Genomic DNA, 72,089 nt, shown 5'->3' on the forward strand with positions numbered 1-72,089 from the left:
GGCGCGAACTGCGAATGACATCTTTTAATGCGACTGACTATTCGATATGCCACCAATAACTGCTAAAGTTTGCCACTATCTTAAGAAAATTGAGAACCATGGCTTTCACCCTATCGCAATTCTTCTAAAATAATTACTAGAATTATGGGTTTCTGTGCTTTTACTCATTTGTACCTGGACAAATTAAAGGATTAATATTTAGAGATGTTTCTTTATTGAAATATCCTAATTAAATTGTAGAAACTTCTGGCAACCGAGCGCCCGCCATTAAATCCGCCTCTGTTGTCTGAAGCTCTAGACAAGCGAGAACATGAGAAGCCTCTTTTGTATAAATTTACTAGGATCTTCACAACTGGCTGCATCTTCGACGGTCCAGTCCTGACGTTTCGCGACGCTCTCATATCTGCGTTGCAATTTATAATCATACTTATATATTTTTTAAATGCAAGTATTTGTAAGTAATATTTTAAAAATTTAATATAGAAAAATCCATATTAAAACAAGATGAAACTGTTGATGATACTAACTTATTTAAAACTATTCAAAGAAAATTAATAAAAATAATTAAAAATAAGCAGGTAGTGCTTAATTAAACTGATTGTCTATTTACACATCGTGACATTCTATAAATGCTGAGTATTACAGTGTTGTGAACCTATATAAAAAAAAAATCCTCTTAGTGGTCACAGCGTGAAAAAACAAAACAGAAATTACATGTACTGTACATACACTACAGAACTGGATCAAATGTATAATAGAACAACTGTATTTTAAAACAGAGGTTATGTAAAATTCTATTAAAACAATAAAAATTAAAAGTTGGTAAAAAGAGATATGGTATATTTTGTAGATTATAAAATGAGGTTGTATAAGAAAATGTAGTTAAAATTGTAAATTAAAAGTTTAGAATACATTAAAAAGTTAAAATAAGGTATAATGATCACTGTATGACTAGTATCTTCATCCGTCACAGTTTTCTATAACGTACAGCACATGTAATTTCTGTTAACAAGATTACTGTAGAATTTAAAAGGGGGTTGATGAGGGGCATGTTATCCGAAATGCACCTACTCAAAAACTAATAAAAGCTTGTTTCCATCTTAGTCGTGTTCCTGTGTGATTCGTTCTCTAAGGCAATTTTATGCTTACTCATAACGACTATAACGAGAACAAAAGGCAATCCAGTTCTAGCTTTATTAAATTACATATAAAGTTCCATGTGATACTATACGAATATCTTGACCTTTTAGGGCTCTCTGAGCAGAAAAGGGCCTAAAACCTCAAAAAATAAAATAAAATAAAAATAAAATACTATAAGAATATACCAAATTTCAAATCTTAAGTTAAAATGAATTCCGAATACTGGACCAACACTGTGTATCATTAAATAGAAGCTGGAGATAAAAATAACGTATTTATGTTTCTTATTTTCGTATCTAGTGTTACCACTTGAATAAAACAATATCTTTGCAGTTTTTTCTTACTTCTGAATTAAATTATTTATAGTGCGTGATTCATGGTTCAACCTCGGATCAGCGCTCTCACAAGGTTGGGTTGATTGCAACGAGTCTTGAAAACAAGTAATGTTCCTTGTTTTCAAGACCCATTTTTGGTGAACATCCAAGTATTGGTGAACATACGACTGAGTTGCATGGGACCATGGACAAATAGTGTTCATTAATTTCTTTTATATTTGTGAAATAGACTAGAAGTCGTGAATGTTTTGTTGTTTGTTGATTATGGCCCAGTTTGTTTTATAACCATGTTGATTATGGAATTCGGGCCCCCCGGCCCGAATTCCATAATCAACATGGTTATAAAACAAACTGGGCCATGTGCCCAAGATCCAATGTACGAGAGTCCCTGGATGGAACTCTTTGTATTAACTATGAAAATAATTTTGAAGGTTGACGAAAAGGGCCGTCCTTACCACTCTCTATAAAAAAGAAATAACTAATTACATCTTCCTATCATATAACAAAGACTTGACGGAAATGACTTTTCTAACGATTATAGAGTTCTCTGATAAGATTGACAATTCGGGAATTGGCCATTTTATTGAAATCTATTAGCATATCTAGTCATTATACTGTAGTTTAATAAAGTGCGTATTGTATTAATTTACTTTCTAGTACTTTTTTACATCCATAGATAGCGACAAAACTAAATAAAAATTAATAGCCGTACAATTGCATTTACCTTTTATTAATCTTGAAAATATTTTAAAATACATTTGAAATAAACCAGTGATCTTTAACTTATTCTTAAGGTCGAATTTAAAAATATAAAAGAAACAAATACCGTATATACTCCAGTAATAGTCAACCTCCTATTTTTGGTCAAAAAATCTGGAATTTTTAATAGATTCCGTATAAAAGTCGACTCGACCCTAGTATTTCACGGACAACGTATCAACATTTTCCAGAAATTTTTTCATTGAGAACAAACATGAAATTATATAAAAATTCATGTAATTCCAGTTTCATATTTTTTTAAAAACTGTTACAGAAAACGGACTGCTTTTTTTCTGTAACTTTTACTATCATACCTGAAATATGGAAGATGATTAGAATGTAAATCTACTTTTAAAGTCATACTTTAATCCCCTTGGCATAATAAATTACTTTGCTTCTTAACTCTCAGAGCGAATAACACATCATGTCTGATGTGTTATTCGCTCTGTTTTTCGCTTTCGCCAGCGAATCGCGCTCAGTGTGAACTAAGTTTCAGGCTTCTGCAACTGATTCAGTACTTTGGATTCTAGCTTGAATTTCAGCCCCTCTAAAGTAGTATCCATGTAATAGTCGACCATGTAAATTTGACCTTAAAAAATGGAGTAAAAATTTCGATTTTTACATGAGTATATACGGTATATAAAAGATTTTCGTTGATCTGTATATGGAGATAAATATGTTAGGTTTATGTTTGTTGTCATCGTTTATTTATTTCATATTGAAAATATATTCAATTATGTAATACAGTTTATTAAATTAAAAGTCTTAAAATATACAGTATACTGTAGTTGTAAAAATTCAATTGTAAACATAAATTATCAGAATATTTCTTATATAAATACATTATATAGGCTATTATAAAATCTTGAAATTGAACCAACTAAATAATATTTTTCATCAATTTACAGAAAACAAACACCAATACGAAAAAATCTAGATTTACTTAATTTCCTGGCAACGTTTAAAACTACGTGTGTAGCCCCATTTGTTACGATATTTTATTATTAAAACTTTTTATATTATTAATTATTATAAAATGGCAAGCAACTTAATTTTAAGGGTAGGGATGAGTTTTATAAAAAAAAAAAAAAAATTGTAAATGCTAATAACGAGTAAAATCGTCATTAAGTCCGATCCTACTCGAGATATGACATACGATCTTTATCTCCTCACCCGCGATCTTTAACCACTAAAATTTAATACTGTCATTTAATAGCATGTTTGTGTATTAAGGATGCAATTTAATTCGCGTTTTTCATGAACTATAGAGGGCGCTGAATTTTTACAAAATGGCTACTTTATCTGGGTCGCTTGTAACTAGTAATGTAAAATTAATCATATATTACTGCCCGATATAATGATATATGCTGCTTGTAGCTGTTTATCGAGAAATTTCATAGTAGCAGAACAATTATTGCTAGCGGGATACGTCATTATGTGGTATCGAAGCAAGTGAGCGAGATCGTTCTATGCATATTTGTGCCCTTTGTGTTAAAAACATCAGCTTTGACATTCTCCTATCAGGGTTAGATTTACAAGTAAAAAGCTATGTAAATTGTTGCTTAGGCTTCGACTTTCAAGGAGCCTCAAACATTTGTACAAACAAAAAAAAAAAAAAAAAAAATTAAAGTCGAATTTTGTAATAAACATTTTTTTACAAACCAACAGAACATACTTTACTTTTTATTTTGTGTAGTATTTCGTTAATTTTTTTTCTAAGAATTAACGTAAGGTCTTTTTTTTAAAAAAAAATGATAAAATCAATTTTAAAAAAGATTTTTAAAAGAATGGGTATAAAAATTTAATTAAATTCAGTTATAAAACAGAAGACTAGCGAAACCTCACATCTTTTTCTTCCAATAATAGTATTGAATCAGAGAGATAGTCTGATTTAATTTTTTTCTTTTTATGATTGACTTCTAAAATTGTGAAGGGTTGGTAAGGGGACTTACATTCAGCTTAAGGCTTCGAAATGCTTAAATCCGACCCTGTGTCCCACACAAAATAACTGGCATTTTAACTTTAAGAAAATATTTTTAAAATTGACAGCATAATTTGTTCGTGTAAAGTGGACAATCGGGAAACTGCCAATTCTTAAGTCTAATTCACTCTTTCACAATTCGGAGAAGCTCATAAATATAACCGACCGATTTCCGAATAATCATCTGTTTTTCGTGTGAGAATAGACGAAAACTTATATTAGGCTCCCGTAAATATTTGAAATTGCAGTTTGGAACGCAACAGAAACCTTTGCTTTTTCTATTGTTATTCATATTTACTGCTGATAATACACAAGAATTAATCAAACGACCCAGATAGAATAGTTATGTTTTTAAACACCAGAGGGCGAGCATCCGGTGAAAAATGCGAATAGCACCCTTAATACACAAACATTCCAAACCATGATGTCCAGTGTGCGACCGGTGTGATGCTCCGCAAAACGGCTGACACGTAGCATTCCCCGGAATACCGCCACACCCATCCACGACTGTCATTCCTCCACAGACAGAAGCGGGATTCATCCGTAAACAATATCCGATGCTATATGGTGGTCCAGTTGCGACGACGACTGCTCCATGCGAGAAGTGCAGTCCTGTGTCAAGCGTTTAATGGCACCTCGTCTCTGGTTGCCGTGCATGCAGCCCGACTTCATGCAACCTGTTACGAATGGTTTGGATGGATACAGATACACCCGTTTACGGCAAAAGGCGGCGTCAGATGTCACGTATCGCGGCCGTTCGGCGAATCTGCCAGTCTGTGTGCTCTATCGTACGCCGGTGCGATCCACTCCCTCTTCGGCGTATCGCAGATGTTCCTGCGTCCATCGTATTACACTTCGCTGGATGGTACTCACGTTGTGCTAAACAATTTGGCAACTGTGCGCATCGACAAACCGAGATCCTGCAGCTCCAGGATGCAGTCTCGTTCCCCAGCCATTAACTGGATATGGTTTCAGAAATACATCAGTAGATAAAGTGCACTGGCAAACTTGCATGCGGCTTTATTGAAAAATGAACGAATATTAGCTTGCTTTGAGGCCCTACGCCTCTCGTGCAAAACCAGGTTTTGCATGATGTGTTACTGAATAACATGCTGAGAAGTAAAAAAGGGTTGCTGTCTGCAAAAGTTATCAGTTTCAAATGCTGCGGTAGCTCTCTGCCGGGATACTTTTTCCACCATTGAATTGGTGAGATAGGAGACAAACGTGTGCGAAGCGTAGGCGCGGCGCGGCGCACAAAGTTCAAACTTATATTTCCGCCAGAAATTGATTTTATTTTAATTGGGCTGCAATTTGAAAAAAATTGTAGACCTATAAATTCCCACTGTCGTCCGTCCGTTCGTCTTTCCGTAATCTCGAGAACAGACCTAGACAGATGGAAGACAAGACCAGGCGCAGTAGGTCACGATTAACTATATAAGAATGTCCGATGCAAATCGAAAGTCATGTTATTTCAATTCAAAAATTTTCCCCTGAAAGGTATTAGATAAACGACCGGCACGACTCTATTGTTAAAGTATGATATACAGGGGCGAGAAACTACTAATTTGAGGTGGAGAGCATATATTTTAAATTAAATAAATTACAAACATAATTAAAAATTGTAGCGCGACCATGTCACAGTAAATAATTGCTCGTTTTTATTTAAAATATTATTTCTTCGATTTTTTTGCCGGTTGCTTGAGTTTCTTTTAACGAAGAGTCTGCTGTATTGTGTTCTACTTCATAATGAACATGAACTACAGTATTGTCCTTTGCGTTTGTACACAAACATTGAATTCATTCTTATTCTGGGAAAGACTATAAAGAAATCCATTTAATATTTTATATTGAAAAAAGCTGATTAATGTGAAATAAATTAACATGTTTCTATTAATATTATAAAACTGTAGATTAAATTTTCCTATTTCATATGTGAAGATTTATATACGGGTAGAGACTTCAAAAGTGTAATAATGAAAGAAATTATTTTAATATATTTATTTGTATTCATCATTAAATTAAATATATTTAATTAAAGCGGAAAAATAAAAATAAATGTTAATATTAAATAACAATAATAAATTTCAATAGTAATTAGAAATTCCAGTTCAAGCGATGACCTCTAAACAAGGGGCGCATTACCTGGTAAAGCGGTTTTAATATAACTGGATACGCGAGGCAATGATATAGCCCGTTTCAAATGCAGAGTTGTGTCACTAGTTTGCTTTGAAACTAATAAAAGCCGCTTTGCCAGACAACTCATCAATATAGTGTCATGTACTCTATATTGCAAAAAAGTAAAAGAAAGAGCTTTTATGTTTTATTTTCTAAAATATTTTGTATCTGTTCGAGATAAATCCAGATAAATACGATTTAACAGAGTTAGCTTGGAGCTATCTATTAATTACGTATACAGTTTTTAAGCCACTTTTGACCCTTCTCTCCGTGTTATGTACAATGATGTATAAGATACTTTCGGCAAACCCCATCCTCTTTAATTACGAATACGATAGTTCATGAACCACCTGGATATTGAAGAAATGAATTTAAAAGTTCTGCAAATATTTTCTAATAATTTACTCACATGACTAGTAAGTAGATTTATAAGGACAAATTCGTATGACACTAATACCAATAAAAAAGTGCACTCAGTATTTCTCGACCGCCTTCCTCCCCATCGAGTACAAAGATGTACTTTTTGTGATTCCTTCTCACCTTAAACTGTATAGGAAATAAGAACGGCTCTTTCTGATCCTATAATCTTTCATTCATTATAATTTTCTTCTTAAAAGTGCCCAAAAAATTAAACACATACATGAATACATAAATTTATTTTAAAGAATTTATTCGTTCAGATATATATAAAAATAAATATAATTCATATAAATCAGATAATAACGAATGTACATAATCGTTATAAAATACATGTATATATAAAAAATATTTTACGTATCATCTTGCTATATAAACGAAAATCCGTGTTAGAAAAACGCTGACATATATATATATACAGCTATCTTTTCCGTATTTTCAATAATAATTATTATTTAATTAGTGATTTTTCAATAGAAATTAATTTTTATATTTCAAATAATTTGGGAAAAGCAAAAATAATTTTCCAAAATTCTGTAAATCCATCCCAACGTCCAAATACAAAATAAAATAATCCGAGCATTACCATTATCCTGACAGTAACTCCAATGTAATATAATCTAAAAATATTATTTATAAATTAGAAATATATTTTTTTTAATTTAAAAATAATGTATATAAATTGTATTTATAAATATATCACCGTTTAATGCCTTTTCTTGCCAATGGAAGTGAAGCATGATCTTCTCTAAACAAATATTTTCTAATTCCTAAAATGGATTCTTCCCAGTAAGTCAGCCAGTTTAGATTCGTTGTATCGAAACAAAATGTCTAAAATTATAATCAAGCGAAATATTTAAAACTTCAATTTTATGTAAATTCTAAATTATTGCAGATAATTGCAATTTTAAAAAATAAAATAAAATACTAATTTAAGCTTAAAATCAAGTGAAATTTATAAAATCATTCATTAAACTGTTATTGTTCATAGCCGGTTTGCCTCCGGCTCTGTCCATCACCCGGTAGTCTCATTGTGAGCCCTGTATATGATTAAAAACGCCTTCTTGGTGACACAGAAAAAAACCAAAATAAAATCCTGTAATCTTTAAAAATATTTCTCTTATCAAATTTCATCTAACCTAAATTATTCTGAGAGATTTTAGATGATTAAGCATTTTTTACACAATAGATAACATATGTCTTATATAATTTAATGTTGTTGTTTCTCCACCAAAATAATATGTGAAGAATACTTAATTTAGATATCCTGTAGTGAAGATTATCCATGTCAAACATGTCCTGTATAATAATTTTACGTTTTAAAACTATCCTAGTCGTGGTGAAATTGTATCTCTAGGACATACTAGGGTATGAAAATAAATAATTTAAAAAAACAATACATCATATGAAGTTATGTACTGTGTTATGTAATATAGTATAATGTCATAACAAAAAAATAAATACATGTTTAAGCTATATTACTGCGTTTTTTAAAGACAAATTACATGAATTTGTGTAAAACGAACAACGTTTACACAGCTACATTGTTCTATTTAGTTACTTCGCATTTATAATTTGCGTAAGAAACAATTTATTCATCACATTTTTTACAAAGATTAAATGAGATTATTTTTATTCTTCATCTCATTTATTATCATCTTTTTCACTTTTGTTCTTCCCAAATTAAGACAACGAGGAACATGGGAGATCTGCCAAATGGGGATCTTCCTGAGAGAATTTTTTATGGAAAACAAGATCCTACGTAGGAATTTGACACATGAAGAAAACACGAAAAACTCCTACGCGGTCAACCCGTTGGTGAGGCGTGAACCCGTGACCAACAGCACCAGTATTCAGTCATGCCATCCATTCGGTCACTGATAAGAATTTCTCAGTTGGTTTATTAATTTAATCTATCTCAGTACTAGATCAAAATCTATTTATTTAATATAGGTGTTAACTTATATATAAGACAAATTTATACTGTCATTTAATCTCATTTTCTAATAATAAAAATCATCGTCTTCAAAAAATATTATACGGAATATTATTGTTTAATATAGTATTATTATAATATAACAATAATATAGTATTATTGTTACAATTATACAATTACTTTTAAGCAAATAAATTTCACCAAACATTAAAATTATTCATATAATGATTATTCTTCCAAAAGAAACGTAAACAATTGCCTTAATTTATCATTATTATATTATGCAGATTAAAAAAAAATCAATGTTTTTTTAATCTCTGCATTCTCAATTACACTTTATCACTAGCGAATGGATAAAACCTCTGAACATTGGTAGTTGGTCCGGGTTCTCGCCTGACCACAAGCGAAGTTTCCAGATTTTCTTCACGTGTGTAGCTAAATAAAAGCTAGTTTTCCTTTGAAAATCCTCCCCGGAGGCACTTTCTTCTTGGCAGATGGTCCACGTATTTAATTGTATTATCTATTAATAAGTAACGAATGGTTTACTACTATTGTAGAATAAATACAAGTGAACACGTGTTCATTTATACGTGTTCATTTCATAAATACGTGTTCATTTATAAATTTGTTTATTCAAAGACCTTTCGCTAATTATAAATCATTTTTCATTTATTTTAGTGAAAAATAGGGAAATATATTGAAAACAGATTCACAATAGATATTCACGAAGATGATTTAATCTTGAATTATACTTACTTTGAAGAGCATTAAATGTCTGCTGAAAAAATTGACTCGAAGGCTACAGACATATTTATTTTACTATTAATCGCTGTTTACTTGTGCTATCAATATACCGGGTGATCGTAATTAAAGTACCCCTATTCAATGCTGTCTACAGAGATATTTATTAGTCAAATGCAACAAATTTGATATGTGACATTTCAGGTCATGCGAAAACATTTTTGAAAAAACAAAATTCACCACCACGGCACTTTTGGCGCTGCAAGCTTTATTTATACAAAGCTTACATGCTATACAATGATCTTTGTGGATACTGCTCAATGTATCCCAGTTCTGAAGATTTTAACCTGAAGGCAACGAACAGCCCTCGTATGATTAGTTCCTAATAACAAATCCACAATAGTGATAGTAGCATTTTATTTCGAAATATTTATTGAAACACAAAACTCGTCAAATAATGAACTGTGTGTTCTTAACGGACCCTGTGTATTAGTGTCTTTCAAGGATGCCAAACTTGCAACAGGCCCTGTATAAATTATAAATTATTATTTTTAAAATCACACGGGTTAAGATTCAGAACACCAAAAATGTCATATTGATGAGCTTTGATACTTTTTACCAGAAATGTGTTCCTCATACTTTGAAATGTCAAATACATTGAAAACAGAAAACTCAATTAAATAATACCCATCTATTATTAATAATATTTTAACATGCTTAGACTTTTACAAATGTTATTTTGATATTAAAATGATTGCTGCGTTATTATAGTAATTTCATTAAACATTAAATAAATAATGAGGAATTGAGTTTATGAATATTATATTTTATATTAATTAACACTAAACTAGATTGATCAATTGAAGAATCTATTGAAGAATCAATAAAATTTCATAACGATAAAATCAAATAAATCAATTGGCAAGTTTGCTAAATTAACCAATAGTATATTTAATCGGATTTAAAAATAAAGATTTTCATTTCAATTTTGGCTCTTTCTGCCCGTGAGCACTAAAGGACAATGGACATCCTTAGTGCCCCAGTGGATAGACCGAGGCCGGATGGCCGAGCGGTCAAGGTGGCAGCCTACCGCTCTGGGGGACCCGGGATCGAATCCGAACGGGTCGAATCCGAACGGGTCGAATAATCCCCAGGAATTTTTCGGGGGGTGGTCCGTTCGGATATGTCGGGCCCCGTCCCTCACCACCCGGTCGCCCCATTGTGGGCCTGGCCGAACCCATAATGGGCCTACTAAAAGAGGCCCTCTTAGTGCCCACAAGGCGGAAAGAGCTTAAAAAAAAAGAGTGGATAGACCGGGTGGTGAGTATATCAGAAGGGGCCGCCCATGAAAAAATCTCTGGAGTTCTTCGACCGCCCGGATTCGATTCTGGAACCCCTAGAACGATAGGGTGACGCGTTCTCTATTTCGGCCATCCCGCCATCAGATTTTCAATATTGTCATATAGGAAAAGATTATACATGATGACTGAATATATATAATTAGAACCCACTGCTAAGTCCTACAACTCTTGCAACACAATTATTATTGTTGTTCTTTTTAAAATAAAAAGTAATTAGGCTTATAGTCTAAATTAATATTGTTTCGAGATTAAATATTATATCAATAGAAGAAATGGATTTCTTTATAGTTGTTAATTGCTCGTTTTTCTCGCTAAAAATTCTTAAATAAAAGCAATTAAATTAACCTCCAAAGGCATTCCATCTTCAATTAAAATGATCAATATAAAAGTAATTTGTGAGATTTTTAAATAAATATCTTAATAAATTTTAAAATAATGTATAACGATTATTAATTTAATTGTCTTCCTCTTAGCATTGCTGTCATACTACAATAATCTATTATAATTTTAAACAGAGTTGATAATAAATATCAATAGTTCAAATAAAAATCAGTTCAAATGTTCTAAAAATTCATTAAAATTACCCTTAATATTAAAGTAAAATTTTAATATATTTTTTAATGTTTACTTGCTATTTTGAAGGCTCTGATTTCGGGTTTCGGTTAGATTCTCAGAAATTTTGAATGGTCTAGAGCATTGATTCTTAAACTTTTAATTTCCTGAGATAATGAACTTAAACCTCTCTCTGTCGTTTTGATTAACACCAAGCTTTGTAGTTAATAAAAAATAAATATCCAACACTTTTCTTACCTGACGATCTTCAATGGATAACATATCTGCTAATTTTTGAGTATTATCGCATCGAAACTTCCATTCATTTGTTGCAAAATATTCCAAAGAATCCAGTGCTTTTGATAATTTTCGGTAAAGATTGATCATCCTATAAGAAATTATAATTTTGAATTCGTATTAATAATTATTAACTATGTCAGATCTTTATAAAATTATTATACAAATATAACGTACTAAATACTAAATTTTTTTATCCTAATTTATAATTCTTTAAACCTACTTATGAAAAGTGAATGGATGAAAAATTTCAATTAACAGACTAATTAAAACTTCAAAAAATAATAAAGAATAAAGATTGATAAAAGTAGAAGACAATATAATTGCAACTTTATATATTTTAAATTAATTGTCTGTAATGAATAATGTTTAAATTATAGTTATTAAACTGTTATATGACAAATTTAAGTATACACAAAGTCCCTTGCACCCTTTTTATTCCAAAAGTACTTAAGATATTCATTTTGTTTGGTTCGCGTATCTAACATCCTATTTAAGTGTTAAACACATGAACAAAATCCAAAAATCTCCAGTTGCCAGCCCATTGGTCAGGTGCGGATCCGCGACCAACTACTAGCGATCGGTGATCTTATCCAATCAAACATTGATGAGTATAACTATATGAGTATAACTATTGATGAGTATAACTATATGTACTATACAAGTAAGATCTCTGGTATAAGTAGGGAGAAATTGGGATGGTTCCTTGATTGGAAAAATCATTTCTATAATATATTTGTTACAACACACGCTTTTGTTATTATTATTATTTTTTAATTATGCCTATTATAATTGGAGATTTTGAGAATTGATTAGTGTCTCTCATGTTGAATGCTCCTGATATGCCTTTTCCTTGGATAAATAATATGAGTTTTTGGTTGCTCTCTCCAATGTTTTTCTTTTGTTGTCTTCAGCTTTGTTGAAGAGTGGAGTTGAAACTGATAGAACTGTTAATCCTTGTTTATCATCTTCTTTGGCTCATGCTGTGGGACAGTGCACCTTATTATGCATTCTCGGTTATTGTCACAGCTTTGACAATAACTGAGAATGGATAATAAAATCTGTAAATTATAATTGTCTTAAATCAACATTAATAAAAAATATAAACGAAAAAATATTTTAATTAAAATATTGTCTAATAAAATACTGTTTTTCCACGCAAATAAGCGGATGCTCGTATGCGTGTTAGCCTGTTTTGGCTTATAAGAGCGCTGAACTACTGTGCCAATGTAAATTAAATATAAATGTTTTAATAAAGTAACTATCCAGTGACATCAGTTTTTTATTAAGAACAAAAAGCAAAAATGAAAAACTTCCGATACCATAAAACTTTTTTAAATAACGAGTTTTTTTAGGTATTTTGCAAAATGCAGAGCTGATTTTGCTTCATCTTATTGCTTTTATACGCGATATAAGAGTATGATTTTATAGATGAAGCGCGGTATGAAAATACAGTAACTCATAATATTGAGGTCAATTATGACATTATCATCATCAATATATGAATATTCTTATATATCTTGAATATTTATTTATAACTTAGATGCCTGTTGTTAGTATTTACTATTAATACATAATTGATTACTATTGATACATAAACTATTTATTAATTCATTAGTTAATAACTAGTTTATCTACGCAAAAACATAGAAATTAAAAAAGTTTTGCGCCATCGACTTGCGCCAAGCTATAAGATTTGTAAAGTCATTTTGATTATTACAAAAGATTTTAGTCCTAGCCGGCATCGCTAATTAGACAAAATATATAATTGTTGTGTTCCCTTTCTCTGTAAAACGTTTGCGTTTTACAGAGAAAGAGGAGAGAAGCACACCGGTCAAAGGCACTACAGTTGTTGGTTTTAATTTATTTTCACTCCGGTGTTGTTCCTTTATATATTTTGTCTAATAAGCGATGCCGGCTAGCAACTACCAACGTACGCTCATCACCCTAACTAGGGCCAGAGCCAGATTGGAATTCCTATCCCAATGTAAAAGAAATAATTTGCTTCCGATGTCGATATTCAAAATCAAGTTACCACCCGGAAACGAACCCTTACTTCAGAATGTCCAGAGTATGTGCTTAAACAGAGCCATTAGATTTTAGTCCATTTTTTAAAAACATGGAGTACTTTTATCTCTATGAGAAACAGGAGAATAAGCTGATTTATGCATCTAACTTTTACATAATTATCTGCTTGCATTTTCTAATAGATTATTCAATATAATACCACATTCTTTAAACTTACATAGGTTTTTTTCCCATTATATACGATATGAGATCGTATATAAGCGCAGGAATGTAGTGATCTATAATATTTCGAAAAGAATTCCATAAACGATTTGTTGTACAATCACCTCCAGGTATTCGGAACACTTCTAAAGGAGGATATACCGAAAATAGCGGGAAAACATATCTGTAGACACAATCCCATGTAATGCAATTGTTCGAAGTATTGTTGTATACCTTTATTTCATTTGGCCTAAAAAATACATCAGAAACATTTTTTAATATCGAAATTTTAAAAATATATAAATATTTAAATATGAAAACTTTTATATAATTATGAAAACAATGTTATACCTATAAGTAGCGGTATACCATGCCACAACAATTAAGAGGTTAATAGAAACGTCAACCGGTATTAAATTACACACGCAATCTCCATTGCATATTAAAGTCCTCAAAACTCCTTTAAAACCCTAAAAATATAATCATTAATTATTTAGAAATTAATAATAGTATAATTATATCCTTATTTACGATTAAAAAGTTAAATGTTATTAATTATTCCTATATATATATATACATACATACATACATACATACATACATACATACATACATACATATACAGTGAAATGGCCGGTGATAAGAGACTGGGCCCGACATAATCAGGACGGGCCAACCTCCAGAAAAATTTCTGGGTTTTTTCGACCCAAATGGAGATATATATATATATTTATTTATGCGATAAAGTATAGTAAAAGTTCATTCAACTTTTAGTACATATTGTATGAGATTCCCATAATTCCTAGTACTGAAAGAAAGAAATGAATTAAGTGTATTAAACTCTTTATTAATGAGATAATAATAACTACTTTCATATTCGGATTGGGCAACTGAAAGCTAAGACTACGTAAAGTCGAGGAAATTAAACGAATGTTTACCTATCCGGACATGAAAGTACCAATAAAGTAACAGTGATTACTATAGTATTCTAACTATATTTGTATAAGCCTATGCCGTATTTCCTGTCATAATCGTCCAGTTGGCGATTATTACAGGAAATATTCCTTTTATATTACATCCCTTTTTACGGGTATACGATCATTTTAAATACCAATAATCCGATAAGTTTTAAGAATACTTCAATAAGATGTAAGAAGGAAAGAAAGCACGATTACAAAAGAGATGTCAAACTAATGTAACAAGTAACGTAAAACTAGTTAAATCGTAATATATATAAAATAATTTGAATGAAGTACTTGAAATTTAGATATTAATTCCCAATATCATTAATATTGAACGTCGATAACGATATTAGCCAGTATTCATTTTTCTCAATTCGATATTAGAAAATGCCGCATTCATAGTTAATTCGATATAATCTAATATATTGGTATTTAGGTCAACCGGCGCATTACACCTTACAATAGAAGTTAGATGGCCGATTATTACAATAATATTTACGTAGGCGATTATTCCAGGAAATACAGTAACATAACATACCGTTTCAATAGAGGATGTGACTCTTGCGTATTTCTGATAGGCGATATATGGCTGCTATTGTGACAGGGTTTTGGCCAATCGTTATGTATGCTCTACATTAATGTTATTTATAGTTTTCAATGATTTCAATTATTTCAATGATAATTTGATTGGGGTTTATAATATAAAAATTATTTTTTAATTGTAAAGAATAATTTAAGTATATTTTAGAAAAGATTCTTTAATTTTTTTACAGATTACTTCGTCATGCAAACAATAAAACGGTCTTTTTAACCATAACCATTATAGCTTTTGCCAGGCCACAATGGGAGCAACGGGCGATTGACGGCCAGACATATTCGCGAAAACATCTCTTCTTGAAAGTCTTAAAATAAAATGATTTATAGTTTATCCCCGAAATAAAAATGGAGCCATGTTCATTAGTTTACATACGCAAAAGGAAATAGTTCCTTGTTCAATACGAAGTAGAACTTAGAAGAAGAGTAGATAGAAGCAGATCCATCGAGATCCGGGAGGAACTGGAGCTTTTTCCTCGGGTCCAGAGACAACATAGAAACCCGTAGTGGTTCCTACACCTACAAATGTAATGTTAATTTTGCTAACTGTAAATAAAATATTTAAGACAGCTTTTCATTAATAAAAACATTTTACGTCTGTCATTTCTTCAAGAAAAAAGTAGACGGCTAAAGGGATCAACGAAGAGGCAAAAAGAACTCACTTTACCCCAGGGCTCCCGATGGCCCTATATAGATCATATATTAGAAAATTATAAGATATATTCAAACCGTTAAAATCTGTTATTTATAAAATGTCACACGATGTAATTGAATTTTCGAAATTTCTATCTAGTTTTGTTGCTTAGCTAAGGAGGAAGAGGGATACATATTGAAGATCCACTATACGGGGCCAATCTGTTTGTGGTAAATACTATAATAATACGCAGATCTATAGAAAAAGTATAGTATAATATAATTCAAGTGTGTGTTTTAAATATCTTAATATATTATTATTTGTTCAATTTTACTCTCTCGTTACCATCTTACTATTAATAAAAGTGGATGGTAATTATTACAAATAATTATTAATATTACGAAGTTTATCAAGAAGTATAACTTTAATCATAATATTCGTTAATAAATCTTTAATATAATTGGGTTAACGTTAATTGACCAAACTTTATAGCTTTGCAATGAATTTTGACCTCAATTCTAATAGAAGATTAACAAATTATAAGATCTTGACAAAAATATTGAAATCTGAACCTATGTATTTCATATATAAAATTTAAAATTTCGAAAATAAAAATTATAATATAAATTTAAAAACTAAAAATACAGAAATGGTGCTTATATTATTATTTTGCAAGAAATTGTTACCTTTTTGTTTTAAGATAAAACAATTAAAGTTACATTATGTTCTATGGCAGTGTAATTTAGCGTGATAAAGTTAAATGACCATAATTTATTTAACTTATACTACAAGCAAGAGTTAAATTTAACGGACTTCAGCAGAAATAATTTCTGTATAGCAAACTAATTTGTAAGAAAAGACAATATTATTCAGAGTGTCCCATAAGTGGAACCATAGAAATTATTTTGATCTTTGTTTATTTTTTTACAAGAAAAGCTTGACTCTAAATAAGGAAGAATAAATTCAAGTTAATTTGATAGTGAAGATTTGCAGTCAGCGTAAAGTTGCCAAATAAATAAGAGGTTGCATTTATTTAGATCGTTGTATACGATTGGTAAGAAGTCTGGAAGCAGCCCGTTAAACTTTTCGCCAGCATCTCGCTGACTGCGGGTTCCCACCATCAAAATAACTTAAATTCGTTCCTCTTTACTCAGTCTATAAAATAATAAACAAAGATCAATAGGAGCAATTATTTATTGTGATTTCATCACAATGCCAGGTTGCAATTTTTCGTCACAATGCTCTTGATTTTAATGTCGTGCCCCTGTATATCACACTTTTCCTGTTAACACTAGGGTCATGTCGGTCATATATCTAACTCCTTCCAGGGAAAAATTTTCTTGTGGTTTGGACCAGAAGTTCGTACACACTCAAGTAATTTTAATAATTTAAAAAAAAATAAAAAAAATTCAATGGAAATGATCAGAAATAACACGTTTAATGTTTTTATTTATAAATAGTCCATTTTTGAATGGTATGTGAACTGTAGAGAAATGTAAACATTTTTTTCCATATAAAAATAAAATTATGTTACTAAATATAATTTTGCTTGAATTAATTTAAAATTTAATATGTATTTTTAATTAACTCTCTCTCGTGTCGCATCTTATATACAGAAAATTGAACTTGTTGAGCCTTTTTCTCTTGTGTCTATCCTTAGACCTATCTATTGTTTTCTGTTTCTGAACCATTTATATTGGTTCAGGGTAATTATGAATTTACCTTAATGACAAGGTTTATTAAAAATTAATGAAACTAGGCATATATAACCTGTACAAAATTAAAATGGAATTCCAAAAACAATATTTTTAAGAATTACTGTTGATAAGTTTGGTCAATTTTCAGAAAATTGGAAAGCAAAAAAATCAAGTAAATCGTTATTCTCTCTCGCTTATAAAGTCGAACTGTTAGGACGTAATTATAAATGTTATAATAATGTTAAAGTTAAACATTAATTTAAGAAACATAATGGAAATAAGTTCAAATTTTGCGAAAAATATTCTTAAATTAAGTTTCTGTTAAGTTGAAAGCTTTAAAAATAAAAGTGTAAGCAGAAATAATTGCTCATAGAAGTAATATAAATAAATAAATTCCATATTTTTTAAATAAAAAAAACAATTCCGATAAATGTAATTCTACTTCTGTAAAACTTAATTTTTATTAAAAATTAAACACAGATAAAAACAATATAAGTTTTCATTTTTGATATTTTTCTTACTTTCCCCATATTATATTCCCCATACTATATTCCCCATACTATATTCCCCATATTATATTCCCCATATTATATTCCCATACTATATTCCCCATACTATATTCCCCATATTAATTACTTATTTGTAAAGTATTGTTAGGCTAATCGTACAATATAATTTTATTTGTATGAATAATGTTTTTAATACGATTTGTTGAATTCAATAAAAAAAAAAATGTATTGATCGTTACCATCCTGTTTCACTGTTAACAAAATAAATAAGTTGTACTAAAGGAGCATTAATTTTGTAAACAAGAAAAAATTACACTCAGATAAGATCGAAATCTATGAATCAAATCATTTCCATTTCATCTCTTATTATAGAAATAGGAGAGAAAGAAAATTTAAAAATAGATAAGAGAAATGGATATTGTTAGATACTTCACGAACATCCTCCAAAAATCTGCTGTCTATCTAATTTTTACTATAAATTCAATTTTTTTCTTTCCATAAAAACAATGTAAATTACATATTTTATTAATAATCGATTCTTAGATGTTTGCAAAGTTCAACCGTACTTTAAATTTTTAAATAAGATAATTTGGTATAGTTCCTTATTCGGAACATATCTCTAGGCAATTAATATTTTTTAAATTATTAATCTACTGTGTATTTGTACAATATTAACATTTATCTCAAACATCTTTCCTTATTTTTTTGCCTCTCATTTGACGTCAATATCTTGTTATTTATACCTATATTTTTAACTTAATTTAAAATTTATTACGTGTAACATTCCATTGACTTTTAAAATCGATTTATTTTCCTGTTTCTGCATACAGTATTTACGACACTAATATGAATTATACAATTAATTTTTTTCAAATATCTTAAACAATTAATGGAATTATGAAAATATATTTAAAAATACGGTCTAAAATATTAATTTTGCGTTATAGTACAACTCTTTAAATCTTCATTTTTATTGCATTGTAACTGAGTTAAATTAGTCAATGAAAGCAGAGAAGTGATATAAATTAGACTAAATTTGACAATTTAAGAATCATAAAAAATACGAAAAATCAAAAATATATGAACGGTACTTGAACGATATTTTAAAATTTATAGCAAAGTTGAGCATATAAAATAAAAGAAAAATTAATTACAGTTTAGTCGATGACTAAAAAATTCAGTATTAAATTATTTATAATAATATTTACGTCAATTTTATCCTCCCAATTTATAGTTTTAATTGAAATTTAGGCACTAATTAATTCATATAAATACAGAGTTTTCCAAGAATCTCTCTGCAATAGATATTGTTGATTATGGTTACGCTGGTTGCTTTCGGACGATACATGTACAATACATCAAGCGGAATTGTATCTGCTCCACTATTTCACAGCTGCGTATAGGCGGTTTCATGCATGTTTGCATGTATCTACAGTCTTGGTTCAGTATAACTAATAATAACTACTACAGAAAATAATACTAACTAATACTAATAGTAGTTAATGATATAAAATGCAGTAAACGCATCAGAAATTGTTATCAGATAGAATGTTAATAATATAAATGAGTTTAATATCTTTGATGGATAGTCAAATAGTACGAGAAGGAGAAACGAAGATAACCACTCTCAAAACTGCTGTATAACGTTATTTTGTGGATAACTGACAGAAAACTCGTAAATTACATATAAAATGAAATATTGGATTAAAAAAACAACCTAATAATTTGAGATACAAAAAATTTTGAATAAAAAATAATTGATAAAAATTTGTGATTATTGAATTCCTAAGAAGATTGAAGAGCTAAGAATAAGCTCTGCAGCAATTAGTAATGCATGATCAATAAATTAAATATGTGTTACGTCGGTATAAATCAGGATAATCAATTAGACATAATTCGAGAGCGGCACTTAAGAAGTCTATACTGGTAAAGGAAAATTATTTGGTAATACAACATAACACGGGTACCATGAGACTGCTATTTCTTTTAAAGCTTTACACTGCTTTACACGTCTGCTTGAACTGTAGCCATGTACAGCTCGGGAATCGAGCTTTGGCCACTGATAGATAGGCTCAATACTAATGTTGAGTAAATTTAGTTTTTAGTTAATAATTTAGTTTATAAAATTTTCTCTTTTCTTCTACCAAAAATAGACATTAAATTATTTGTATTAATAACTTTTTCCAAATTTTTTTAACAAGCTAAATATGTTTTTACGTATTAATAGATATTTTATAAATTTAATTATTTTTAAATTTATTTAAAATATTTTAAATAAAATTATTAGACTCACAAATTTTATGATATATCGATAATTAAATGAATCATTAAGAGTGAAACTTTTAAAGGAAAGTATCATTAATTCTGTCATCAGATAACCGAAATATTTTTAGTTGCGCTAAGAAAATTAATTAATTTTTCCCTAAAATTCTGTTTATAGTTAACTGTAAATTAATTTTATAAATAAGAAAAAACATAGCTCATAACGTACAGAATGTAAAAAAATAAATACTTACAGCTGCTATAATTCCTGTTGGACCGTTGAAGTTATCTACCCAACCCTACATCGGAAAAAAGAAAAACTTAAGTTACAATCTATTCTTGTATTCTTGTAAAATTAAACTGTTGATAAAAGGTGATTAACCTTGTAGTTATATTACTAACTGGTTTTTGTTTCTAGTTTGTTCTACATTCTGCGGACGAAGACCTTTAGCTGAATTATAAAGACGATACAATTTTGCTTAAGGCTAGAGGATAGCAGTCAAATTTCGGATTGAGGACAGTTTTGTCAAATTTAGCATTATCAAACACTTTAAACATTCATTATATTTATTATTCTTGGTCTCTACTAATTACATACCAAGATATTTAAGCATTTATTTTCCCCCATATTAATTACTTATTTGTAAAGTATTGTTAGGCTAATCGTACAATATAATTTTATAAATAGCCTTCTTCCAGTTAGTAAAATCTTTCTCTTTTAAAAATTAATTTTATTTTACGGTATATTTTAAACGAATATTGAATATTAATTTCAAATATTCTTCTTTAAATTATATTAGTAGTCTATATAAATACATAATTACACAATATATTATAGATTATATAGAAAACAATTATCTCTAACTTCGATCATTTTAATATGTATAATACTGTATAAACAAGTACAGGAAAAAAAATCTACGTATGTAAAATTAAGTTGTACGTTAGAATATTGTATATTGACATGTTCAGTAGTTAAATAAAAATGATGAATTATTGAATATTTAGTTATTTTTATTAATTTAATTACTACCCAAATGATTTAAATTAATAAGTGTTGTTACACTTAGATTTTGTTTAAATAAAGTCTTACGAGAAACAATTAAATCGTAGCCTAAATATTTTCTAAATTAAATGTAATAAAATATGTTCTTAGTTTATAAAATATGAAAGAGGTCTTTGAAAGTATTTTAATATTTTTTATATTTTTCATTTTCACTTGAATCAATGCTAATCTATAAAGTGATCATTTGTAAATGCCTTTAGACTTTTATAAAGTAACTGTAAAAGTGTCTTAGCGATATTTCAAATTTATATGTAAATTATTGTCATATGTTATTTATTATATTAATAATTTAGTTAATTTTGTTTTAATTATTCTAATGACAGATTTGAATATTTATAAAATCTGCTAATTATTGATATTTTAACGAAGATAAGTTTATTATAAACCTCCTTTATGATCCCACACTTTTACATCGATATAAAATTCCATATTTTTCTAAACTGGGTGACATTATTACAAAGAAGACTACTTCCAGGAACATAATCTCAATTTGTGACATTGAACTTATACGAAATAGAACAGGTTCGTTTTACGACGGTTTTCTAGGAATGAATTAAGTCGTAAAAGCTCAATGGATGTTATATTTTTGAGTAATATTTTCGAAAATATATTTTTATTTTATTATTCTAAAATTTCTATACAGATATTTAATGTTATAATTTTTACAGTTATAGTTTTAAAATGCTATCATTAATCAAATAGAATAGTATCTACTTGGATTGTAGGATTGATAGGATAAGGCAACGATCTGGGTGATCTACTAAGAGGGAGGAGTGCCTCCTGGGAGGAATTTCTTTGAGAATTTCCTCCCGGATACGATTTATTCAGATGTTAGATACACGAAGAAAACTCCATGCGGCTAGCTGGTGAGGCACGAACCCGCAACTACTAGTGTTCAGTGGTTTCATCCATTCGACCAATGGTTCGTAACTGTTTCGTTTGACGCTGATGATGGAAGAAAATTCCTCTCGAAAACATTACAGAAAATAAGCATACGATTTATACTTGATTATGGTTTATGTTTTGTGTTGAAGTATTATGGAGTCACTTTAAGTTTAAAAAAGTTTTAAAAAGTTTACTAAAATTAATACATACTTTTGTCTTTTTCAAATGAATAAATTCCGTAAATTAATTAATTACACAGTATGTACAGTACTTCTATTTACATTAAATAATTGAACACATGCATCTACTTTATAACACAAATACATACAAATAATTAAGTCATTTTTTTTATTCAAAATAAATTTCAATGGTTTATTTCTTTTGTATCTTAATTAGTACTGTATCATTATAGCTGATACAATACCACAGAAACATATTAAGCAAACTTAGATTCGAGATTTTTTTGAAGCGAGATAATAAAATATACTGTAGTGTCTCACTTCTATAATATTTTTTATTCAAAATCAAACTGTATAATTTTCAATAATAGACGAAGAAAGATATATTAGTTAACAATGACATTTATTTTAAAAATGTTTTAGACATATTTCAACACGTGTATTAAAATATTTTGTATCACACCTAAACGTAATATTAATATATATACAATACTGTATGTATAAAAACCAAAAATTGTATTATAAAAAATAAATAGGCTATATATTTTTATTTTTGACTCTTTCTGCCTTGTGGACATTAAGAAGGCCTTTTTTCCCTACCCATCATGGGTTCAGGGCTACAATGGGGACAGTCGAATGGCGAGGGACTGGGTTCATGAAAGATCTAAAATTCCTGGGATTTTCGGGCTCTCGAAATCGATCCTAGGCCCCCAGATCTAATACAGAAAGTATATTTATATAATAACGTACGCCCCCGTATTTACGACGTAACTAACGTTAAAAGAGCAGTTCTATAAACTATAAGCCTAGTCTCGTAAATTGAGATAGCTTTTCTAGCAGTTCAAACGTATAATACTACACCTAAAGGGCCAGCAATACGAAATTCCATACAATCATAATACAAATTTCTACTAGTCATGAAGTGAATCTAGCAGAATCGATAATATATGCCTGGTATAAAATCAATTGTATAGTTCAACAAAATCGCATATCTTAATGATATAGGAGACAAATAAGATCTATTGTTACAGAAACAAAAGAAAAAAACTAAATGAATAAGACTAATAAACATCCTCCTTTTAAGAATGTTTTTAATATTTAAACTTTATTTAAAATTTGTTAAAGAAAAAAAAACATAATTGCTAATAACATAATTGTTAAAAATTCTCAAAATTATAAGCAAATAAAGATAATATTTAACCGTTAAAGATTATCTTTGGAAGATAGCAAAACATAATTAAACAAAACAATTTAGCGTAAAAAATGTTTCCTAGTAGAAAAAAACCAATATTTCAACGCTGATTAACCGAAGAAATAAAACCGGGTAAAGATACATTGCTCTCTGCAAAATTTTCCTTATCGACTAATTTATGTTTAAGTAAATATTGTTAAAAGTTTATCATTAGCACTATAAATTATTATAATTAACTTGATTTATTTAACATTTTACGTAATACTATCTTTCCTTATATTCGTTTCTTGATGTAATTATCATTATATAAGGAAAAATGCTTTACTTGTTATATTTCCACTGTGTTGTATATAAAGAACTGTAAAACAGAATATTCTACAATATACTTCATCGATCAATTAATTTATTTGAATCTTAAGTTATTTAATTATAACTAATTTTTTAATATTCTAAAATTCAGTTGATTATATAACTAATTGCTTTCACAGTTATTTCATAAAATATATTTCCCTATACTAACTCAAACATATGCTTAAAAAATAAATAATAAATGAAGCCTTACAGGAAATGGTTCCTTCCAAGAAGAAGAAACAATTGAAGGTCTGACAATAGCGACTGGTAATTGCCCACATTCCTCTTCCAAAAGGTTCTCAGCTAATGCTTTCGTATAAGTATATGTATTAGGTCTTCCACTAATTAATTTCGGTGTTATTGCATTTATTGTATCTTCATCCATCCAACTGTAAATAATATATGAAGCATTTTTATAGTATCTTCCATATTAAAATTACATCGAATTATAAAATACATACTCCACAATATCTATAATCTTTTGTAAATTAATTGAAGCTGGATATATTGTTTCTTCAATCTCTTTTCTGTCACAATGACAGTAAGCAGTTGACACGTGAATCAATGCCTAAAATAGCAAATTATTCATTAATTAGCAGCTGTATGACTTCTGTAATTATAAAAATTTGTTATTTTCTTAAGTAATTAACATTAAAAATTGAGTTACTTTCATTTAATTAGGTATAAACTTATACAACTACAGTATATCATAAAAATTAATGTAACTTTTAAATATGTCATTTATCACTTACCATTAAATGTGGAAATTTCTGGCAAACATCAAGCGTATAACGCGTTCCAAGTACATTTTTTTTCATGGCTTGCCTATATAATATTACAATCTTAAATATATTAATTAAAGTTTTATAATTAATAATAAATTAATATCAAATCCACAATTAAAAAATATATTACTTCAACGGTTCATCGAATCGAACAGTAGCAGCCAAATGGAATACAATATTCACATTTTCAGCAAGTAAATCAATGTCTGATTGGCAAAGACCTAGATTTGGACTGGTAATATCACCTGCCACCATAATAACTTTCTTAAATGAATCTGGAATTTTTTCTCTTAAAACACTAAATGCCTTAAAAAATAAAACGATACTTAATTAATATTAAAAAATACATGAAATATATACTTAATTCTTTTTATTTTACTTTGCAGTTAAACAGATCTTCAATCCTGTCTTGTGGACTCTTTCCACGCTTTTGTCTCATCAAAACATAAATATTTTTAATACCTTCGCAACTTCTTAATAATTTCTCCAACATAACCTTTAAAGTTAATTTTAATAAATTTCGTTAGCGTTAAAAATTATGCAATTAAATTGAAAAAAATAATAAAACACATGTCTTACTTTTCCCATAAAACCTGTAGCACCTGTTATAAAGATGCATTTGTCATTGTAAAACTCTGACACAATACTGTTCTCGAAAGCCATTATTCTATACAAAGGGAAAAAACATGAGAAAAGTTTGAAATGTACGTTGTATTAAGCAATAAAACATTTCCAAATATTTTGTTTAGAAAGTAGAAACTAAATAATTAACAATTCAAAGCATACTGTATATAAAAATGAATTAATTTTATACATCTTTCTCCATTTTTCATTCTATCAGCACCTGAAAAAGACACTAAAAGTGCCTTTTTCAGGCCCATAATATGGCCGAACGAGTGGTGAAAGATGGGTTCCCATAAATCTGGGACAGCGCACCCCTAAAACTTACTGCATTTTGAGAACCCAGCAACAAATCCTGGGACTTCCAGAGCGGTAGACTGGCGCCTTAACCGCCTCGGTAGTCCATATTGTAAATATCTAAAACACTAAATTAAGTTGTTAAAATTAATTTTTTGTAATTGAAAACTGCATATGTACTTTTGTTTGTTTAGTTATATGTATATTTCTTAAATTGAATTCAAAGCGAATAAATTCATAAGTACTTGATGAAATTCAATTCTTATGCTAATATTTTTCAATTTACATAGTAAATAAATAATAAAACATAGGATTAAAGTTATATATTTATTTTTCTTTATTTGTAAAAAATGTAGGTTTATCTTTATAGAATATTTATCTTTCCAAATTTATTCTAAAATAGCATTAATTAATTAATGTAAATTACGTTTTGTTTTTCTTCAACATTACGATATCTTCGTATTTCAAATTCTAATACACGAGCATATCCATTTTCAATATATTTTAACAGATTTCTAACGACATCAAAATTGTGGTTATTATATTGATTTTGCTTAACAATCTGTTTGCATTAAACAAATTTATTGCATTGCTTGTCGTGGGCCTAAGCTATACCATTAAGGCCCTTTCTCTCCACTAAATAATGATACATATAAAAATGTTATGCCCTAAGCTGCAGCTTGTTTAGTTTATGTGCAAATCCTGTTCCGTATCTACCATAAAGCTATAATTAAATAATTTATTATTATATAAATTATCTTCTATTAGGTCTATGTCTTTTTTAACTTTCTTATTATTATATCAATAATTTAGTAGCAAAATAATTTGTAAGACAAAATCATTGATATATATATTGGATAATACACCTAAATCGTATCCTCAACGTTAAAATATAATATTTTATAACTTTTTTTTTTATTCTTTCCGCCCCAAGAAACCATTTTGAATCATAGCCATCATGGGTTCGGCTAGATCCATAGTAGAAATGGCTGGGTAATAAGGATTGGGGCCCAACGTATAAAGGCCAGACTACCCCCCGAAAAATTACTAATGTTTTCGCCTACTCGGATTTGTTCTTGATCTCCCAGAGCAGTAAGTTGACGCCATAAACCTCGGCCATCCGGCCGTCAATATTTTATATAACTATAAATTATTATACGAGAAGTATAATTTTATTTAATCTTCATAATCGATTGTATCTAAAATCAAATGAATATTTTTTTATATAATAATTTTACATAATTATCGTCAATTTGTGTCATTTGTCACAGTGAATATCGTTATATATGAAACATATTTTATTCAATAATAATTTTTCTTTCATTTATTATTAATTTACTTCTACCAAAATAAAATTTATAACAGCGGAATTTCGTTTGATTATTATTATTATTATTATTAAACGCTTTTAAATTTAACTTGCTTTGCATCATGTCCTCAAAACTTGTAACTAAAATTTAATCTACTTCTATTAATAATTAAGATAAAAGGCTGGAACTTTGATTACGTACAGCTACAGTATAGTACAGTACCTAAGTCCGATGATAATGCCAATGGATTTTAATGATGTTTTAGAGGGTTATCCATACCATTATCCTCCCCACTCGATAAACATAACCAAATGTACAACTTAATCATGATGTATGAGTAGTTAAATATATGATGAGAGTCTTACCCCCATCATTTACTTCATTCCAAAACTCGAAAATCATGACGAATAAAAGCTTTTTAAAATGTAAAAAATATATTCAAATTACTATTTTTTCTTTCTTCTGATAATTATAGAGTCTTAGTTTCTATTTATCACAATATAAACAAATTACGATGAAAAGCAAAGCAAAAATATATCGAAATTATATAATAAAAATAAATAATGACTATTTTAAGTATATAAGATTGTTTATGCAAAGTACAAAGCCGATAATATAACCATAAATTATCCAGTAACAGATAAAAGCTGTGGGTTCAAGCCTGCAGGTAGATCTGTAGCATATTTGTTTGTGTTTTTCCTTGATCTTCGATATGCATCCTAATTCTGTCCTAGAAGAAGAATGGGATGATTGCCGGATATAGCGTATAAACTAAATTAAGTTTTGATCGAATGGGTTATTTTATGTACTTGACTTAATATAGGTCTATTTTATCCGATAAATAACTGAACGATAAACAAATTCATAAATTTAAAATATAAACTATAAAAAACCTAGTTTAAAAAAATGTTTTTAAAATGTTATAGTATTTATAATAAATTTTAATAACAAAATTATTTACTTTAAAATATTAATTTTAACGTAATTTATTACTAACTAAATGAGCAAAAATTTGGAATAATTATAATTTTCCTAATTTTAATATTATCAATTTATGCTTTTAAGAAATAAAAATGACATTTTCTCAAGGAAAAAAAATATATATATATACATTATAGTAAATAACAATTATTATATTTTCTTCTATATATATAATAATTCATTATACATTTATAAATAAAATTATACCGAAAAATATGAACATTATTTACATTATATAAAGGATTTTAATTAAAAATACGTGCAGAAGATTAAAGTAGGAAGAATCACAAAGAAATATACCGGCTTACCTGTGCGTTCACCTGAAGTTATGATAAACTTGTCCACTTGTTCCGCAATAAACTCCCGTTGGCCAAATACTTTTTATGATGTCATCGTTAACACGTGTTACTTTTAACAATTCAGATTTGAGATTTCACACAATAAACACTTTTCCTTCTAAATAATTCTTCGAAAAAATAATATTAATTCCTCACATTTCACATTTTCTTTTGTTTATGCGATTAAAAATAATTTCCATTTCTCTTCTTTTTTTTCTCTCCTTTATTGTTCTATTATTCAAGTGCTTAAAATTTTCCAATTTTACATTATCCTTTCACTTATTTTCGTGTTGTCAATGATATTTTATCTCCAATATACTTCAAGTTTAATGTAACGATAAGCGAAATCGTGAGATAATTTTCATGGTTTCTCTAAACTGTAATAAAAAAATTAATTGTAATTGTAATTAAAAATTATCATATATAAGTTATATGTTTAATCAACTAATTAATCAATAATAATATATTTTAAGTTTCTATTTCTAACAATATTTATAAAACGTACAGTACACGCGTAATCAAGTTTATACAAATAAACTAACATTAAAGTTTTAAAATTTAATTAATAATAATCAATAACAATTTAAATGTTTAACTAATTAATTTAATTCAATTTATAATTTTATAATTAATATTAAATTAAATTCATTTTTTAAATTATTAAAATATTGGGCATTAACTTGCATTTAAATGTAATTTTTTTTTCTAAAATTTAATGAATCTAAATGGAGTAAAATAATAATTATAATTATAATTTATATATATATATGTATATATATATATATATAGAGAGAGAGAGAGGAAATATATATATATATATATATATATATATATATATATATAATTAAGTTTTCTAGAATTTTATGAAATATTATTAATTAATTAATTATATTTTATTCTTATATTCTATATATAATTTATTTCCTTTTTTATGAATTTATTATCAGTGTAATGGATATTAACATCTTGAGGATATGATTTTTAAGAAGCCCTAAAGGCTCGAATGGAGTTTTTCCTCTTAAAACTTCCCTGTAGTTTGCTATACTTTTATTAAAGATTTGACCCATTTTTATTAGTTTATATTTAATCTTAGAATTGATTTAATCCATAAACTTATTTAATTTACCAAATTTTTAACCTTATCCACGTTAAAAATCTTTATACTGTCTCATTCAGTTAACAGATGTGCTGAGTTATATAAATTGAATAAATGAAATAAATTCTAAATTTAATTAATATTTAAAGAGGGAAATGTTGACATACTTGCTGTACTCAGCTGTGTTTAAAGTTCACTTAGTTACTTTCTATTTGATTTTTTATTTCGACACTTAAAATAAGCAAGGAAAGTTTCTTAGTATTTTTTAAGATAAAATATCCTTATTTTGATTTCTTTTAAACTTTTTAAAGCTAAAATATAAAAATAAATGAAGTTTTTCTTGATATTATTTAATAAATAATAAACAGTTTCTAAATATTGACATATTTTTTGCTACAATTAAAAATTTTTGACATAAAATATCGTTTATACTCGTGTTTATGCGAACAATTTTTATATTTTAATAAGTTTTATATAATTTTTATTTTAATAAAGATATTTAGGAAAAATGATGCAAGATGCAGTTTAAAATTGATTTTTCAATGGCAATTTTTGTGTTTCTGGGTTTCGTCTTATTTCTAAAACATTGACATAGTTAACTAGATTCAAAAGAATACAATTTTTAACTTTATTTAATAAATTTAATTAAAAAATTAATATTAAAAGTTCTAATTTTATTAAATATTTAAATTGATGTCTTTATACGTGAATGCAGATTATGCTGAGAATCAAGACAAATTTTTATCATAAAGATTTAAATGAGTCATACACAATAGTTCAAATTGAATGCTATTTTTCTATTAAAATGGAGAAATAAAATGAAAAAAAAAATGAAGTAAAGAATATGAAGTAAAATATACAAATAATCTGATGGAGCTGATAAAATATTTTATTAACTTCAGACCATTTCTATTCACACTAGACTAAAACGAATACATTGAATATTATGTAGGATATGTCAAGAAAAAGAAAAGTATTGTGAAATCTTAAATCTTCTGCAAATCTTAATGCTTTGGCGACCTTACACAAATACTAAGAAAATTATAAGTACACTTCTAAACTTCAACGTGTCACATACAAATACTCTAAACCTGTACAAGAAGAATAATAGTGGTTCAGTTGATATTTTAAAGCATTATTCATAAAAGTATTCATTCAAATTCATAAGTAATAATTTTATTGACAACACAATAGGAACGTGGTAAGGAACGGAGCCAGACATATCCAGTATAAACTATCTCCCAAAAAAATTCCTGCGATTTTTCGATCGCTCCGATTCGATCCTGGTACCCCAGAGCGATAGGTTGATGCCATAATAGCCTTAGACATCAGGCAGTCACGTCAATAAATTTAAATGTTTTTAATAAAACAGCAACAAATTTATTGCTATTTTCATGATCACCTTATTCTTGATGATCACTCACCAACAAAGTGACAATCACGATTTATAAATGATACTAAAAAAATAACATAAATACTTAAAATTTATACGTTTTAATTTATTAAAATACTATTGATACTTATAATAAATTTAAAATGAAAACTATTTCGAAGTTTACTTGACAAATTTTTGAATATGAAAAATAAATTGGTTTAATAGTATACTTTTATGTAAACAACTTGCATCATTTGAGTTCATGCATCTGATTTGAATGATTTATTTGTTGAGGTCATCTTACAAAACATGCTATTAATTATTCTCAATTAAAAACAGATGTTGCTTGTGATTTTGCAAAAAATAATTTCCAATAGAGTTAATTATAATATACATATCTTTTCCTTTCTCCCTCTTTCGTGTGATTTACATATCAAACCACGAAGCTATTAAATAAATAAATAAAAGTATTTTGGATGATGTGTCAACTTATTTTTATCATTATTAATATGAATACAGTTAAACCTCTGATCAACGGCCACCGAGGAACATGAAAAATGGCCACTGTTTCGTGATAATTTTATATCCATTTTTAAAAAGTTCCTGAATAAATGGCCGCTATTTAGAGATGTCCGTTGTTGAAAGGTGGCCGTTATCGAGGTTTGACTTCATAATTAAAATAATTCATACAATTTAACTAAACATAATGTAAATGTTTTTACACTATTTTTATTTATTTCTATTATTATTACTATTTTATTTTATTTCTAGCTAATAGAATCTATAATATTATTTTAACAGAGTCCTTACCAATACAAAGGAGAAAAACAGTACATTTTACTTTAAATTTACCAAAGTATTAAAATAAATAGTTTAAAACATTTATATTAAACTCATTTATTTAACATATTTGAAGCGTGTCAAATATTGTAAATTAATTGCTGAAGAATCAAAATTAAAGTATTTTTATAATATATAAACATATAATTATATAATTAAAAGTGCACATTTTTTGTTTTTTCTTATTTAGGACCAGATGCATGGAAGCATACTTGACAAATCTGATCCTTGGATAATTGTCCAGATAGTGTCATGTTGTCCAGTTGTGATAAGCATTGTGCAAATTAGGTGAAAAATATTGAATATTAATATATAGTAATCACCAGTCACGATTTTATTTTTAATAATCAACCTTTATAATTTATCTTTTTATAATTTGAAAAAAAATGCAATAAATATTATTAAAACTGCTTGAAAAATTCTTCAAAATGGTAAATTTTTATTTTTTAATTTACTTAAAAATTAAATGCAAATACAGTTGAACCTCCAATAAGGGCAACCTGTAAACAGCGGCCATTTTCCAAGAACGGTTTTTCTTAATAAAAATATATACAAAATAAAAATTTTCGTTGTTTGGAGGTTACGTTTCTGTTAGTGGACGTTGTTCACAGGTTTGACTGTATATAAACTATACAAAAATTTAATAATAATTATTAACAGCACATTTTAAAAATTGAACTGACATTTAACATATTTTTCATTATACATTTTGACGTTTGCATAATAAAATTTATAGATGACAGCTTATTATGTAATTTTTTCTACAGCATCAGAATAAAAAACCATTGATGAAATATTCATTTAATTCAAAATTTACAACATATGATTTATCATACATTCTGATTAGCTAATTCAGTTAGTTGCTCTCGATTCGCAATATATAATAATATATATAAATTGTTATTTTTCCATATAATATACAGGGTGCCCCATAAGCCTGGAAGCGTAGGAATTATGTTTATCTTGAATTCAAATTATTTTGATGATGAAAACCCGCAGTCAGCATGAAGTTACCAAAGAGTTTAACAGGCTGCATTCATACTTCCCATCTATTACATACAGCAATCTGAGTGCACCTATTAAACACTTTACGCTGACTGTGGGTTCCAACCATTAAAATAACTTGAATTCGTTCCTCCTTTCTCAGCCTGTAAAAGAATAAACAAACATAAACATAACTCTATGCTTCCAAACTTATTGGACACCCTAATTAATATCCAAACAGGATAAAGAAATTAATTATTTTATTGTATTGTAACCATAATTTAACATGTTATATGCACCCGTAAGCAGTTAAGCGTAATTAAAAGTAAATCCATTAAAACATAAAATATAAATATGGAAAATGAAAATTAATCATAATTTCTTATGTATATGCCATATTTATAAATAACTTAGCAAAATTTTTCAATTTTCTAAGAACTTTTCTATATATTTTCGTTTGTAATCAAACATGTCCTAGCAAATTCGCTTTTTACCTGCCATTATATTAAATTGAATGACTAAATATAGGTTATCAATGATTCGGGAAAAGTACGAACAATACAGATAATAATCAAAAGAAAAGTAGAGTAGATAACATTAGCATACTGTACTAATGTTATCTACCTTTACGATGTGATAATTATTTTACGCTTTCAGAATCATTATTAATTGCTATTAATGGTAAATGGGGGCAGGATTAAATTTTTACCGAGACGGAAAATTTGATTGAATGTTTCGGCTGAATATATTACGACCGAACCTTCAATAGCGGCCACCTCCAAACAACGATCACTTCTAAACGGCAACCATTTGGCTACAATGGCAAGTTAGCCAAATTAGTACAATTTCCGTGACAACAGCCCAAAATTATGCAGTCAAATAGACTTTAAGAACTCAAAAGGAACACAAGTATTGATTTTTTGGAATCGGTTTGACTATAACTACAGAAACTCCAAACAACAAAGTTGACTCGACAGGAATCTACGATGTCCGTTAAGAGAGGTCAAAGTGAATCGTAGTGCATTTCATGTATTCGTGTCCGTAATGAAGAGTGTCCGCTTAAGATAGCTCAATTGTAATAAAGTTACATACTTCTTTATACCTGACCACAAAAATTATAGTAAGTTCGTTAGGCAGAGGTGTGCATTAAAAGCGATTTCACTGTATGCGCAAGTCAAATAATTTTTTACTTTAAATACATAAAGTATACAGTACTAATTATGCATTTTACACAAACAAAATGGGCGATTATTATTCTGAAAGTTAATTTCATGATGTATTTTCACATATATAATAAATATAAATTATACGTTAATTCATTAAGATTCTCCGTTTAAAATAATATGAAATTTGAAAGTATTTTCTCTAAAAATAAAAAACAAAATCTCAAACATTTCACCTAATTTTTATGAAGCTAGAATCACTTTTGTATTGCATATGTTACTTCGTGATTTAAAAGCTTTAGAATAAATCAACTTAAAATGTCGCTCACGAACAGATTAACTAATTACATTATTATACAGACGTGTCATTCACGAAGTGTTTCAGAAAAATTTTTAAAAAAAATTCTCATTATGTTTTAAAAGGGTCAAGATGAACAAAAGTGTTCTAAGAAATACATGCTTAAGAACGACTTGAAAATTTTGAACAAATATGTTTAGGATGATGTTTAGGATGAAGTAGTTTATCGGCATGAGATTAATAATGAAAAACAGCTGTAGAAACAGTTTTTAAGCCTTTAGTTCAATACAAAATACTGACGAAATTCTTGTGAACTAATTAATGGAATATGTCATGCAGATGAAGAGCGTTTTAAAATTTTCATGAATTTATATGTATTAGTTATAATATATGATTATACATTCGTTGCAGCAAACGGATTAGACAATGTTTCCTTATTTAGGCCTTTTTATCCACAAATTTACAAGATTACAAAATTTTAAACGTAAGATATAGCAATACTTTTTCAGCCTCATCTTACAAAACAATAAAACACGAATAAAATAGCACGTCAAACTGTCAATCTAGAAAACAAGATATTTCATGATACAAATAGGTTAGCTAATTCAGTGAAATATTAATTCGTAAATCAGAACTGGTTTGTTCCAACAAACGTTGACATTAATATCATTGCTTAAATTGCACAAAGATAAAATCAATGTTAATATTGGTGTTTATATCATAAAATTGTGTTGTGTTAAAATTTTTATTTTATCGGTTAAACTGTTAGATCTTTAGATATTCGTATCAGAAAGCGTTATGCTTCACTTAGGAGGGATAATAATAATGACATTGCATTTACTCAACAGCCGTCAGATATTAATGCCAACTTTTGATAGCATTATCTAACAAACGCGTAACAAACCAGTTTTAATTTACGAATTAACAGAAAATTGTCCAATCCGTTTGCTAGAATTAGTGTCCGACCGATGGTGATTTTTCCGGCCGAAACTAAACCAAAGAAAATGCATAGTGCTAAAACGTATGGATTTTCGTTCCATCATTTGTTAGCTTTTATGCAATTCCTTTTGCTCTTTGAAATCAAGATTAAATCCTATTTTTAGCAGTTTCACAGAACAAACAATGATATATTTTGAGAATTGTAATTCAAAATATCCTTACTACTAACACAGATCAGATATTATTAAATTATTTTAAAAGTTTGTAGTTTTTTGTGATCAGTTTTTTGCATACTAAAAATATTCATTCCTTCCTTTACAAACGTAACAAAATCATATTTTTATTTAAAACTATGAACTAAAAAATAATCAGAGCTTTTAAAGATAGTTTCTTATTAAAAGGAATAAACTAAATTAAAAACTAACAACTAGTTCTATTAATTTCACTTTAGAAACTTAACTAAAACCATAGAAATGAAAATAAAAAACATTTTAAGCAAACAATGACTCGATAATCAAAATTAAATAATTTAATATATATGTTAAGCTCAAAGACCGAAATCGCTCATTGAGCGAAAAAAACGACCACAAAGCGAAATTTGCGTCGTGGCTTTCATGGTATTTGACCACGACGCGTTGTGGTGATTAAGAAAAGCCATAACGCGTTCTGAATGTTAGCTGATGCAACCGCGATAGGAAGGATAGGTAACTTGTCAACGGGCGCATTGCAAACACTTGCGGAGTTTGTATTGTGACCAGTGCTGCCGTTTCTAGGGTAATTACCCTTTTCTAGAGTAATTTCAGCCTCTCAGAATAGTGTTCGGGTAGTCTTATATTTAGAGTAAATCTAGGGTAAAACTATCCTGTGTTCTGATGCTATTACTCATCGCTCCACAAGTTTCGCTGGAAAAAGTTTTAGCCTGAAACCATTCTGTTTTTCCCTATAACTGGAAAGTTTTAGGATAGGACAACAGAAGCCAAAAATAATGCAGGTTGATGCTAGGTACAGTACATAGGTGTACACTGTACAGTGATACCTCGGTTTTCGTCGATAATCCGTTCAAAAACAATCAGCGAAAATAACTCCGCAACTTCTCGATTCTCATAAAAATGACTGATTTATTAATAAAAGTTCCTGACAAACTAATTATTTTTAGTAAATTAGTTGTTATAAAACGTTGACGTCTCAAGCACCGTAACAGATTTTCCTCGATGATTAAATGTTGAAAAGTAAAAAAGTTACATTTCTGTATGTAATGAATAATTTTGTTATCTACTTATAAAAGATGATTGAAAATAAATAAATCATAATGAAAAAGAAAGTTTTATTTTCTTATCATCACCTCGTTATTAGTTAACATCCAGAACGTGTGGTGGCTTTTAACCATGATAAATCGTCGCACAGTAGTTTTTAACTTTAGCAGCTGATTTTTATTTCATCGTGTATCAAGTCTAACTACAAGTAGTTAGACATTTAGCACTTAGCAAAACAAAAGAAAAAAAATGTGTATTTTTCTCCATACATTTTTTTTAAAATTTTTTTAAGCATGAAAATTAAATTTCTAGGAAAACTTGTAGAACTAATGTTGTTCGGCATTAAAAATTGTAAATAAAAATGTTTCGAGGCTAGAATCCATATTTTAAAGTTACAAACCACTGTGCGTCGTATAATCCTCTATCGTGGTTGCATCAGCTAACATTCAGAACACGTTATGGCTTTTCTTAATCACCACAACGCGTAGTGGTCAAATATCATGAAAGCCACAACACGACGCTTTGTGGTCGTTTTGAGTTAGCCACAACGCGTTGTGGTCTTTTTTTCGCCCAATGAGCGATTTCGGTCTTTGAGCCTAACATATATATTAATTAAAATAGGAAGTTTATCGCCATGTAAATTAGTTCTTCTACCACTATAATTTGTCCAGCAGAACTGAACCATTGCTTAATCGCAACACTAGTCTGAGGAGCAGGTAAATATTTTGTGGATACATTTTTCTAGTAGTAACAAGGGTTTGAAGATCAGTGATGAAAGATATTGGCATTTCTTGTAAGAAAGACATATTTAAAAATAGTATTTCAAAATCTGTTGATTCAGATTTTAGTGTCTTGTGTTTGAGATTCTGAAGTTGAAGGCGCAATTACAACATTCGTTTTGTTTAAGGTGTCTGTATTTCTTTCTCTTTACGAAAAATCATGTCTAATATTTTCATAACACAGATTATTATTTTGTCTAATGAAGAATAAATAAACTATTCTACTTGAATAAACAATCATACATCACTTAGTTATGCTTTTTAATTTTATATACACAAAATTGGAATGCGTCAAGGGCCATTACCGTGCGCGCGCAAGCAATAGCAATTAGCCATTTATGCCTTAAATGGGCCTTCGGTCTGATTTTCTCCGAAGCCGATTATTTTGACAAAGAGGTAATTTTTGGTCGAAGGTAATCGAAACCAATTATTCGGTCGGTTATTAGCTAAAAGAATGTAATTCATATATTTGCTAAATATACCAATTTTATTAATGCCTACGATCAGAGCCGTTGAGAGGAGAGAGCTAGGAATTTTTCCTTTTCATGACCCAAAGAAAACTTACAGGTCTGTAGTAGTTCTTAGTCCTATAAATTAATATTATTTTTTGTTAAAAAAATAATATTAATTTAATTAATTGTTTAAGACTGATCTTATTAATTTAATAAAGAAACATTCTGTGTTTTTATTTCATTTCTACAAAAAAAAATGACAAAAGGGGCCCTCTCTAACTCTGGGCTCTATAACAAGATTCACACGGTCCTATCTATGATGCTCTCAATTAAAAATGAAAGGCAACATACTGGAGTCCAAAAACTTATATAATTTCTGTAGTAAAATACAGTAATAAATTTATGTGATATTTCTAATAGTATAAGATCTAGCATTTTATTCTTAAAAAAAAAAAAATACATTATCTACATATAGGCCTATTGTATATTTGGATTTCTGATTTATTAATTTTAAAATTATGTTTTATAATATTTTACGAAATAATTTATCCAAAACATTAAGTTCTATGTTTATACAATATCTGTTGATAATTTTAAGAATATTGGCCTATTTTTTAAATAATTTAAAGGTAATAAAAATATAATTATCGACTGTATATAACCATAACAGGCAAATTTGGATTTGTTGCGCGAGACTGTAATGAGTTATCTGAATGTCTTGATTTTATAAGTTATTTGTTTATCCGATTACAATTAATCAGGTAGTACAGGTGAAAATAGGGAACAAAGCCCGATCTGACTTATCCATGAAAACTTTGGTCTGAATCGAATTCCAATCCAGATCCTTCATGGTTTGCTAATCAAGTTTTAGCAAATAGTTTTTATTAGAAATTTCTTTTTAAATTACTAACATTTCCCATAAAAATTTGAGTTAAATTTCTTTTAATAATAATTTATTTAACTGACAGGCTAATCTGTTACGAAGAACTTGAGACCTGACATACTTTCAGCAAACAAAACGAAAATAAATTTTAATCTTTTCTACGAACGTCGTATTGAATTATATATGCTGTATAGAAGAGAAAAATTTACATTTTTATATAGATATTTAAAATAGATTTCATGTTTACTAAGAAAATTTGAAATCTAGATTTACAAAAAGGGTCAAAGTGTCTCCTCGTTAATGTATTAAGGTAAAGATCTACTTCACCTACTTAAGAACTTGTAACTACTAACGCGATTTAATTCACTTTCTATTTTTCCAAATCTTACTTCTTTTTAAAGTTTTATTTGGGTTTTTGTGTCTCTGGAAATGGCATTTTAGAATTTCATCCAAGACTTCTTCATATTATTATTTTTTTAATTCAGAGTAACCCAATAGGGCTTCCTTCATCATACACACGAAGGACGCGCCTGGTAGGAGCTGGATCTCCCCTCTTCCAAATTGAAGATAGGTTTGAAACCTCTCTTCAATTTGGGAGAGATCCAGCCTCACAGGTAAAATCACCTTGCAATCAAGAAAGGATATTTGGAAAACGTTTTTGAAGTCATGGAAGACTCAACCCGCCATTGACGGAAGAAGATCAGGATGATTTAGTGTTAATTCCTTTAATATATTTAAAAAATCAATTATTTTCTTGATAGACTGTTATAAAATATAAAACATTCAAAGACTGTTTTTAAAAACTTTAATAAATGAATGAATTACTGAACCAAAGAGATTACTTCAAAAAAATGCATGAACCTCAAGAAAAATTCTGTAAAGTAAAAAGTATATTTATAAGCAGTGATCATCAAATAATAATAGTTGTATCAAAATGCATCTGAAGAATATTACTATAAAATACATTAGTAGGTTTAAATAAGCTTCGTTAAAATTTGCAAACTTTATTGAAACTATTTCAATACGTTATGACGTAAATTCGAATTCGTTAATTCTAATTCGAAATTTAAAAATATCGTATTCGTTGTTCGAAGAGCAGTTTTCGTTTTGCTTAATTTAATTTGCTAAAAACTTATTTACATAATTTGTTACATTTTTAAGAAAATGAGTAGTAAAGCCGTTAAGAAAAAACAATCTGAAAGTAATTTGAAAGAGTTTAAAACAGTAATAATTCCTCCAGTTGATTCAATTGTGTAAGTATCATTACAACAAACAAATTAACGTTTTAGAATAATATTTATAATTATATTTACAATAGTGAGAGTAAATTTGAAAAAAGTCAAGATGAAGAGGAAAAAATTGAAATAGATAAATCAAATATTGAAAAGGTAAGCATTTCTCTCTTCTTATTACTTGATTATACATTGTTAAAATAATTTTCGGCTCTATGGGGGAGACTTATCACACACTATATTATTTAGTGTTATAATGGAGACTCATTATAATTTTTACATTCTAGAGTGGAAGATAAAGGTCTACCTAGGCATAAGTATTAAGTATAAAGGCACTCTCCTCAATATTTACTACTTATTCATGTGTCAATGTTATCAAATGTTAAAAATTGTAAATTGTTTCTTCCTTAATTCAAGGAGTAATGTAGACTTTCTTAAGAATACAATCGCTGTTCATTAGTCTACATACGCGAGAGACAATAGTTTTGTATTCAGCACGAAATAGAACATACTGTATATTAGAAATTATACGTTTAAACTGTTATAATTTATTTAAAATTTCCGACACTTTTGCAGGAAATTTGAGATTTGCCTATAAAACAACAAGAAACGTCGCATGACGTCATATGAAGCGATGCTTGAATTTTCCAAGTTTTTCTTTTTTTAATTCTGTACTAATTTGTTAAACTTTCTTCTATTCTCGAGTTTCTGGCATTCTTCGAATCAATAGAAAATGATGGATCACAAATTATCTGAATTTTATTTCAAATGTAATAAGAAAAGGCAAAGTTTACGAGGACAACCAAAGAAATACTTCTTAAAAATATGCGCTCAGTTGCAATAACAAAATCAATTTTTGTCAGTTGAAAAGCCAGAATATCACAGGGCCATATTCTAGTCACTTATCTTTCGTCTCTTCTTTTACCGACGATTGACGTCAAAGCGAAAGACGAAATTCGTCTCTCACACAAAATGACGATTCTGGTCGTTCGAAACGATCTCGTCTTTGTCGTTGACGTCACGATTCTATTCGGTTGATTATACATGTTCGGGTTATCTGCGCGCGCAACACGGTATAGAATTTTAGCCAATGAAATTGTAAAATTTTCGAAAATGCATCTCATAGATCACGTGGCAAGGAAAGCACATGTTCAAATAAAGCACGTAATTTTGACACAGTTATGTTATTTGTTTTATAACGTTTTTACAGATTGTAATGTCAATTTGTCTCTTAACAAATAAAAATTTTAATAACCTAAGTTAGAAAAGCGTGCGTACTTAGATATTTTTCGAAATATTACCATCTAATTTCTCCTTAACTATCTAAGTAAGATTAATATCATATTTGATAGTTCAGTAATTGATGTAGGATAATTAAAAAAAAGGAATCTGTGTAGGTACTGGAAAAAAACCAGAAGCGTTTTCTCTCTCGAAATATTTTTTGCCGAGATAGAGAACGTTCTCTAATACGATTGTACAGCACGAGTAACATCGAGTCGTCCATATTGGATATAACGAAATCGAGGCGAAAGACGAAAGACTGATCGAAAGACAACTATCCGCTCGTCTCTGATAAACGAGAGAAGCTAAGAGAGAAAAAGTGTCCAGAATCGCGTTTAGAGAGACGCGATGATCTCTCTAGACGTAAACAAATGATTAGCCAATCAGCGACCGGCTTGTGAAAGACGAGAGACGATGACCAGAATAGGGCCTCAGAATACGGCCAGCTCTGATTGGTGTGTCAGTTTCAAACGTATTTTCTCTGCTCTGAAAAACGGTGGTCAACAGATGAAAGGGTGACGTCGCCGGTTAAAAAGATTTTCACATGATGAAAAGACGAGTGATGAGTTTGTCTGCGTGACCATTAGAAGTACAATTCATCAATTCTTCTTTAGAAACGAGTCTTTCATTAAATTCATTTTTCGTGAAATAAATGACAATCCCAATTTACCAAATATTAATAAGTCAAATTTACATCGTGTATTGAACTAAATTGGATTTGTGTTTGATCGTCAAAACCGGAATTCAAAACGGAAAGAATCAACCGAAGTAATCACATGGAAGTATCGTTACTTAAGAACAATCCGTCAATATTGTCAAAAGCATCCGAATTTTCATTCATTAATGCTGATCATACGGTCTCCAAACGCTAGAAAGACAGAACTGCGAAGTCTTATCAAGATGCATTTCTTTGCGGGTTGTCAAATGGATTAAAAAAATCAAAGTGGAAAACACTTAATTTTTGTCTATGAAGACAATGAAAATGCATTTGCGAATGGCACTCTCTTCTACTTGTTAGTGATTATCATCAGAAAACGAACGAACAATAGGAAAATCCGTTTGTTATTTTTAAAATATTATACAACTAGCAGGTAGGCCCGGCGTTGCTCGGGCAAAAGTAACGATAGCGAAGATTGAGATTATTACATTATAGTCACAAAAAAAGAGTAATTTCATCAACGAACTAAGTTTTTCTAACGAAAGGTCGAATTTGAAAATCGAATGTTCTAATATTGTTCGATTTTCACGACGTGTTCTGATTATATCCTCCGATTTTCATCGAATGTTCTAAAGAAAGGTCGAGAAAAACCGAACTAATCTGTTTAAATTTGAAAATCGAATATGTTCCAACATATTAATCTTTTTCTTTTTTCTTTTTTTTTCCAGCGCCCGTAAATCTTGCACGTCGCTTTCTCTTGTTCTCCATTGTTACTTAACACTTCCATTGTTACTTAACACTTTGGTACCGTAACTGTGCACCAAATTTCAACTTTCAACTCCTAACCGTTTTAGCGAATATTAAGATTATTACGTTATAGTCAACCTTACCCGTTTTCACAGAATGCAAGAATTGGGTCCTCCCTGTTTCCAGACTAATTACAGAATTTTTAGATAGGTCTAAAAATATGTTCGATTTCCCGCAAAAACGAAAAAAAACTGCATCTGCGTCTTGCACGTCGCTTTCTCTTAACACTTTCATTGTTACGTAACACTTTATCCTGTCCCTTTCCCCCGTGGGAAGGAATTTCGAAAAATCCCTTCTTAGGGTGCGTTCTCGTGACGTACCCTAACTATGTAACAAATTTCAACTTTCAAGTCCTAACCGTTTGTGCTCTTAACATTTCCATTGTTACGTAACAGTTCCATTGTTGACTCTTCCATTCTTAACGCTTCCAATGTTGAAACTTCTATTGTTACTTAACATTTCCATTGTTGATGGAAGTGTTAAGACTTAATCCTGTCCCTCTCCCCTGTGGGGAGGAATTTCGAAAAATCCCTTTTAGCGTGCGTCCTCGTGACGTACCCTAACTGTGTACCAAATTTCAACTTTCAACTCCTAAACGTTTGGGCTCTGTGCTGATTATTATTATTATTATTATCAACTCGTCTCGATTATATATATAGATTTCAATAACAAAAATAATAAATCTATACATATATAATCGAGACGAGTTGATAATAATAATAATCATAATGATAATAATAATAATAATATTTCTGGTACAAAAAGTTTACATCACTGCACCAGGAACTAGCTAAACACCTAACACACATTATCATCAATCCACAGGACATGCCAAATTTTCTTACTCAGGGCATCACCTACATGAAACCTAAAAACAACAATACCACAGACCCCACACAATACAGACCAATTACATGTCTCCCTACACTGTACAAATTATTCACATCCTGTATCGCAAACAAAATATACAAACATATTGAAGAACACGACATTCTAACAGAACAACAAAAAGGTTGCCGTAGAAATCACAAGGGATGCAAAGAACAGTTACTCATAGATTCAGTCATTCTACGGCAAGCACACAAACAACACAGAAACATACACATGGCTTATATAGACTACAGAAAAGCATTCGACAGTGTTCCACACAGTTGGCTGCTACATATTCTACATATGTACAAAATACATCCATCACTCATTGCATTCTTTCAAAACACTATGCAGCACTGGAGAACAACACTACATCTCAGGGTTAGTAACACTTCCATACAAACAAACCAAATTTTTATTAGGCGAGGAATTTTTCAAGGAGATTCCTTGAGTCCTCTCTGGTTCTGCTTAGCCCTGAACCCATTATCCAACATGTTTGTGGCCGTCAGCCATATTGTTTTCTTGTATATTTTTGTTTAATTCATAAGTTGTAAATACATATATATATATATATATATTTTCTATCTTCCTTCTTCCTTCATTCTATTCTCTTATTTCCGTTCCTTTCTCCTTTGTCTAAATAACCTGACTGTTATTGCTGGAGGGCAGGATTACCCCTCCTAAGTAAGAACAAAAGAAGGCGAGTACGCCCTGAAGGCTAAGTGGTGATCAAGGGACACTTTTCTACTGGACCTCAAGAAGGACGGAAGTGTGAGCCAGCGATCGACCAGGAACGAAAAAAGTCGAAAGGAGGCTACAGGACCGTCGAGGCCAAGGGAAAATAGACACAAAACCGAGGTAATCGAAAGACGTCGAGGGCAGACAGCCGAACAAGAAAAAGAGAGGAAAGCGACTGCCATTGCGAAAATACACTCCAGCGAAAACACCGATCATCGTAGACCCGGGTACCTTCCATCTACTTCTATCCACTTTCGTTCTTTCCTAAATCTGTCTGTTTCCCCTTTCCTTTTTAGTTTTAAGGTAGATATAAGTTTATTTTTAAGTCGGGTGTAAAAAAAAAAAAAAAAAAAGTTTTTGTTACGAGCGCGGGTGTGATTCTTAGTAAGTGGCGCCCCCCTTCCTCAGTGAAGTTGTTCCAGTTGAGATCCTTTGTAAAATTAGAAAAGGAAAGAACCTTGTTCCGGAAGGGAAATAAAAAGACTTTTAATTGTGTATCAGTCTCTGTGTTTATACTTGTAACGTGCATTCGCGGATTTACAAGCCCTTTCTCAACGAACCACCACATGTTAAACAACACGCAATATGGTTACAATATCAGACATGAAAAAACAACACAGTTTACACTGTCACATCTCATGTACATGGATGACATAAAACTTTATGCATCCACACAAAAACAACTTTATCAACTCCTACAAATCACACACTCATACACCAAGGACATACAAATAGAATTTGGCCTAGATAAATGCAAAACAGTTCACATAGAAAAAGGAATCCTGAAGAAAGAAGATTTTGCACTTGGAAATGGAGACGTTATTGAATCCATGGAAGAGGGCGAGTTCTATAAGTATTTAGGATTCCAACAGGCCAAACTAACAGAACATACACAAATAAAGCAAAGATTAATTAAAGAATACCAAACTAGGTTAAATGCTATTCTCAGAACACAGTTAAAGCAATAAACACATATGTCATCCCAGTACTCACATATTCTTTTGGAGTTATACATTGGACTCACACTGATCTTGAGCAACTCCAAAGGAAAACAAGAACAACACTTACTAAGCATAAACAACATCATCCTAAATCCGCCACAGAAAGATTAACCCTTCCACGTAAAGATGGCGGACGTGGCCTGATTGACATAGTTAACCTTCACTACAAACAAATACAGTCACTGCGAGAGTTTTTCTACAAAAAACAAGAAACATCACAATTACATAAAGCAGTAACTCTAGCAGACTCGAATAACACACCATTAAACTTACACTCACATCATATGGACACAACACAACATATAAAAAGCATAGACACCATTAAGCAATCGTGGGCTCGAAAGGCACTCCATGGCAGGCATCCTTACGATCTGGCCCAGGATTTTGTTGACAAAACTGCGTCAAACAGCTGGTTAGCTCGGGGATGCCTCTTTGGGGAGACGGAAGGATTCATGATTGCCATACAGGATCAGGTCATAAATACTAAAAACTACAGAAAACACATACTCAAAGATGCAACACTCACAAATGACACATGCAGAAAATGTCACATCATGCCAGAAACTATACAACACATCACCTCTGGTTGCAAGCTCTTGGCACAGACAGATTATTTACACAGACATAACCAAGTAGCAAATATAATACACCAAGAGCTTGCAAAGAAACACAAATTAGCAGACATCCACGAACCATACTACAAATACATTCCACAGACAGTATTGGAAAACAACACGCACAAAATGTACTACGACAGAGCCATAATCACAGATAAAACAATTTACCACAACAGACCAGACATCACACTCATTGACAAACACAATAAAATCACATACATTATAGACATATCCATTCCAAACACTCACAATATACAAAATGCATGCACTGAAAAAATTAGCAAGTACACAGAACTCGCCCAGGAAATAAGGCATCTGTGGAGGATGGATAGGGTGCTTATTGTACCTGTTGTTTTCTCCTCTACAGGTGTCATACCACACACACTACACAAAAGCCTGGGCACATTAGAATTGAATAGAAACACATACATCACTCTACAGAAGGCCACTATATTGAATACATGTCATATTGTGAGAAAATTCCTGAATACAGACACACACACTGATACACTTCTTTAATTTCTGTTTTGGTTACTATGCCTTGACTTTGGTCCGGCATAGTACTTAGCCACCGGTGTTAACCGAGTATATCTAACTTAACCCAACATAATAATAATAATAATAATAACTCTCCCGTGGTCACCACCTGGTCGTGGTGGGAGAGCCCAGTAATTTTACTGATCCATAGGGCAATGCAGGCTGGAGCATCAGCTCCTGGTAGGGACACCCATGCCAGTAAGGTCTATGGGGAGAAATGAAGCTAAGAGTGACCACACCCACATTCTGTGGAGATATTTATTATGGTAATAACTAGATCAAAGTGTGATACCGGCTCGGACGTCGCCCGGGTTAACAAGGTCCGCGTTCGTGGGTTAGGCAGAGGCTCACGTTCGAAAAATAGGTCACAGTCTCCCTTGGTTACCGGTGGCGAAAGCAGCACCGGCCCAAGCATGGCTACTGCAATGCCCTCAACAGATGTGAGGAACCAACCCAGCCTTGGTGTTTCTGTGGCAATGCATCCACAGACCACAAAGGCTAGAAAACCACGCCAACGGATGAAATGGACAGTAGAAATGAACGAGTTTATAATCCGTAATTATTACACGATCACAAAACTCGAAACACACATGACAGCATACAGACAACAACTACACCATAGATTCACACAACAGTATCCTCATCTCACTGTCACCGAACAAAGGGTTGTTGATCAAAAAAGAACAATTATACACAACAACCTTATTCCACAAACAACACTTGAACTTATCAAACAACAGGTTGCTGATCAAATACATCAACAGACAGAAACATCTAACATTAATGAAGATCATATAACCTGTCAGGATAATCCAGCAACAAGCATTGATAATAACACACATACAACAATTACCACTAATGATACTACAGACACTTCCTCATCCATCACTGATAACATAGACATGGATTTAGTTAATACGCTCTCACTTATATTTCAGGAAACACTTACTAAATATAAAGGTACAGATCCCACACAACGACCACGAATACCAAAAATCAACAGGTCAAAAGAAGTAGGAAAAACACTAAATTATGTAAACACTCACTTACTACCACACTACATTCATTCAATTTCTACACTTGCAGACATTCATACATTAGTTTATGCTGGGGCAGTCACAGTTGTGACACACCATGGACTGAAAGTACAATCACAGACAAATACACAGAAAACACAATTCTATAACAAGCCTGCCTGGCAGAGAAGAATAGAAACACAAATAAATGACATTAGACAGCAATTAGGCAGGCTGACACAATACACTAAAAACAACATAACACCCAAATTAAGGAAACAGCTCAAAAACATTTTCAAGAAAATAAAAACACACACAAAACACGAACATCACAACACACACATTACAGAATACATTGATACACTAAAGCAAAAACTTGCTGCCAAAGCACGTAGACTCAAACGATACAAAACATGTACACTGCGAAAACAACAAAATAAATTATTTACAAACAATGAAAAACTCTTTTACAGACAAATTAATAACAAAGCAAACACTGATACACAGCACAGTGGCACACCAACAGAAGAAGAACTCGCAACTTATTGGTCTTCTCTTTGGTCCAGTGCTGTCACGCACAATGCCGATGCAGGCTGGATCAAAGAGGAGAATAGAAACTTGCACAACATACAAACTATGCCCTGTGCTGAAATAAACATACATGATTTCCAATACACTGTTAACAGAGCACACAACTGGAAGACACCTGGTGTAGACAACATTCACAATTTCTGGTACAAAAAGTTTACATCACTGCACCAGGAACTAGCTAAACACCTAACACACATCATCATCAATCCACAAGACATGCCAAATTTTCTTACTCAGGGCATCACCTACATGAAACCTAAAAACAACAATACCACAGACCCCACACAATACAGACCAATTACATGTCTTCCAACAGTCTACAAATTAATGACATCCTGTATCGCAAACAAAATATACAAACATATTGAAAACACGACATTCTTACGGAACAACAAAAAGGTTGCCGTAGAAATCACAGGGGATGCAAAGAACAGTTACTCATAGATTCAGTCATTCTACGGCAAGCACACAAACAACACAGAAACATACACATGGCATATATAGACTACAGAAAAGCATTCGACAGTGTTCCACACAGTTGGCTGCTACATATTCTGCACATGTACAAAATACATCCATCACTCATTACATTCTTCCAAAACACTATGCAGCACTGGAGAACAACACTACATCTCAGGGTTCATAACACTTCCATACAAACAAACCAAATCTTTATTAGGCGAGGAATTTTTCAAGGAGATTCCTTGAGTCCTCTCTGGTTCTGCTTAGCCTTGAATCCATTATCCAACATGTTAAACAACACGCAATATGGTTACAATATCAGACACGAAAAAACAACACAGTTTACACTGTCACATCTCATGTACATGGATGACATAAAACTTTATGCATCCACACAAAAACAACTTCATCAACTCCTACAAATCACACATTCATACACCAAGGACATACAAATGGAATTTGGCCTAGATAAATGCAAAACAGTTCACATAGAAAAAGGAATCCTGAAGAAAGAAGATTTTGCGCTTGGAAATGGAGACGTTATTGAATCCATGGAAGAGGGTGAGTTCTACAAGTATTTAGGATTCCAACAGGCCAAACTAACAGAACATACACAAATAAAGCAAAGATTAATTAAAGAATACCAAAGTAGGTTAAATGCTATTCTCAGAACACAATTAAATGCAAAACACACAGTCAAAGCAATAAACACGTATGTCATTCCAGTACTCACATATTCTTTTGGAGTTATACATTGGACTCACACAGATCTTGAGCAACTCCAAAGGAAAACAAGAACTACACTTACTAAGCATAAACAACATCATCCTAAATCCGCCACAGAAAGATTAACCCTTCCACGTAAAGATGGCGGACGTGGCCTGATTGACATAGTTAACCTTCACTACAAACAAATACAGTCACTGCGAGAGTTTTTCTACAAGAAACAAGAAACATCACAATTACATAAAGCAGTAACTCTAGCAGATTCAAATAACACACCATTAAACTTACACTCACATCATATGGACACAACACAACATACAAAAGGCATAGACACCATTAAGCAATCGTGGGCTCGAAAGGCACTCCATGGCAGGCATCCTTACGATCTGGCCCAGGATTTTGTTGACAAAACTGCATCAAACAGCTGGTTAGCTCGGGGATGCCTCTTTGGGGAGACGGAAGGATTCATGATCGCCATACAGGATCAGGTCATAAATACTAAAAACTACAGAAAACACATACTCAAAGATGCAACACTCACAAATGACACATGCAGAAAATGTCACATCATGTTAGAAACTATACAACACATCACCTCTGGTTGCAAGCTCTTGGCACAGACAGATTATTTACACAGACATAATCAAGTAGCAAATATAATACATCAAGAGCTTGCAAGGAAACACAAATTAGTAGACATCCACGAACCATATTACAAATACATTCCACAGACTGTATTGGAAAACAACACGCACAAAATGTACTACGACAGAGCCATAATCACAGATAATACAATTTACCATAACAGACCAGACATCACACTCATTGACAAACACAATAAAATCACATACATTATAGACATATCCATTCCAAACACTCACAATATATAAAACGCATGCACTGAAAAAATTAGCAAGTACACAGAACTCGCCCAGGAAATAAGGCATCTGTGGAGGATGGATAGGGTGCTTATTGTACTTGTTGTTCTCTCTTCTACAGGTGTCATACCACGCACACTACACAAAAGTCTGGGCACGTTACAATTGAATAGAAACACATACATCACACTACAGAAGGCCACTATATTGAATACATGTCATATTGTGAGAAAATTTCTGAATACAGACACACACACTGATACACTTCTTTAATTTCAGTTTTGGTTACTATGTTTTGACTTTGGTCCGGCATAGTACACAGCCACCGGTGTTAACCGAGTATATCTCACTTAACCCAACAAATAATAATAATAATAATAATTAGCGCAGAGCCCAAACGGTTAGAAGTTGAAAGCTGAAATTTGGTACTCAGTTAGGGCACGTCACGAGAACGCACACTAAAAAGGGATTTTTCGAAATTCTTCTCCACGGGGGAGAGGGACAGGATTAAGGCTTAACACTTTCATCAACAATGGAAGTGTTAAGTAACAATGGAGAACAAGAGAAAGCGACATGCAAGATTTACGGGCGCTGGAGGAAAAAAAAGAAGAGAGAGTAATATGTTAGAACATATTCGATTTTCAAATTTAAACAGATTACAGTAGAGCATCGATAAGTGGAACGCCGGTAAGTGGAATGGCCGGAAAGTGGAACGATTTTCAGTCGGACTGTGTCGTGCTGAATCGAATGTTTTTGATACTAAATTTACTTCTAAAGTATAATTTTCATGTTTTTTATATTCTTTAATATATTTATTTTGTCTGTACAAAATGCAGAAATAATTTTTAACGATACGATAGCCTCGATTATTATTATAAAAATTTTCGTTAGGTTTAAAATCGACGAAAATTCAACACGAAGCGACACGCAACGGAGAAAAATTTGAACATCGGACAGGTTAATGTATTTTTTCGTACAAAGTCGGAAACTGGAACAAATCATTAACTGGAAGGACCCCAGTCCCCAATTGGTTCCACTTATCGACGCTCTACTGTAGTTCGGTTTTTCTCGACTTTTCTTCTTTAGAACATTCGATGAAAATCGAACGATATAATCAGAACACGTCAAACACGTGAATATAATCAGAACACGTGAAAATCGAACAATATTAGAACATTCGATTTTCAAATTCGACCTTTCTTTAGAAATATTTAGTTTGTTGATGAAATTACTCTTTTTCTTCTGTGACTATAACGTAATAATCTTAATCTTCGCTATCGTTACTTTTGCCCGAGCAACGCCGGGCCTATCTGCTAGTAATTTAATAATTCATAAATTTCATCATTAAGGTAATTATAAAATCTTAAAATTAATAACAGTCTAAGACTGTTATTTTCCTACAATATAATACAATTGTATACAGTCTCTTTGTCGTTCAAAATCGCATCCTAGTTACTGCTTAGCTACAGCAGCGAAGTGATACATATTCAAGATCTAGACATAAGCTCCATTCTTACTCTGAAAAATACTATAACTTGTTTATTCATATTGCTATTCTAATTTAACTTCGTATAACCATTTAATTCAGGTGTTTTTTTTTTTTTTTTTTTGTAAATATAGCATATACAATTTTACATAAAAGAATAGTGAATAACATTAAACGAATTAAAATTATTCATTAAGGAATAAAATAAAAATATTCTTGTACTGATCTGAAAGGTCAGCCGGATATTCTCGAGATATCATCGTACTCCCATGAGGAAATTCAGGTCAATGCGTAGTTCCTCATTCCTCACCCACTACCCGACTCTATTGTATTCATAATAGACGAAATGAGGCCGCCCGTATGCCACGTAATGCATTAATGTCTCTCCATCAAGTTTAGAAGTTACTTCTTTACGGTTTTATTGTGATTTGTTTTTTCCTATAGTATAATCTGTAAATTGCAATACGTACTATAATATCTCTTAAACTTTCTAAACAAGTATAAGATTTCGCTTTAATTTTAGCAATTATTGTACTTTGAATCGAAATTAAAAGAACGTCATCAGATTTACTATAATTAAAATGAGTCATAAGTGTTTTACTCTCTATTGTTAAATATTATTATAAATTAATAATAAACTAAGTCAAATCAACTATTGTTTAATTCATAATTAGTCAAATTAGGATAACGAGTGTAAGGAAATAGCTTTTTAAAATGGCATTATCATGTAGAAATATCAAACCATTATAATTTTATTATTTTGAAATAATTATAAACGAATTTTCTATTTAATAGAATACTTTTAAAATGACCGTTGAAGAAATGGATACTGAGAAAACGGCCCTAATTAATACTAGAGAAATGTTAAAAATCAATAACACTGTCTTATTCAACAAAAATCGGGAATTAAAAGCATTAATAGAAACCAAGAAAGAACGCTTAAAAGAACTTCATAGAATTCGAGAAAAGGATAATGAGAAGATTCAAATATTAGAGAAGGTATTTCTCGTAATATTAATGTAATTGTTGACTGCATTCAACTATTTTCGTTTCTATTTTTATTTTCCTGGCTGTTATAACATAGCACTGGAAGTAATTGTAACTATCTCAAACTTTTACTTTCTTGTTACATTCCTGGCTTTTTAACGTAACATGGGTTACATTCCCGGCTGTTATAACAGAATATTGTAATCGTGTCACATTTGACCTTCCAGGTTTTTTGAATCGTAACGTTTTGACACCTCTGAACCCAAAAAAGTAAAAAATGATATCCGGAATGTGTATGTACAGTATATATGCGTGTGTGTTGGAGTATATTTCGTTTAATATCTCAGGATGGTGTAAAGATTAAGAAACGAAATTTAGCATAGTAACTTTTGTATAAGGGGCATTGATGCTATTAAATTTTGTTGATTAAAGATGGAGGGAATGAGGAGATAGAGGTCACGTAACACATCTCCAGAGGGGTCAGACTCAACCTTTTCCATGCTATAGGCACTAAGAGGACCTTTGTACCAGGTCACATGAGTGATGGACAGGCGGCCAGACGGCGAGCCTACCCTTCTGAGGGACCCGAAATCGAATCCAAGGGTGCAAAAACCTCAGGAATTTTTCATGGGCGGTCTATCCTGGGTATATCGAGCTCCGTCCTTTACCATCTTGTTGTCCCCATTGTGGGCCTGGCCGAACCCATTATGGAGTCCCCGTAGTTTAAATATATAAATATGCACTTTTAATTAATATTTAAACTAATGTAATATTCAAAATGTATTATTATATTTTATGTGTTTATTAACAAATCTAGATTAGAATGTTTGTGTAATATTTATTGTTAAAAACTAATTAAACATTACTATCTTACTTCTCATCCATCATATTTTTCATTAACCTAACCTTGAATAAGATTTTCTTTGTTTTTTAATACGTTTTAGCAATTAGAAGTTTCTCAAAATAAAGGAAAAATATTAGCAGATCAGTTATTCCGAATGAAAGAAGGCGGCACATCATTAAGTAAATTAAAAACTGCGGCAGAATATATAGAAGAAACGAAAGAAATAAATAGAAAGTATGAAGCAAATAACTCATTAAATTTAAAAATTCAAATTATTTTAAAATATGGAAATTATTGTGACAGGTTGAAAAAAGAAGAGCACGAAATTGATTCCCTCAACCACCATATAAAAAACATGAAAAATAAAGAAATTGAACTGAAAGAAGAAATTTCAAATCAACTTAAAACAATATCATCTCTCAAACATGAAATGGAAAAACTAGACTCTAAAATAGAAATGGTTAGTTTATTTTAATACAGTAAAATCTCTATAAACCGGTCCGAATTTTTCCCATTTATTCAGGTTTCGCTTTAGACAGATTTACCGTAATAAATAAATTCGTAAATTATTAATTTTTATACAATTATTAAAGGTAAATAATCAAATCGAAATAGCAAAAGATGCTGTTTCTGAAGGGAAAAACACGTATGAAAAATTACAAAAGGAAGACGAATCATTAAGGCAAGAAATTGAGGAAAAAAAAGAAAAATTTGAATCAATAAAAGATGAATTGTCTGAGAACTTGAAAAGTCTGGACTTAGTAAAAAATGAATTAGAACAAGAAAGGGTACAAATTATTATTAACTTCAACTTAATTAATTAATTTTATGACGTTTTCTCCTGTTCTTACTTCAGATGAAACTCGAAATTTTAAAAAGTAAACATGAAGCATTAAATGCAACTTTAGAAGAAGATAAAAAAATATTTAATGCACATCAGAACACAATAGCAAAATTACAAGATGATTTGGCAAAACTCGTTACAGAATACAAGGTTTGTAAATGTTTAATAATTTAAAATGAAAATGAAACTAAATAAAATTATTGAAATTTACAAATATAATTTTAAGAAAAGAGAAGAACTTTCATTAAATTATAAAGATCAACTTCATAAGAAAGCAAAAGAGAAAGGTTTATTAGAGAAAAAGATACAAAAATTAGAAAATTCTATAGCGTTAATCGAAAAGAAAAACGATAATGATGATGCTACAATCAATGATTTAGAAAAAGGTAAAATTTTAAATTCGAAATTACAAGTAGTATATAATATAAAAATGCAAAGTTACATTAAATGAAAATATATTATTTTGATTATTTTCAAATATTCACCGTGTTTATAAAATAACAATACTAAATAAATAACATTTATTTCAAATATGTACGAAGTTACATATGCCGTAATTCGTACCAGCACATAATTATAATAATTGGAAAACAATCAGAACAACGGATTGTAGAAAAAAATTTTATAACACCTTACTTAGTCTTCTATCCTGCCAACTTGGGGAATCCTGTTCGTTCCGGGTTGGGAATATAGTAGATTTAATGGGCGGTTCTGTCTCTCATGATCTAGCCACCTCTACTGAGGGCCTGGTCGAACCCATAATGGGCACGATATAGGTTACACACATTCAAAATGTTTAAAAATTGAAATGTACACGCACGGGTTTATTCAGTACTGAGGAGTCGGGTTGTAATACTCACCTGTTAGAGGAAAATATTTTAATTAGTTCTATTTTTGTCCATCTTTAACATATGCGCATGTGAATCACCAATTTTAGTTGACCAGATAATTTACGTTGCACTGACAAGAAAATTCAAACCACTTATCTTGATGCTACTGTTTATTAATAGGTAACATAATTGATTTGAATTTTCGTAATCATATGGAAAACTGAAAGTTCTTTACAGATTTTTTTGGTAGGAAAGTAATCTCATAAAGAACACCCTATTTGGCGTAAGGCTTCGTAATGCTGATATAGGCGATGTTCCTTAGCGTTAAGTAATTTATGGAAATTTCCCTATGCCAGACGAAATCATCGATGATTGCACGAATCTATCGATAAAATAACAGTTGTAATTTTCTCCAGTTATCTATATATATAAAAACGAATGTATGTCTGTCAGTTGTCTGTCCTTCATGCATTACCACACCATTTATCCAATTGCCATGAAACTTCGGGAAGTTGTTTAATACACTCCCGCGAAGGTTTCTGGCATATGTGAAAACCACCATTTCCCCCTTCCAAAAATATATTTATATATGGATTAAGGCTTCTATGCCCAACAGATGGCGCTAACTTCCGACGACCTAAGTCAAGGTCTGTATAAGGTCAGGACACGCTCCCGTGATTCTATGCGGCAGCGGCCATTTTGAGACTTATCGATAGAGCTCACAACACGTGGTTCCTCGTGAGTCGACTATTATTACGTATATACGTACTCAAAACGTTAAACAATAGGTTTACGGAGTTTACAGCTTTCTGTGTGTTTACAGAGAAAGGAGTTATGTCACAGATAAGCTCTGTTAAAAATATCATTAAATTGTGTTTAATATTATTCTTTTTTGTTAAAGTTTATATAATTAGAAAAATAACACGTTTAAGCCTTTGTAAAACCAAAAATGCTCATTAATTAAACGTTAGTTTAGTATTTATTTTTTTAATGCATTAATATTGTGTTGGTAAATGCTTTAAAATAAAATTTTGGATAACTTCATTGTATATTCTTTATTATACTTTATTATACTTTAAATCTTCTTTGATGTTATTGCATCACTTTACGAAGTGACTATATACGTAATTGCATCAGTTTTACCACCTATTTAATTAGTTTCAATTACGACAGCAAATGATATGGATGATTGTTTCTTTTAAACTATTTGATCGAAAAGTTACATAAACTTGGGGTTGCATAATCATCCGAAATTATACTTTTGACTGGAAATAACTGGATTTGTGCAATTTTAGTTTAATTAATGTCGTATAAAACTGACTGCTCGTACAAGTTTGCTTAAAACATGCACTCAAAAAACCCCAAAATGGCGGCTCAAGAAGTAGGTCACGCGTGTCCCTTCTTATATAGACCTTGACCTAAGTTGGCTTTTCTGTGAGAATGGACTGAAGCAGATCATTTTCTATCTATCTATATAAATAAAATATAATGTTTGTTTGTTCCTACCGATTCCTTTGAAATTTTGACACAACGTTGCATTCGAATACACACGTGTTTTTATATAATGTACAGTACATGTCGAAATTCCTACTGGGGGGAGATGGATGGAATTAAGGCTTACCGTGAAGTACTCGGCTTCTATTATACTATTTTACATGCGGTTTTTGATTGCGTTTTAATAGTTTACGTCAACAGAATATACACTAAAAATGGATTTTTCGATATTTCCTTGCAGGGGAAAGGGACAGGATTAAGGCTTACTGTGAAAAACTCGGCTTTTATTATACTATTTTAGATGCGTTTTTGATTGCGTTTTAATAGGGTACGTCAAGAGAATGTACACTAAGAAAAGATTTTTTGAAATTCCCCCACGGGGGAAGTGTTATACATTTGTAATAGATACATTTTGAGCCACAACAACGCGTGGCCGGGTCAGCTAGTTTTAAATAAAACCGTAACTTGTTACAAATGCCTAATTTACCCAACAGTAAGCCGAAGGCATTATGATTCATCGCAGGATGTAAGCACAATATAGAAAGTCGTGCATGTCGCTACAAAAAGTTTGGTTCAAAAGTCTATGCGTTTACCTGATTATCTACGTTTCTTCAGCCTTTCTTCGACTTTCGAACCCATTTACAAGATTTTTGTAGCGACATGCATGACTCTCCATAGTGAGATCTATCGCAGCATGTATGCACAAAAATTTGTAGTGTAATGCAGCCTTCAGCTTTCAAAAATAGCATAACAGTTCGCTATTTGATTCTGGTACAGTTTGATATGAATAATACCATTTCATAAACCTCGTAGTGAACGCAAATGGCACATGGCAGGGACGAATATTGATATAAGGCTGCATTATTGTATACTTTTTCAATATTATTAGTTTCAATCTTGTTTCATAAGTCTGGAAGCTTAAGAGTTATGTTAATCTTTGCTCTTTTACAGGTAAAGCATGGCACTGAATAAGGAGGAACGAATACCGTTCCTCCTTACTCAGTGTCATGCTTTAGCTGTAAAAAAATAAACAAAAATCAACATAATTCCTGTTTCCAGACTTGTTGGACACCCTATGTAGTGTATACATACGTATGGTTTAATAAAATAAATGCAAATTTATATATAATTATATACGTTTAATTTATATATCAGGTATAAAATGCATCTATTTTCAAATTTTTGCAAGATTCTTCGTGTAGATATTGAAACAATCTAAAGTCTCAATTTCACCTGATTAAAAATGAAGAACATTCAAATATTACAGTCATCGAATATATGAAAAGTACATTTTCAATAAATAATTTTTAAATGTGTAACGTAATAAATACAGGCTGAAATCAGAAATTAAAAACTTGAATAGAATGATCCATAAAAATGGTGACACAGTACATGGGGCTATTGTGTTTAATGAAAAGAGAATGGATATATACGCAATTTATATGTAATATGATATTTGTTCAGTTTCAGAGTTTTCTTTTTCTTTCTTTTTTTTCTAAACTCTTTCCATCCTGAAGGAACCACAGAGTCACATTAGAGCGCCCGTGTAAAAAGAGAAAATGTATTAGGGTATTATCTATCACTTCTAGGGGTAGATCATTCATGAATATATCTGTAAATACGATCTGAACTTGAACCTAGATCCATCAGAGCAACAGAGTGACAATTAGTCACATCAAACATATGGTCAAGTTTCCACAAGTTTGTCATCATTATCAATACAAGCCTACAATCTATGTTCAGGAGTCAATTTAATTGTCATTTTAGTTAATAGCAAAGAACATTAAAATATTTTTCATCGTTTTAACATATACAATGTGATTGGAACCCTATATATAAGGTGCGTTTGGAAAATTAATTTATTTTTATTCAATTAGATATTTCAAATATGAAACATACAGCTGCTGAACTCGAGAACATCGTACAAGATATGACAAAACAGCAATCCATTGAAAAAGACGTAAGTATCATATTTTAAATATTATTTTATGAAAATTGATATAAAATTAGAATAGTTTTTATATGTTTTTTAATATAATAACGAGTAAATAATATTTAAAATTTATATAAATTTCTTTATTTTTTATTAGGAATTGCAAAAAATATACGCAGAAAAAGAGTTACAAGAAAATCTTCTTAAAATCAGTAAAAGAAAAGTTCAAGCAATTACAAAAAACGTTGAAGATGTGAAAAAGGAAAATAACAAATTAGAAAAAATAATAGAGAGAAATGAAAAGAAAACAACAGATTTTTATATAAAAAATTGCGCATTAGTTAAACAGGTATTAATTTATGATAATTAAGAATAAGTACCAACTACAAGTGTTCAGTTTTATCCATTCGATCACTGATGGGCTTGGATTTTTGTCAAAGTAATTTATGTGGTTAAATTTTGTAATTTGCAATTAATATTACAGTATTTATTAAGATTAAAATTAAAAATAAGACTGTAAATTTTCTGATCTTAACATGAATAAACATTAAAATTACATTACCAAATTCGTTATATAGTAAAACCATTAGGGTTATTGTATCTAATTACGAAACAAGCGGGTCAGTTATTTTCCACGATTTGAAACCACTTAATACAAAATATACAATTATTGAGAAAATTCATATAAAAATATTTTGTATAAAGTAAATCTTATATTAAGTACTGTATCTCTTAATGCATTGACCAATATCTAAAAATTTAATTATAAAATTTTTTCAGTAAAATTAATTAATATTCAATTGTTATTGTTCTAACCGATACACAATTTTAATTAACTGATATTACAGAAAACAATTTTATAAATGAAAGCTATTCGGGTTTTAAAAAATTTATTTATCATCAAACTAATTTTTTTAATAATATTTACAGCTTAAAACATTATTCAGACAAATTCAAAGTATGGAATATAAGCAGCAAGAACTAATCAAAGAAATCGAAGACCAAGAAAAAGAAACTGCTAAACTTAAGAAACAATGCGAACAATTAAGCATAGAAAAGAATCAATATTTAAGAAATTACTCGGAATCAAAGGTAAAAAAGCAAATTAAATACATTACATTTTAACAAAAATGGATAGTCTATAAATTACATAACACTACTTTTACACTTTTATACATTCTATCCCCCGTAACGCGTTGCACATACCTATCCCAAAAATTACGTAACGCACATCCTCATCAACCCTCAATTATACTAAGGAATAACACACAGCACCGTACGTTACATTACTTTACTAATTGTATGTATAACGTACAAATCAGTAATATAAACATTACGGTTTACTATGCAACATTTCAGAAACAAAAATGATTCATTCTGTTACTCAAGGGTTGTGACACTTGCATCACGTAACGTTTTTGTAAATTCTCCCACCCACCCGAATCTGCATTACGTAATTCATAGGCAGACCGAAATACTAATTCTCTTTTATAAATGATTCGTACATCGAATAACTGAGAATTTTAAAATCAACTTTAAAAAGTTAAAAACAAGATAAATATTAATTTAATAAAGAGGTTTTTCGTTCTTATAATAAATATGTATCGATACTTTGAGAATAACATAAAATTCGGTTAAACTCCGATTTAGCGCCACCATTTTTTTGCCTCCGAAATTGGCACTAAACCAAATCATTTCAATCAGAATTATATAAGGTAACGAAGTCTCAGGAATATTCAGAAATGCCCAAAAAATTTCATAAACTATAAGGATATTTTTATGCAATAATTAATTAATTTGGCACAATAAGTGTTAATTAAAGATTGATCATAATCAATTTTTAATTAACTGATCATAATTCTGAATTTAAATATAGACAGAAATTCCTGATAGGGGTCAAACTTTTTCATCACAGATCTCAATAACTGAATATGTTACATGTAGAATTGTTTAAATTATCTAAAATAGTAAAATAAAAATTTATATTATATAAATTTATAGAATAAATTCAACCAATAATTTATACAAAACAATTTTGCATACATTTCACAGGCAACACTAGAACAGTACCGTAAAAAAGAAAAGCACATTTCTGAATATATTTGTAAATTAAAAAAAGAACTTAATGTTCAACATGGTAGCTTTGATCAAGAAAAAACTGAAGTAATGAAAAGAAAATCAGAATTAAAATTAAAAGTAAAAGAAGTCAATGATCAAACCAACAGCACTGAAAAAATGCAGCAAAAATTATCATCTTTTAAAAATAAATATAACAAGCTTCTTAATGAATTGAATAGTAAAAAGAATGATTTGACAGAAATCAAAAAAGAAAGAGAACAAGTGAATATTTGATTATATATTATTGTTTACATTAAAAAATTTCTTTTACCCTTTATTTCAATAAATCATACATAAAATTGTTTTATTCACACAGAATTTGAGAGAATTACAAATAGTTGAATTGAAATTAGATCAAATGGACAAGGAAATAAATAATTGGAAAGAAAAATTAAGTAACCAATCATTTGAATTAAAAAGAGAAACAGAATATTACAATAATCAAAAAGAAGAAATATCAATAATGAAAACTAACTTAACTGATACCCTAAAGAGAAACGAAAAAATGAGAAATAAATGTTTAAGTATTTCCGAACTACGACATGAACTGATTTCAGTCAGCACAAGACTCTCTGAACAACAAAAAAAAACTATGCTTTTAGAAGAACACATGAAAAATCCAACTAATATTCATCAATGGAGAATTTTGGAGGTAAGATGTAATAAAATACAAAAATCGAAAAAATTAGTAAATATTCAAAACTTGTTTACGGAATAAAACACCTTATAGAGAAAATAAGATATCTATTGTGTAGTGAGTGCCTCTCTTGCACAGAGGTGTCATTATAGGTTATATCATTTTTTCAAATTGCAGCCCAAAAACTGGTGATACCAACTGATAGTTGATGCTACAGAGAGTCCTTGCCTTTTGTTAAATGTTCAAATAATTTCATTAAATTATTTTCTGTTAATTTTATATTAGTCTATTATGACTATAATCTATTAATAGGACTTATTATACTTATCAGGCTGCAATTTAAAAAAAACTGTAGACCTATAAATCCCACTGTCGTCCCGCCGTCTTTCCTTAACATCGAGAACAGAGTTAGATGAAATCCGAGACATTTTTAGAGCAGGAGACCCAGATCACAATGCTGGTCTGCAATTTTTAATTTAAAATATATGTTCTCCACTTCAAATTAGTAGCGGCTTACCCCTGTACTCATACTTTTAACAATGGAATCATGTCAGTCATCTAACACCTATCGGAGGAAAATTTTTGAACTGAAATAACATGACTTCTAGTTTGCGTTGGAAGTTCGTATATAGTTAATCGGGGCCTCCTGCCCAAGGTTTCCATATATGGTCTCATCTTTTATGTATCTAACTCCTTTCTCGAGACTAAGGAAAGACGGACGGGCGGACGATGGTGAGAATTTATAGGTCTACAATTTTTTCATATTGCAGCCAGATGAATAAATAAATAAATTTTCATAATACAGTAATTCATCTTTATTTTTTCATATTTTAGAAATTCATTTATCTTTAGAAAAAACCTCTTATATAATGTGATGAAATAATTTATTGCATTTTATATTATTATACATAATTTTTCATATATTTATTAGTATATAATAATAAGACTGAAGACTTTTATTTGAAGAAGGATTTAAATTAATACTTTAAATTCATATCTAATATAAGTATTTTATAAATTATATAAATAATTCAATAGTAATAATTGTACGAAGTAAATTGATTTGGCATCAAAATATGAAATATTTTGATGAGACTGGTCAAATATGACATTTTCTTATTTCACCACTCTCATCAAAATATTTTCTAAAAAACCCCGTAATACTATTTGTGTTAAATATTCAAACCAAAGACTAATAATTATGGAGCTTAAGATATAATTTAAGACAATGAAAGATCTGTAGAATCTTATAAAAATATTTGCATTTTCACTATTGGACACAATATTTTTTTACATTTTAAATCATTTATAGCAGTATGTTATTCTTTTATTATTCTTTTTTTATGTCTTTCTTTTATGAAATTTTCAATGGTAACCAAAAGTAATTATTTAAAAATGTGAATTCTAGTTTTTGAACATATCTTGAACATAGATTCTCATAGATATCTATGAGAATCTATTTTCTAAGCAATGATGGTAATAAAAACAAGTCTTATCCTCAAGCATCAATAAATTGTTTGTGAAGATTAATTTTCAAATTATGACTTTCATGTATAGAAATTTCATGACAACTTTCAAGTCTAGAACTTCAAATTTTCAAGTTTGACATGAAAACAATTATTACATGATAGTTATTAAATGCTGTAGATAATCATAATTTTATTATAATTTTTCTGTATTTAATACATTACTTTTCTCAAAAATAATAATCACCATAAATTAGTGTTCTTTACTTTGAAATTACAATATATTTTACCTAATTTTTCCACATTTAATTTCCTTTCTATAAAATGATGGTAAATAATATTAGCAATTATATGGTATTTAAGTTATACTTATACTTGCAGTCCATAGACCATAGCTTGAACACATGCTTCTACACCATCATGTGGTCATAGACCATAGTTTGAAAACCTCTGGTTTAACAGTCTGAGAACTAGTGATTTATTGAAATATAGTCATTAAAAAACTTTTAAAGAAAATGTAATTTCTGATGCTAGATCATTTTAATTTAACTTATACTGTTATTTTATTCTTAGATTAATTTGTACTAGTATATTTTAAGTCTAACATATTTTTTTGTTTTAATCATAATTTTATAAACAGGATAATGACCCTGAAAATTATGCGCTTATCAAAATGAACCAGACTCTAAAGCAACAACTGGTATCCGAAAACAACGAAATAACAAATTATAATGTAAACATTAAGGAGAAAAATAGACTGTTTCAAGAAATGAAAACATTTGCTTTAAGACAGTTTGATTTGACAGAATTAAAACAAAAATTAGAAGAAAATCAAATTTTACTCAAACAAAAATCTGATGAGATAAAGGTTAGGAACTTCTTTATAATTTTTTTTTTTCCAATTGTCTGCTTTAGCTTCATATATAAATTAAATAGTAATCAGTTTATAATTCAATGTAAGTTGGTTTATCTTGCAATAACATTTTACAGATCTTGAGATTAAAAACTTTGTAAGGATTTGAAATAATTCATTCTTAAATTTTTCAGTGAATCAATTCGGAAGTAAAATTTATTGCATGACTAATTGTTATTAAAATTATAATTTTAACAATAAATTCACAATCTTAAACTGTTTTAATTAATTAAATGATTTATTTAATTATAGTCATTAAGTGTTGAAAGGGATCATTTATATATAAAATATGAAAAAGAAAAACAAGAAAATGATGAATTAAGAAATCAATTGAAAAAATTAAAAGTGAAGATATGGTTAAAAAAGAAATCTTCCGATTTTAACACGTTAGTTTTATACTATATCATCTTATTTTAATTATTTAATATTTTATATTAATTTTTAATTAATTCCAGAGAGCAACAAGATAGCAATTATTCTTGTATAGCTAGTAACTCTGATGTTTTGCAATTACCACCCATAATTGAAACAGATGAAACAGCATATTAATAAAATTTTATGTAACTGAATTTTCTAGTCATATTTTAATAAAATGAAATATATAATATATAAATAATATCTCTCTTGCAATATATAATTAAATTAAGTAAATATTCCAATAAAAGACTTGTAACAAAATTGTCGACCAATTTAATACAATAAAAACAAATACACTATTAATATATTTACATATATATATATTTGAATAAATTGTATATATACTGTACATTTTATGTATTAATCAAGTTATATATTTTAATAACTTTTCTTTTGTAAAATTCTTATTACTTATACAATCTCTTTATAATACAAAATATCAAAATGTTGTGCAGTCAGAAAAATTCATAAATGAATATTTTCAAATTTTATGCATATTATTCGGCCTCAAATTTTTTTATCTCTACATTGCTATTACTAAGTTTTTTAGTTACAATAGGAAATTTATTATTACATAATATAATTGTGTATCTTCCATTTACAAAAAAGATAATAGCTTAAAACAAGCACACCAAAATAAATTTTAATTTGTTAAAACATTATATGCATTGTTACTTAATACTTTTATTTTTTCATTACAAGATTTTCAGATAGTACCATTTAGTAGGAAAATGAAATTCTTGCATTCAAATATAAATCTATTTAAAGAAAAATTTTCCAAATTTCTGTTTAACTAGTATTCTTTTATTATTCCATATATTTTCTAAAAAGTATGGATAAAATCATTTATGGAATGTACTATTATGAATAAAAAAGATGTTAATTAAGTATACTAAGTTCATTGTTAAATTCATTACAAGTTTTTATTTTCATTTCATGTTAGTCTCATTATAACCTACATTTCTTTATATTAGTCAAATCAGTGAATAACTATTGCATTCCTATAACAAGTTTTAGTTGATATAATTACGACAACATAGGTTATGTTGCAGTAGTTAATCAACAAAACTTGAATTTTGTTGTATCCTGTATCATTATGCTATTCAAATTTATGATGATTTGTCAAAATTATATTGGAATCTGATAAATCATCATAAAATCATTCTGGTCTCTGTTAAATCTATAATAATTAAAATAATACACAATATCAATGTTCAGTAATCAGACAAGTCAGCTGATAAAAATAAACTTTGTTTGCTTTTTATAGAATTTTGTATAAATGCAATAATTTAACTTATTTTCTTATTAAATGAATTTTATCTGAAAACTGTAATGGATAAACAATTTATAAATTATTTACCAATAATAGGTAAAAAGGAAATTAAAAAATTATTACTGGCCATTTATTTGTTAAAATGACTATAAATGGTTATAAATCTTTATCACTCTAGATATTTTCTAGAACAGTAATACTCTAACCACCTAATATATCAAGTTCTACTTTTAGATGGCAAAAATTTCCCTTATACTAAAGAAATAAATTTAAAACAAAAACCATCACAGCTATTACATGTAAAAGGAAGATAAACATTATAATATTTTTGATAATTTGTATAAACTTTTTAATTTTTAATGAGAAACATCATATAATTTTTGTGCTAAATCTGTATATATATATTTATATACTCCATTATTTTTTCTTAATGTGCTTTAAGTTGATTATTAAATTCTTGTAAAAAATACAAACATAACAAAAATCACCTGGGACGAACTTTTTCATACATAAACTGCTGCCCTTTATCACTCACAACCCCATTTTTTATTGTTAATGTCCTTTTTCTAATAAAATGGAATTGTTGAAGAGCAAAATCATAAAAGTCATTTTCCATTTGCCAAATTTTTGTTTGTTGAATCTTTGTTACAGTTTCAGGTAATGGATCCATTTTATTAAAAGTTTTTCTCAAATGAGATTTTTTACCTAAGCAAAAAAAAATTTGATAGTTTAGCAGAATAAATATAAATTTTTTAAGTTATAAAATATTTTTAAAGCTAGATTAAATGAAATTGTTTAATATAATTTCAGAAAATATAAACTGAAATAACCAGCATACACAGTGATATAAAATATTAATTTTAAGTACCTTCATTATAAAGTGTTGTAGCACCTTTAAAAAATCTAGGAAGTGTTACTTCAAGAAGAGAAATAAAATCTTGAATTTCTTCTGTTACTCCAACTAATAAATAATGTTCAATCAAATTCTGTTTGGCTTGAGACAAAGCCCATTCACTACCTGGAATCCTTTCAATAAGTAAAAATTGACATTTTATAAAATTTAAAATTTCATTTAATATTATACATAATTAATGAAAATTATATCATCATACCAACATTCTGACGCATGGCCACAGAAAAATGGAATTTGAAGCCATAAATTTTCAGGATTGCACTCTTTCTCTTGTTTTTCCACACATTCATCAAATGTCTAAAATTAAAACAGAGATGTAATTAAATTTATTAAATACTAGCTGACCCGGCCACGCGTTGTTGTGGCTCAAAATGTATCTATTATAAATGTGTAACACTTCCCCCATGGGGGGAATTTCAAAAAATCCCTTTTTAGAGTATATTCTGTTGACGTCACCTATTAAAACGCAATTAAAAATGCAAAAAACCGCATGTAAAATAGTATAAATAGAAGCCGAGTTCTTCACGGTAAGCCTTAATCCTGTCCCTTTCCCCGCTGGGGAATATCGAAAAATCCCTTTTTAGTGTATATTCTGTTGACGTCACCTATTAAAACGCAATTAAAAACGCAAAAAACCGCATGTAAAATAGTATAAATAGAAGCTGAGTTCTTCACGGTAAGCCTTAATCCCGTCCATCTCCCCCCGTAGGGGGAATTTCGACATGTATATTATATAAAAACACGTGCATATTCGAATGCAACGTTGTGTCAAAATTTCAAAGGAATCGGTAGGAACAAACAAACGTTGTATTTTATTTATATAGATAGGTAGAAAATGATCTGCTTAGGTCCATTCTCACAGAAAAGCAAACTTAGGTCGTCGGAAGTTAGCGCCATCTGTTGGACATAAAAGCCTTAATCCATATATAAATATATTTTTGAAAGGGGGGAAATGGTGATCTTCACATATGCCACAAACCTTCGCGGGAATGTATTAAACAACTTCCCAAAGTTTCATGGCAATCGGATAAATGGTGTGGTAATGCATGAAGGACAAACACACACACACACACACGCACAGACATACATTCGTTTTTATATATATAGATAGTTTAATAAATAATTATGCATTAATAGTTGTATCAGGCATTTTTTGATTGAGGTCCAATGCTCAAATTTTCAAATTGCTTATAAAAGGAGCCTGAATGTATTTTCCTTAATCAGGAATGACAAAGATCCTGATCAAACTATTCTTCAGACATTTACTCAATGCCTTTGACAACAGGATATATTTTCCCTTTGAATATATTGGTGTCACATGTAGATCTCTGCATACCAGGATAAAAGAACATCAGGACTCAATCAAAAAATGCCTGACTACAACTACCTTTGCAGCCTTTGCCTCCAACCAAAACAATAATGTCTTTTTTGATAGGGCACATCTAATATATCACACATAAACTCCTCATCTAATCTAGAAATACTCAAAATCTATAAAGCAATTTGTAAAGGAACCACAATTAACAGTAGAGACATAGGGCCATTGTCACCTGCATGGAGGGCTTTATTTGCAGTTGGCTAGTTCTATTTAATGTCTTCAACACTTTTATTAATTTTAACCTCTTTTTGTTTCTATGTCTATTCATGTATGTAATGTTCTTTTATTTATACTTATTTTATATTAATTTATATGTATTTTTTTAAGTTGTTTTCTTTAGATATTTTAACTAATTTTATGTATTTATTTTTAATTTTACATTAATTTGTATATTCATCCCTTGAGCATGCAATATCTAATAATATAAGCCATTGATCGTGCTGTTTGTATATCTGTCTCGGTATGCCTAGAACAGCCACTAGGGGCACTCCTAGCTATTATTTAAATTAACACAAAATTCAGTATATTATTATTAAATGCAGATTTTTGCATTTTTCACTGTGTTTTAGTAGGGTATGCCATGAGAATGCACATTAAAAAGGAATTTATCTCTCTCCCCATGGGGGAATTTTAATTCCCCCATGGGGAGAGAGTGAAGGATTATCCTGAAGAGCTCGGCTTCTACTGTACTATTTTAGATGAGGTTTTTTGCGTTTTTGACTGCATTTTAGTAGGGTACGCCATCAGAAATTCAGTATATTATTATTTTTATTTGTAATAGGAATTTATATTTATTATTTATACCACAGAATGTCACTGCTGCTGCTAGAATGCCCACTAGGGGGCATCCCGAGCTACTAGTATAATAAGATTTGAACTGTTCCATTGTTTGTATTTTTAAACTTGTCTATCATCAGAACCTGATGATGTTCTTTAAATGTTAATTCATTAATTTGTTTTCTATTACTGGGTTAAGATATATTTTGAGTTAATTATAAAATCAATACATCAGTTTTTTTTTTTTTTTGCAGTAATTAATACTTTTATTACCAATAGTTCGATCATCAACATTTCTTAATAATAGTAAATTTTAATATGTCAAAAACTGATGAAAATTTAGTTTTCACTCAATTTCTGAATGTATTTGTCTTAAAAATTTTGTAAGTAGTTATTAATAAACTAGAAAATAGTGATACAAATCACTGCAGTAGTTAAACAAAAATTCTATGGTAATTTTGATCAACAGTAATCTCAAATGAGAATAAAGTGAAGTGACAAATACTGTCATTGTGTAATTGATTGTTATGAAAAAAGGTAATTCCAATTTATATGAATTGCAAATTGGATAACAGATTCTGGAAAGAAAACTTTAACTCAAAAAATAGCTTTTTTTCTTGAATTTTCTGTTTAAATTATAAACGCTAATTTTAATTGATTTTTAATTCCATATTTACCATTTTATTTCCTTGGCGTCTTCGAACAACATGAGGTCGGAAATTATCTCCATAGCGTAGAAAATAGTAATAAGAAATAAATCGATCTAAAGGCTTTCTAATAAGATTTATATAAATTGGTTGCTCTTTAATACCAAATCTGAAATTTAAAAATATAGGAAAATTAAATTTTTATAAATTTAATAAAAACTATAAAAATATCTAAGAAATTTCATAATAAATGACCAATTGCTTACCTCTGAAAGTCTAAAAATGCCATATGTCCATGATATATAGCAGGCTTTTTTAACCTCCAAGATGTTATATTTTGTACAATTCTTGCCTATGATGATAAATTGCTTTGTCTTAAAAATATATATATAAAAATTTTTTAAATATATATTTAAAATTTCTTTTTTAATTTAAAAGATTACCTGATCTGAAAGGGAAAGAACATGAGAATTTTTGGTGGTATTTATATGGAGAACATGAAACTTATTACGATTGCAAAGATCATAAGCAATACCCATAAAACTTGTGCTTCCAGTTTTTGGCACACGATTATAAATAATAACTGCATTCTCCATGGAATTTGAAACACTATAATCTTCCTGTAACATTGATATCATGGGATTTGTTATTATTTTAGAATTTTGTTCCTTTCCATTATGCAACTGAAGTTCTGCTACAGTAATAGCTATTGAAAAATATAAAATATGATTTAAAAATTTATATACAAAACAACAATTTAAATTTTAAAAAATATAAAACTTTCAAAGTAACAAAATAGCCCTTTATTTAATTACATGTATTATTTACTTTTTATTTCCAATATTTTAAATTCTGGAGTTGATTTATTATATCTCAAACACTTCCATTTTAAAATTAATTTGTGTAATTAAGTAACTGTTAAGTGAGAATTGAATTCCACAAACCAACAAAATTATAATTGATAATTTCTTTAAAAAAACATTTATGAATGAAGTAATGATAGAAAAAGATTATATTACTTATTTTTAAACAAACAAGATCATTCACATATGAAAGATAACAATGAAATTGTGTGCTTTGACTGATATTTAATAGTCAGCTCTGAATATTTATTTCTATTATAAATTATTCATAAGTTGATTATGTGGTTTAAAAGTTTAATTTTATTTTTCCTACTTTATTAAATTATTCAATGCATCTTTCAAAACACTCTGGTGATATAACAGAATTTGAATAAAACTTCTTTTTCAAAAACTAATTGGATCTAACGTGTTTATCACAAAGAAAAAAAAATTTTATCCCAAATAAATCTGACTCCTTAAACCATTTTTAGTCTGTATATACTGTATATTTTAGTGTGTGTATGTATTCAGACACACACTAAAATATACAGTATATAAGATTACTAACACAAATATGTCAAAAAATAAATAAGACATGTAAAAATTAATTGTATGTATTACAAAATCATTTATAAAAATTTATTTTCCATTTTAACTTTCATTGTCTTCTTTTGATATGTGAAAGATTACTAATCTCAATTTTCTAGCAATAATTGTTTAAATTCCTATAAATTTTAAACAACAATGTATTCTGGAAATGAACCAAACGACTTTGAAAATATTAAATAAATAAATAATTCGATTTCTTAATTATTATTTTTATTACTACTATTGTTGTTATTTTGGTATTTCAGATGAAAGGCTATAAATTTTTATCTTAAATTTTAATTCAATAAAATATCAGAAATATCATAAAATTTTAAACTATAAAATATGTAAGATATAAATGAATAAATACAATGAAAAATTTAGAAAGCAATTAGTTCCTTTATTGGAATACTAAATATAGTTCAACAAAAACAGAATTTTATGTAATATTGAAAAATAAATAATGTATTTTATATTGAATAACATTTTTTGATATGTAATTTTATAAATATGTATTACAATTTATCACATTTTAAATCATCTTTATATCATTAAATTAGTTTTAAATTTGGATTTTATTCTATATTTTATTTGGAATATAACGAAATAATGTAATATGTTAGAGACTCTGGGGAAAAAATGCATTTTTATTCAGTTTTTACAGATAAAGATAAAGAAATTAAAGAAATAAGTTACAATAAAAGAATAAAAATGCCATTTCTTCAATACCACAAGATAAGAAATTGTTTGATGTATCAACAAAACAAAAAAATGTTGATTAAAAATTTTTTTGCAATAATACATTGTAATCTTTTACAGGAGCAAGAAGTAAACTTATAAGTTAACACATAATTGCAGCTTGTTTCACAAATCTTGACTGGGATGTAAAACTGCAGAGTAGCAGGGACCAGTTTATTTACTTAGTAAAGGGAACAAATTGTTTAAAGAATCTTTGACAAAGTCATTGTGCATTATCAAAAAAGGGATCTTTTACTTTGTAAAACTTTCAGATTCCAAATCAAGTACCGTGCATTGCTTGGTCAAAATTCATAGCTATTTCATTCTATCTTAATAAAGTTTAGTCAGAATAATTCAGTTAATTTGCTTGTAATTTTAATTTTTTTACACTGTTCAAAACAATGGTAGCTACGTCAAACCATAACTTGACTGACTTAATAATAGATAGATAATTTTTAACTTAGTTTACTGTATAATTATATCAGTAGTGGATAGTCAAATAAATAAAAATGCATTTCTGTTTAATGATAAAGTTCTAAAGTTCATACCTTACTGATCTTTGGATCATTCAACAATGATATTTTTTTTTTAAATTGCTACTCTCATATTTAATAACTATCTCAAGAATAAGACAGATTAAGAAAGATTAACTGATATTTTCTGAAACACTAACAATCTGATCATCTACTTTTATGCAATACAGAAAAACTATATTTTCTAGCTTGAATTACAAATATCTAATTTGTCAAATAATTTTAGTATATCAGCTAATTTAAATTACTATAACTATTTTTAAAGCCACTGGTGTCAACCAAGTATAAGCCACTAAAACCCAACATCATAATAATAATAATAATAATAATACAGTAGAGCATTGATTATCCAACCCCCGATTAACCGAC

At 29.4% G+C, this 72,089-nt stretch overlaps 3 protein-coding genes across 3 annotated transcripts in view; 1 reads left to right on the forward strand and 2 right to left on the reverse strand.

Annotated features, from left to right (window-relative positions):
* Positions 1–7,066: 7,066 nt before the first annotated feature.
* LOC136977985 (putative fatty acyl-CoA reductase CG5065) lies at positions 7,067–28,645 on the reverse strand. The gene is made up of 13 exons (XM_067273607.1): positions 28,557–28,645; positions 25,619–25,706; positions 25,419–25,535; positions 25,170–25,345; positions 25,007–25,079; positions 24,716–24,822; positions 24,466–24,643; positions 20,836–20,880; positions 14,275–14,393; positions 13,940–14,173; positions 11,656–11,785; positions 7,511–7,638; positions 7,067–7,427 (listed from the first exon to the last, which is right to left on the reverse strand). The coding sequence occupies exons 2-13, from the start codon at positions 25,700–25,702 to the stop codon at positions 7,295–7,297; spliced, it is 1,524 nt and encodes a 507-aa protein (XP_067129708.1). The 5' UTR covers positions 25,703–25,706; positions 28,557–28,645; the 3' UTR covers positions 7,067–7,294.
* Positions 28,646–39,720: 11,075 nt separating this feature from the next.
* Positions 39,721–64,187, forward strand: LOC136977982 (cilia- and flagella-associated protein 58-like). The gene is made up of 16 exons (XM_067273603.1): positions 39,721–39,901; positions 39,967–40,036; positions 52,344–52,547; positions 53,480–53,613; positions 53,683–53,839; positions 53,973–54,167; positions 54,236–54,373; positions 54,450–54,609; positions 58,425–58,507; positions 58,638–58,829; positions 59,411–59,572; positions 60,533–60,820; positions 60,915–61,250; positions 63,342–63,569; positions 63,867–64,000; positions 64,070–64,187. Exons 1-16 carry the CDS (start codon positions 39,813–39,815, stop codon positions 64,161–64,163), a joined length of 2,664 nt encoding a protein of 887 aa, XP_067129704.1. The 5' UTR covers positions 39,721–39,812; the 3' UTR covers positions 64,164–64,187.
* A 129-nt stretch (positions 64,188–64,316) lies between these two features.
* LOC136977981 (heparan sulfate 2-O-sulfotransferase 1-like) overlaps positions 64,317–72,089 on the reverse strand; it is a 15,080-nt gene continuing 7,307 nt past the window's right edge. The window contains exons 2-7 of the mRNA XM_067273602.1: positions 69,463–69,725; positions 69,286–69,371; positions 69,050–69,188; positions 66,417–66,514; positions 66,173–66,330; positions 64,317–66,009 (exon numbers count right to left, since the gene is read on the reverse strand). Of these exons, the coding sequence (XP_067129703.1) occupies positions 65,789–66,009; positions 66,173–66,330; positions 66,417–66,514; positions 69,050–69,188; positions 69,286–69,371; positions 69,463–69,725 (965 nt within the window). The 3' untranslated portion in view covers positions 64,317–65,788. The remainder of the gene's footprint in view (positions 66,010–66,172; positions 66,331–66,416; positions 66,515–69,049; positions 69,189–69,285; positions 69,372–69,462; positions 69,726–72,089) is intronic.

This window comes from Centruroides vittatus, unplaced genomic scaffold (assembly GCF_030686945.1).
Source record: "Centruroides vittatus isolate TY-2023 unplaced genomic scaffold, ASM3068694v2 contig_484, whole genome shotgun sequence".
In the NCBI taxonomy this organism is placed as follows: Eukaryota; Metazoa; Arthropoda; class Arachnida; order Scorpiones; family Buthidae; genus Centruroides; species Centruroides vittatus.

Bases quoted from the DNA above. Each gene is read 5' to 3' on its own strand.
- LOC136977982 (XM_067273603.1), top strand. From the start codon at position 39,813: ATGAGTAGTAAAGCCGTTAAGAAAAAACAATCTGAAAGTAATTTGAAA. The intron at 53,840-53,972 runs GTTAGTTTATTT...CAATTATTAAAG, and splicing joins TAGACTCTAAAATAGAAATG to GTAAATAATCAAATCGAAAT. The intron at 64,001-64,069 runs GTTAGTTTTATA...AATTAATTCCAG, and splicing joins AAATCTTCCGATTTTAACAC to AGAGCAACAAGATAGCAATT.
- LOC136977985 (XM_067273607.1), bottom strand. From the start codon at position 25,702: ATGGCTTTCGAGAACAGTATTGTGTCAGAGTTTTACAATGACAAATGC. The intron at 24,823-25,006 runs GTAAGTGATAAA...TTGCTATTTTAG, and splicing joins AGAAATTTCCACATTTAATG to GCATTGATTCACGTGTCAAC. The intron at 14,394-20,835 runs GTAAGTATTTAT...TTATATTTTTAG, and splicing joins CAACAGGAATTATAGCAGCT to GGTTTTAAAGGAGTTTTGAG.